The 72,089-nt window shown below is 40.5% G+C and overlaps 3 protein-coding genes across 7 annotated transcripts; 2 read left to right on the top strand and 1 right to left on the bottom strand.

Moving 5' to 3' along the window:
• The first annotated feature begins 5,130 nt into the window (after nt 1-5,130).
• On the top strand, nt 5,131-23,930 carry aldh1l1 (aldehyde dehydrogenase 1 family, member L1). 4 transcript variants are annotated; one of them, XM_072683126.1, is made up of 23 exons: nt 5,131-5,144; nt 7,750-7,895; nt 9,128-9,362; nt 9,465-9,630; nt 9,815-9,916; nt 11,503-11,592; nt 11,892-12,029; nt 13,231-13,356; nt 14,447-14,538; nt 14,773-14,920; nt 15,452-15,571; nt 15,861-15,988; nt 16,137-16,287; nt 16,451-16,521; nt 17,347-17,452; nt 17,618-17,705; nt 19,024-19,117; nt 19,218-19,317; nt 19,776-19,874; nt 20,302-20,467; nt 20,824-20,929; nt 21,071-21,270; nt 23,436-23,930. In XM_072683126.1, exons 2-23 carry the CDS (start codon nt 7,769-7,771, stop codon nt 23,489-23,491), a joined length of 2,709 nt encoding a protein of 902 aa, XP_072539227.1. In that variant the 5' UTR covers nt 5,131-5,144; nt 7,750-7,768; the 3' UTR covers nt 23,492-23,930. The 4 variants fall into 4 exon arrangements, with proteins under 4 accessions (XP_072539227.1, XP_072539225.1, XP_072539226.1 ...); XM_072683124.1 differs by lacking the exon at nt 5,131-5,144 and adding an exon at nt 6,564-6,667; XM_072683125.1 differs by lacking the exon at nt 5,131-5,144 and adding an exon at nt 6,870-6,916.
• Nucleotides 23,931-27,323: 3,393 nt separating this feature from the next.
• LOC140560278 (solute carrier family 41 member 1-like) lies at nt 27,324-39,111 on the top strand. The gene is made up of 10 exons (XM_072684614.1): nt 27,324-28,967; nt 29,134-29,241; nt 32,606-32,677; nt 32,783-32,927; nt 33,243-33,389; nt 33,805-33,949; nt 34,250-34,329; nt 36,460-36,594; nt 36,718-36,866; nt 37,447-39,111. The coding sequence occupies exons 1-10, from the start codon at nt 28,773-28,775 to the stop codon at nt 37,594-37,596; spliced, it is 1,326 nt and encodes a 441-aa protein (XP_072540715.1). The 5' UTR covers nt 27,324-28,772; the 3' UTR covers nt 37,597-39,111.
• A 2,766-nt stretch (nt 39,112-41,877) lies between these two features.
• Nucleotides 41,878-67,087, bottom strand: LOC140560279 (carbohydrate sulfotransferase 11-like). 2 transcript variants are annotated; one of them, XM_072684616.1, is made up of 3 exons: nt 66,612-67,087; nt 50,986-51,068; nt 41,878-46,230 (listed from the first exon to the last, which is right to left on the bottom strand). In XM_072684616.1, exons 1-3 carry the CDS (start codon nt 66,697-66,699, stop codon nt 45,382-45,384), a joined length of 1,020 nt encoding a protein of 339 aa, XP_072540717.1. In that variant the 5' UTR covers nt 66,700-67,087; the 3' UTR covers nt 41,878-45,381. The 2 variants fall into 2 exon arrangements, with proteins under 2 accessions (XP_072540717.1, XP_072540718.1); XM_072684617.1 differs by having other exon boundaries at nt 66,811-67,087.
• Nucleotides 67,088-72,089: the final 5,002 nt, after the last annotated feature.

Here is a 72,089-nt window from a genome sequence, read left to right as displayed (position 1 = left end):
TAGCCACTTAAAATACAGGTTGTGTTCTCTGGACTGGCCAGGATATACAATGCAGCTTATGTGTGATATCTTTAGACACACATGTGTGTGTGTGTGTGCAGTGAAGACTTTTAGGCACCCACTGCCATGTCTGTGTGTGATACTGAAAGGATCCCATATAAAAACACTTTGGCTTTCATATGGATGCATACAAGCCAACAACTATAATTAACCTGTGTGTGTGTGTGTGTGTATGTGTGTGTGTGTGTGTGTGTGTGTGTGTGTGTGTGTGTGTGTGTTTTGGTACTACTATCTCTGTGGGACAACACTTTTTCTGTCCTTACTTTTAACCAGGCTGTTTTCAAAATAACTTTTTGTAGGAAAAGATACGGGGTTAGGTTAGGATTAGGGGTTAGGTTTAGGGTTAAAAAGCAATAGAGGTCCTCCCTACATATAGTAAAACAAATGTTTGCGTGTGTGTGTTTGTCTTTTAGTGTTTTACTCCTCATAAACACTCTACAAAGTCAAAACAGTGTTGTATAAGAGGTACATGTCCAATGTCATCATTAATATGGTATTTCAGGCTTCTTATTAGCGCTTTATGACTTCTTAACAGTAATTCAGTACATGTGCTACATTGAAACACATACACTTGCACATGTGGGGTTCACATTAAAACATCTGTGTGTATGTGTGTGTGCGTGTGTGTGTGTGTGTGTGTGTGTTTGTGTGTGTGTGTGTGTGTGTGTGTGTGTGTGTGTGTGTGTGTGTGTGTGTGTATGCATTATTCTGAACCATTATGGATACACTGAGTATGAATATGAATCATTTTGAAATATTTTGGTTTGCTGTCATGTGGACACCCTATGATTTTTTCTACACTTAAAGAATACTAAGGGATGGAGGTAATATAACTCAACTAATGTATTTAAAAATATATTTTTTAAAAAAACTAAAGAAATGTATTAAGAAAATTATAAGAAAAAATAATTTTTAAAATGTAATTAATATAAATGCAATTTTCCTGTGAGGAAAAAGTTAGGACACCCTAATAGCTGGTATTTCTCCTTTGGCTGAAATGACAGTTAGATATTTCCTGTCTACCAGTTTTTGACATCAACATTTTTTCCACTTCCATGCAACAAGACTTGGTTATCATAAGGTTATGTCCCAACGTTTTCACATGACTATACAAATAAATCACTATTAATTTATTCACTGTTAATATCAATAGAATGAATACCTTTATGAATATGAATTACTATGAACACTTTGCAGTATGAATATGAATCATTGGTAATTATTTCAGTATGAGTATGGAAGTTCTTCATTGCTGAGTTTTGGCTTCAGCAGCAGAAGTGTGGAGATGATTGCTGGCCTTATCAGATGTGAGCTCTGAGTCTGAGGGAAGTTAAAAGCAGATGTGGAGAGATTGAGCTGAATGAGCATTAAGAGCCAGTGTGCTGAACTCAAGTCAGCTGGCTTTATAGCACTCCATTGACCGCACACTGTGAATTCCCAGAGAGAACTGGAGAGTTGTGGCTGTATGTATTCTAGTAGCACCACACTGTGGTCACCCACTGTCCCTGCACGTTTTCATCTTTCCTGCTTTGACACACCTACTTTAACCTCTTGACACCCTGCTTCCTCATATGGGGACATTACATTTCTGCTTCTCTGCACTATGATACTTTTTTTTTTAAAACTTAGACCACATGAGGACATTGTTTTTTGCAAAAAACGACTCCCTGTACAAAGACTAAGTTAAGTTTTATACTTGTTGGGCCCTACTAATCCCAAATAGGAGAAATTAAAAATGCACACCAAGCAAAAGTCCGGATCTCGGGAGGCTATTTGAGTAAGAGCTTGATAATGAGTTGATTAGTTGGTATTTTTGGTTTATTAGAGTTGAACAGTTAGGTGGGCTTATTTACAAGTCTATTTACAACCCTGTTATTTTGCCTCAGAATGAAACAATCTGACCCTGTTTACGCCTGGTCACTTTATTAGACTAGTATCAGGATTGTATGCTAATAACATGCGTTTACACTAGGTAGCCAACTGCATCTGTGGTTAGTCAGACTGAAATCAGATTGCTGTGTGAGATGGAATATGCAAATTCGCTCGTTGTGCGGCAATTATTACAGGTGTTGTGATTGTACTGGGAGGAGTTTTGGTTGTTGAATGCATCTTGAAGAGATGGCTGTATTTACACTTCTATAATATGTGGCTCAAATGTGTTTTAGATCACCTCCTTAAGTGGTTTGAGTGATCGGATTTGTACCTGGTTTAAACGCGACTTGGGTGCGTTTACACTTTTTGGTGTGTTTACTCCTGCTCATGCCCTACATTAAAAGCTGTGTATAAACCAACACCTTCTTGCTACAAAAACACTGTATTATACCACCATGTTTATGGATTTGGAAATACTACAGAAATTACTGTGTGATGATGGTCAACTGAGATTAGAGCTGTCAATCGTTAACTGTTATCAAAGTCAGGACTATGGCCTGGCTCTAATATTACTGGCATTATGCATTAGCACATCCAGTAGAATTCTTAATTTATTATTCACATAATTAGTAATACTATCTGAATGATATATATTAAATTAGATTATTCATATTGTACTTAATTATTCATATATTCACCTTTTTGAGCAAATGTAAAGACTCTTGTGTCTTTTCAAACCTTTGTAAAACACCCATCACTGGTGTGTTGTGCTAAAATTTAAAAACCTCAGAGTGAGATGACAAGTAAGGATGCTGTGTGCCTTCAAAGACCGTTATCCTATTATTACTGGCGTGAGCTTTTGCAATATGCGGTGGTTTATGATTAATCTTTCTCTCGTCATTGAGAGGAGCAGGGTAGAGTGCAGAGTCCTTTAGGCATGTTTAGACTGGTCTGTCAAGGTCAATGCAAATGCACTCAAACATTTTTCACTGAAATATGGAAAGAAAATACATTGCTGTATGAACAACATAAAGACTCTCAACATACACTACATGGAAAAGTATCCTAATTTTGTTGGAGTGACTGTATCTACTGTCCAGGGAAGGCTTTCGACTAGATTCTGGAGCATTGCTGTGAAAATTTGATTGCATTCAGCGACAAGAGCGCTATTGAGGTCAGGATGTTGGATGATCACCACACCACCTCATGTCCAGTGGAGCACCCTCATTCCAGAGAACACAGTTCCACTGCTCCACAGCTCAATGCTGGGGGACTTTATACCCCTGTAACCCATGCCTGACATTAGGCATGGTGCCAATAGCTTCATGTTTATTTGCTCTAGAGGGTCCTATTCTATTGGCAGTGCATTTGGACATGTAGTGTATTTTCAGATTCAGTATTTTAAGTCAAAACATCTGTTTCTAAGATTTAGATTCACATAGTAAACAATACACCTGAATTGTCTTTTAATTCATTGATTCGGTGTCCACTTACTACACTTACTATGATGCAGAAAATGTGTGATTACATTTTGAACATCAGTGAACAGTATTCATTTCATTGTGTTTGATTTACATGTAATAATTGTAATAAATGTTCCACTGGGACATTTTTTTTTTGGTTTGGTTTTTAGTGAAATATACTTTTATTATATTAGCCTGATAGTTGCATTCTAAAACTACAGAACAACGTTGGGCAACAAACTTGGCTCATCAGTTACATTTGTTTAAGGTCATTTACTTCAAAGTGAATCCAGGGTTTGAGGTAAGGGGTAAAAATTGTGTAAATATGGTTTTCCTAATCTGATTTGTTCATATAAACTAAATGTCTACATACAGGATTGAGTTCTGTCTGAGCCTTTTCCTCTTAGGTCCATGAGAGTAATCAGTAAAGAAAAGGCTGGAAGATAGAAAAGGCTGATGATGGCTCATCAAAGTTCATGACAATGGGATGAACTTCTTAAAAACTGCTTCAAACCAAGAACAGCAAGGGTGGCAATGGCATTACATAGACTGAAAAGGTCTATGTAAAGTCTATTCAATTGTACATATCTTTTTGCCAATATTTGCTGTATTGCCAAACTCATGCAATAGTTAACTCATGCAACAGCGTGTGCAAATGATTTCTAAGGCCCCTTCATGCTTAATAGGCATAAAATGAATCAGTTGCATGTCTGCACGGTTCTACTCTATTTTCCTACCCTACCCCACCCCCATCTATGTGTATGTGCTTATGTGTATTTGTATGTGTGTATATACTTTGTATATGTTTGCATTGGTGCTTTCGCCACTATTTTCTTCCTTTATTGTCATATGACTGGAAACCAAGTAGACTCGTGACCTTTGGCCAGTCAGCCCTGTCTATATCTATCTATATATCTCTATATCTGTTCTAAACATTTACTGTATTATACGATACTAAAGCCATTTTATGGTGGAATCAAGGTCAGTCACATCAAACTTTGTTACCCCATGGTCATGGCACACAGAGTCTGATTGAGTAACTCCACTTCATCTTTTTTCAGGAAAAATCTGCAAAACGAGGGTTTGTTCTGGGCCTACTCTCCTTTTATCGCCAGAGCAAACCCCACCATGTCTATAGTCATTTGACTTGGCATTGCACCACCACTGCTGAGGTAACCGAAGGTCAGTTACTGAATGACTCAGCACCTTAATGCTCAGATTTAACTTGCATGGTAACTTTAAGCAGGCTGTTGTTTTGACCACAAATCAGATCTACAAAAGAACATGTTTCACTGCACATTGATGTATAGACCCAGTTCAACTGAAATACCGATTGTTTCATTTAAAATATTGAACTCATATGGATTATTACGAGTTTAGAAGAAGTGAGAGAAAATATGAGCAAATGTTACTTAGCTGCTGCTGTGAAGTAAATGGAAATATAATATAATACTTATATGCTCCTGTATAAAAGCAGAATGTCAATAAATGCATTTAAAAATTACTTATAATTGTGAGGACTATTCCTTAAGCGCTCTCCTTGTTCCTATTTAACATCATGTACATTTCCATTTCTACCTTTACCATCCATCTCCTCTCTTCTTCTCAGTCTTATTTTGTATTTTTATCTCAGTTCACTGGGGGGTTGAATGGTGGTGGTCCGGCCTTCTAGCAGAAGACACCCAACCCTTCGGTCTCCAGCTCCTTCAGTCATAGAATGACTTTTCATACTGCAGCCAGGTGTTGAAGGTATCAGAACAAGTGTTACTGAGATGTTGCAGTGTCCGTGTGTGTGTGTGTGTCTGTGTGTGGGTGTGTGTGTTGCATTTAAATAAATATAAATAGAATAGAATATAAATATTTATTTTATCATCACAAGATTTCAATGTCTAATTTTCTTTTGATTATGAGTTTATGAGATTATGAGACAATGCTGACAATGCAATGAGAAGGTACCAGCATAGTTTCTCCACAAATAATTTATTTGAGTTGATCAATACTCAAGTGACAATAAGCCTTCTTTTACTGTAAGAGAAATCAGCACATCTGAGCATTAAACACCACTCTTGAGTTGCAGGTGAGGGGCACTGCTGAAGTACGCTGAGGCTAAAAGCACCCCACTTTCACTCAAACCAACCAGGAATAAACCAACACAGGAAAAACAGCTGTGTCTTAGCTGTGATGGTAGGGCAGGCTTGCAGTATCACAGATACTCACTTAACCAACAACTGGTCTACCTCAGGAATGGGTGGATAGATACTGGTGCTTTTCTTTATGTGATTACAAGAGTTTTCCAAGCAGTTTTTGTCTCTCTTTTTTGGTTTGTTTTAATATTATAAAAGTGAAAATAATTTTTTTGATTATTAAAAACCAAATTGCAGCCAATTCAGGTTTGAGGAAAAGGGGAAGTGTAAAACACAGTCAGTGAACTAGTCAGTGCTCTGTATGAGGCTTTTTCTCTTAGTTTCATGTGGGTAATCAGTAAAGAAAAGACTGGAAGAGACAGAAAGATGGAGCTGTTTCTATTCTATTGTATCTGCTCATAGAAAATAAGAAGTATTTCATGGATGTTATTACAATAATGCTGATCATGGCTCATCAACAACTAGCTGTGCTGAAGTTTCCCAGTGTTCAGTAAAGCCAGTCTTACAGAGTGAGCTGTGAACAACATTGGGCAACAAACGTGGTTCATCAGTTACATTTGTTTAAGGTCATTCATTTTAAAGGTGTTTGCTTGTAAGGGCACAGTGTTGGCATCCTCTTGAGAATAGCATAAATATGACAGGTTTTAATAGTAGAAAATTGAAAATGTATTTTTTGAGTATTAAACCAAATTGCAGCAAATCCAGGGTTTGAGGTAAGATTGTGAAAATCCTAATGTGATTTGTTCATATAAACTAAATGTCTACATACAGGATTGAGTTCTGTCTGAGCCTTTTTCTCTTAGATTCATGACAGTAATCAGTAAAGAAAAGGCTGATCATGGCTCATCAAAGTTCATGACAATGGGATGAACTTCTTAAAAACTGCTTCAAACCAAGAACAGGAAGTAAAGCCAGTCTTACAAAGTGAGCTGCGCTTTGAACGTATGTGTGTTGCTAGGAGACATGCAGACGTGGCCCCGCCCCCTCCTTCAGCTCGCTCTCGCTTGTGTAATTCCTCTCAAGGCCAATGGCGGTGTGGCCAGTTTCAGTCTCAGCCCGGATAAATCGCGCCCTTCTGCAACTTGACTCCTCTTTCACACAGCAGGAGGGTCTGGGGGACGTGCAAGGGTATGTGGAGCTCTGCTTCTGCACACAGCCGCGCTGGTGCACTCGTATATGGAAAATTCACCTGTCACTTTTTTCTGCAACTTGGATTCTAAGTTAAATGATCTTGGGGGGCTTTTGCTTTGCATTGCATTGCATGGACGAAAATAAGCGAAGGACGTCGCGTTTGCATACAGGGACTGACAGTTCCCCGACTGAGACAAAGAGGCAATCTTAACTAGCAGAGAAGTGAATGAGTAGCCTACAGTAAGCGTGAGTGAGCAGCAGATTTGCAGATTTGCAGAAATGCAAAGAGAGTAGGGTGGAAAGTGTTCAGTGTTTGGTCGCTTTCATGCTGCAGCTTGAAGTGTCAGTTAAGTTAATACAGTGCTAATGTTTCCGCACCCACTCCAGTGCGCCTGAGCAGACCCCCTCTTCTGATTGGACAGAAGTCATTTAAAGACGAGCCCCCGGCCTGTTCGTGAACTCGGTGCACTCTTGTGGATCTTGTGGGAAAATATTTTTTTTACAGCTACGTAACGTGTGTAAATAATGAATGCCAGTCAACATGTCTCATAGCATATTTTAGACTTGTGTTGCAGTCCTGGAGAAGATGCAGCTATTCTGGGCAACACATGAGTAACAGGGGGCACTTGCCTATTCTAGATGTGCATAGAGGAGTTTAAACCCATGCTGAAGTGAAAGTATTGTTTCTGTAACATATGACTGGAAAAAACTTGGCAGAACTGCAGTGGAACCTCTTAGCACATTCGTTAGCAAAGGAACTGAAGTTTGTTAGGAGCTGTTCTTCTGTTTTAGGACCATTTAGGTCTAAAATAAGAAGCTAAACCTCACAAGTTTAGGTTGTGACCAATCGGAAAGTCGTACTGTCAAGTGCTGTCACCAGCATAACATTGTAGCCTTGTAGAATGTGTTTCTGAGCTGTTTTATAGATCCCTCTGTCCACAGTCCGCTTGTTTGAGAAGGTGCATTACTGCTATACGTCTGTATACCTGTACACTACAGTTGAGTTTCTAATGGTCATGATCAAAAATCTCTCACACAGCAGCATCCCATTCAATGTGAGTCCACATGTCTCTCCTCAGTGATCTGTGACTGTCCAGGATGAGGATCGCAGTGATCGGACAGAGCCTTTTTGGACAGGAGGTGTATCAAGAGCTCAAGAAAGAAGGCAACATCATTGTTGGTGTGTTCACCATACCCGACAAAGATGGCAAAGCTGATCCACTAGGTAATTCTTTCATTTCTTCATTGCTCTTCTCAACACTGAGGCATCATCATGCCTTGTGCAAGAGATTAGCCATGGCAGCTGGACTTGGATACAGTGCCTCAGGATAGCAGGTAGAAGCCAGTTCTTTACTTTACTGTGTTGTTTGCAGAGTCTTGGCCTATCGATTGCCTACAGATCAGCGGAAGGTGAACAAGTCTTGCTGAGGTCTTGTTATTGACCATGTAGTCTCAGTTAGATAAGAAGGCGTCAGAGAGGAGATGTTTGAAGCACAGTGTTTAATTTATTCGTAGTACTTTTTTCCTCATTGCTGAGGCCTTTTTGCATCATTCTGCTATTTCTGAACCACTTCTGTGTGCCTTATTGGTGCTCATGTTGCATTTTATTTGATCAAATGGAACAAAATAGATATTAATAAATATCTTTTGGTATAAATGTAAAAGGTGCTTCTAGCAAAGGTTATATTGATAATATGAATCATTTCTCATTTTTTTGTGTCATAAGCTACTATTTGTGCAAAAAACACAACACAGTGCACATGTGAATTGCCTTTAATCAGTACTCTGAAGAAACAGTAACTGAATCCCATTATAAATTCACACATATTAAAATGTTTTAGCATATTAAAAAGAACGTGCTAAAATCTCAACTATTTCGGGTGAAGTGTTGGGCTTGATTAATGATATATTAATCTATAGACTATAGGTGAATTGTTACTCTTATTGTTCAGTAACTACTTGATGTTATTTAGTAACTACTATGAAAATAGTTGTGTAGTACAGTAGTAAAAAGCTCTGTAGTAGTTGTTGTTATATATGAGTATATAGTAGGTATGTAATAGTAGGAAGTTGTTATATAGTTGTTATATAGTAGTAGACAGTTGTTATATAGTTGTAAATAGTTATATAGTGGTAGATTGTATATTTTAGTAGACAATAGTTATTTATGTTTAGACAATAGTAATATAGTATCAGATAGTAGGTAAATGTTGTACATATCAGTACTCTTCTCCGCACAGCAGTCAGTAAGCTTCAGTAAGATGTATAAATGTCTGAAAATGCAATATATGTATGATATATTGGAACTAATATAATATAAGTTATATAGTTATGAGAGTGAGAAACTGAAATGCATGCCCATATACGAGTTAAAACATTCATTGGAGCTGACTAGGGTTAGTTGAACTTTTCACCCCTAAATGCTAATGTTAGTTTGACTGAATGTTGATTTACCAGGTGCTGAAGCAGAGAAAGATGGTGTGCCAGTGTTTAAGTTCCCACGCTGGCGACTGAAGGGAAAGGCTATCGATGAGGTGGTGGACAAGTATAAGGCAGTGGGCGCCGAGCTCAATGTTCTGCCCTTCTGCTCCCAGTTCATCCCTATGGAGGTAATAGACCACCCACGGCACGGCTCCATCATCTATCACCCTTCGTTACTGCCCCGCCACAGAGGGGCCTCTGCTATCAACTGGTCAGTGTGTGTGTGCATGTGATTTCATTTCATATGTCATGTCTTTGAATGTTTTTGAGATCTAATATGAGATCTAAAATGACAGTGTTGTGTTGTTTATAGGACTCTAATCCATGGCGACAAAAAAGGTGGATTCACAGTGTTTTGGGCAGATGATGGACTGGACACTGGACCAATCCTGTTGCAGAAAGAGTGTGATGTGGAGCCCGATGACACAGTGAACACCATCTATAAGCGCTTCCTGTTTCCAGAAGGAGTTAAAGGAATGGTAAGAACTGTCCCTCTGAGGTCTAAGCCTATTGATCTGGTTAGAACTCTGAGGGTGTCTGCTTAGCTAGCTTACACTGCAGTTTGCATTGCACATACATACATTATAGTGTATGTGAAAGTAGCTTGTGCAGTACATAATGCAGTAATACTTGTAACTTCTCATGTGTGTTTCTGTTTTCAAGGTGGAGGCAGTCAGGCTAATTTCAGAAGGGAAAGCTCCCAAAATTAAGCAACCAGAGGAGGGAGCCACCTACGAATGCATTCAGAAAAAAGACAACTCAAAGGTCGGTGAACTGCATTACTTTTATTGATTGTTTTGGTTTGTGACATTAGGAGCCCTGTCTTTATCAGGCAATCACAGTATTCTGTGTTGTCGCTGCTACATGACTCAAGAACTTGAAAATGTTTTCTGCCAGTCAGATTACTTGCAGTGCCTATAAAAAGATTTAACCCTTAGATGTTTTCAACTCCTCGCCATTCAGATTAAAAAACGATTATTAAAGAGTATAGGTCAGGGGATGGGCACCTGGTGTTCACTTAAATCCATCATTAAGACATGGACAGAATATGATATGAGTATATCTGCCTAGAACAGGCCATCCTCACAAACTGAGTGGTGAGGACGGTGTGTTTGTGGTTGATTTTGGAGACTAAAAGAAGCTTCTTCCAGTTGACCTTGGAGTCTCCCAAATGCCTCTGGACAAACTGTAGACAAGATTGAATTAGGGCTGTACTATATATTGTTTCAGCATCATTATCATGCACATGTGCAATAGTCATCTTGCAGAAGGTGCAATGTCTTGTGCAATGCCAAAATATTTTGTGTAGAAGTTAGGATGCCCTCATGAAAACATATGGACATTTAATTCTATTTTTTTCATCTTATTTCTTGTGAGGAAATAGTTAGGACACCCCCACATTTATTACTACTTCAAATGCCTTAAATTAGACTCACCACATTACCTAAAAATTGTAAGAACATCATGATTTGATTGGTTTGCTCTTGATTGGAAAAGTGTTTACCATAGTGAGATTCAAATAGCTCTCTTAAGGCTTCCAGAAAGACGGTTGCAGATGCACATGAATCTGGAAATGGTATTTAAAAATATCTCAGAATACAAAATGCATCAGGAAGTCTCCAACAATCCTAAGATGTCATCACGGGACCTACAGGCAGCTCTTACCACACATGAAGTCAAAGTCCACACATGAAGTCTTTGTAAACCAGACACAGCATTTGAGCACTAGAACCCATATCAACTGTGAAGCATGGAGGTGGAAATGTCACGGTTTGGGACTGCTTTTCTGCACTAGGGCTGGAGAGCTCTCCAACATAGAATTCACTAGGAATTATTTACTGTATCAGAAGTGCTCGAGGAAAATGTGAAAATCTGTATTTTACTCCATTCTCGGTTTGCATTTTCAATATCATGACCTGTTGGATAACATCTGGTCAAATCTGGAGAAAATTCTATTTTTTTTATCACGGTATATATTGCATACTTGCATAATAATTGCATATTAATTATTGCAATCTATTTTTTTCCAACATTGTGCACCCATAGACTTAATTCTCTTTCCCACTCTCCTATAAAGCTTTGACCCGTGTTGAGAGCATTTGCTAGTACTAGGGGGAGTCACAAACAGGTGGGTCACCTGGAAGTACACAATTGGGCAAAAAAGGAACAAACAATGTTTTTTCCTTCTGATTCCTGATTTACAGTTTGGGAGATACAACATTTTGTTCCAGCAGTGATGACGTGCAGCGTCATGATGCAGTGTCAGTTCAAACTTAGTGTAGTGGTCATGTGTTAAACGTTTTTGAACAAAGATGTACTGTATGTGTGTGTGCATTCTTGTGTATGTGTAGATTGACTGGAATCAGCCTGCTGAGGCCATCCATAACTGGATCAGAGGAAATGATAAGGTTCCTGGAGCCTGGGCAGAGGTTGACGGAAAGGTTTGTTATGTCACATTCATTTTTTTATGAACCCACAATTGAGTAGTAAAGCATATGTCGTATTGCTGGTTACGTGTTTGCTAAAAAAAATACAGCATGGTAAATTGCATTATTCACAGTTCAGTGGTAATATTTACCCCCTTTGTCACACATAAACACCACATACTTACTCATGCGTGACCCACAATGTGAAATACTTCTCATCTGTGAAGAGTCTAAAAGCTTTTAATAAACGTATAAAAAACATATATATATATATATAAACTATTTAACAAGGTTGTCTCTTTTCTCCCTGGTAGAATGTGACATTCTATGGTTCAACATTGGTGGATAACAACTCTACAGCTAAAGGGCAGCCTTTGGAGATTCTTGGGGCAAGCCAGCCAGGCCTGGTTACCAAAAATGGCCTGGTTCTTTTTGGCAATGATGGCAAGACGGTAAGGGTATACAGACTCATGCTAGAGAAATGAAATCTCTCATTTCTGAAATTACTGTTTAGTTATTATTCATAATAATAGAGTAGACGTATTATACTGTAACCACTATGCATTAATGTTCTAACTGTTATGACTTATTATTTGGTAACAACTATATAACTATTGTTTTTTGTTGTTGTTGCTGTTAAATTGTAATTGTAATTTGTAGAAAACAAAGTAGGCGCACAGGCTGTTTGCAGTAGCCAGCAGTTTGCCTGTGGGCTCTACTGTTGTTGCAAATTGTACATTTTTGGGATAATTTCTATGAAAGGAAGGGAATGGAACCACAGAGTCTGTGTTTTCTACAAGCATTGGTTAAAAGGCGTTAAATAAAGTGTGGGTCGACATATAGACCTTAAGGGCCAGTTTTGCAGACAGGGATTGAGCCTAGTCTTGTACTTACTAAAGCTTACTAAATGGTGATACTAAATGGTGATTCTCCATTGAAATTAAAATTAGTAGTAATTTCTTCTTTACCTTTATTAGAAGAAACGTATGCAAAGGGTTATATAGGGTTATGCAAATATCTTTTTTTTGGAACTTACTTTAAACTTTTTAAATACATTATACACATTATATAACAATTATTTATTTATTTATATAGAATCATTGTAAAATACAATACAAACCACCTACCTACCTCTCTTTTTTACCTTTAACCCACAAATTATGTTTTCACACATCAGCCAATATCATCCTTAACATACAGTTCTGTTGGAAAGTGAAGTGTTGTGTCCTCAATTCCCCCAAAGTAGAAATCACTGTATTGTCTCAGCTCATCAGTCCATAATAAAACCCCATTCATGCCTTTTGGTCCAGCTTGGCTGAGTGGAGGGGTCGGTACGTGAACTGGCTCTGCCTGGCTTCTCTTCTCTTCGGACTGAAAACGCCTTTTGTCTTTTAATTACATAATCACACTCTGATAGACAGATAGAGAGACAGAGAGAGCAGGAATAGAGAAAGGGAACAGAGGGAAAAGTGTGGTAGGGGTTCCATAACAGAAAAGGAGTCTAAAAGTGTAGGGGAACTCTCACAGATGCAGCCAATGTGGGGAAAAAGCATGCAGCACACAGCTAGAACTAATGTAGTGTGGATTTAAACATATCACAGATTTTTAACCCAGTGTTTAATGTATGTGTGTTTTCTGTCTGTGTGTGTGTAGTTGCTGGTGAAGAACCTGCAGTTTGAGGATGGAAAGATGATTGCAGCTGCTCAGTATTTTAAGGCCGGCTCTAGCACTGCAGTGGAGCTGACAGAGGAGGAGAAGAGTTTTGCCGAGCAGATGAGGGTCAGACACTCTACCTACCTTCCCCTTCTTCAGTCAGTTCAGTCATGCAGTACAAACATTGCCGTGATTGATTAGTGAATTATATTGTGCTGTAGATGTTAACACAAAAATAAAGCAGTTGTAAGGGGTTCGCCTGTCCAGCTGCCTGCCAGCAGAGGGTGACAGCAGCAAAGCATTATTTAACACCAGGGAATCATTAGCACCAACCAGGTGCACATGCATGTAAGCCAAGACCCTGCATGTAAGCCAGGGTTGATAGCTCACACTTTGTCACACCTTTGCAAAAAGGGGTAACCGGTACATAATGTAGCGTTTTGTCTCAAAGGAAAGAAAAAACATGATAGGAAAAGAAAAGAAAGAGAAAGATGCTCCAATCTACAGAAAAGACAGTTGAACTGCCTCCTTTCACCCTGTTTATCAATAGTCAGGACCTCACCAGACCACCACAGAGCCGGTATTATTTGGGTGGTGGGTTGTTCTCAGCACTGCAGTGACATGGTAATATGGCAGTGGTGTGTTGTTGAGTGTGTTGCGCTGGTACAAGTGGATCAGACACAGCAGTGCTGCTGGAGTTTTTAAACACCTCAATGCCATTGCTGGACTGAGAATAGTCCACCCACAAGAAATATCCAGCCAACAGCGTCCTGTGGGCAAAATCCTGTGACCACTGATGAAGGACTAGAGGATGACCAGTACAAAATTATGCAGCTACAGCTGAGCTTCAGTCTCTGAAATCCATAATAATTTACTTATTTTCCCAGTGCACTTACCACATTTCATCATGACCATGATATATGTCATCATCCTTCGGCAAATCAGTAACCTGTGCTCTTTCTTCATTCCTGCTATGCTATCAGAATACCAGAAAATGTGATGTCCCTGACCTGGATATGCTTGGCACATACAGTGTATAACTCTTGGCATCCTGTAGCATTCCAGATGCCAGGTGTCCACTCCTTCAGTTAGGTGCTGGAGGAGATAAGAAGAGCAATTTGTGTGCTTTTGCTATTAGAGTGGTTAAATATAGGTCACTTTGTCTGTGAGATATAACTCTGTGTGTGTGTGTGTGTGTGTGTATGTATCCATTCAGGTGGTGTGGAAGAGTATTTTGACTAATGTGGAGAAGATAGATGACTCCACTGACTTTTTTAAGTCAGGAGCTGCCTCCATGGATGTTGTCAGGTAAACAGACACACAAGTATATTTTGAATTAAAGCAGCATTGTGTGGCAATCTCTGTAATAGAGAGACTACACCTCTGTCATTGCCATGCTGGGCCTGGAACACTGGCTACTGCATGTGTATATTAGTATTTACAGACAATATGAAAACAGTAGCCTTGTTGTACTTTTTTGTCTTTATGCAAATCTATTTCTCCATTTTCTCCATTCCTCCTACTCTCTCTCTCTCTTTGCAGGCTGGTAGAGGAGGTAAAACTGAGGGCAAGTCAGCTGCAGTTGCAGAACGAGGATGTTTACATGGCAACAACCTTTCAGGAGTTCATCCAGATGTGTGTGAGGAAGCTGAGAGGAGAGGACGCTGAGGCAGAGCTTGTTGTTGACTATGTGAGTGCTGTAACTGTAGGGACAGACTTATGCAGGGTCTTGTACTATTTCACATACTAAGTAAATACACTTACAAGAACTGCTCAGATGTATGTACACTATATGTCCAAATGTTTGTGGACACCTCCTCTAATGAATGCATTCAGCTACTTGAAGTTGCACCCATTGCTGACACAGAGGTGTAAATGCACACACACACAGATTGTTTAGTCCCTATAGAGAAGTACTGCCAGTAGGATAGGACTCCCTGAAGATCAACATGAACCTATTGGATCAGTGCCTAATGCTGGGCATAGGCTAGAGGGGTATCCCTCTACCACTAAAGGAGGTGTAGTGAAGAATGTGTGGAAAACCGTTTATTTCGAGAACTTTAAGAAAATATGAAAATATGGTAGAGGTTTGAAGCAGTCATCAAGGCTCGATGAGGACCTAAAGAGTACTTTTTTGTTTGACATTTTTAGTGTATATCAATTTAGGCAGTACATTTGTCCAGAATCTCATAAGATTCTTCTTTAAAATCATCTGTTTCAGGTGGAGATGAACGTGAACAACATGACCATCCAAATGCCCCACCAGCTCTTTATAAATGGGGAGTTTGTGGATGCTGAGGGAGGAAAGACCTACAAGACTATTAACCCCACCACCGGACAGGTACACTCAGAGAGAATGTGAGGGTTGATCTACAGCCTTGCATTAAACTTTCAAAACTGAGGATTTAGAGGAACGACTTTGTAGTGTGACCATGGAGACTGTGGGCTTTCTACTTTCACTGTAGATGAAGTCTGCTGACTTTAGTATTCAAACCACGGTTCAGGGGGCTGGAATTAATAGCATTTAGGAGGAAATTAATCTTATCACACTCATTTTCTCATTTTCTTTTACTTTCTCATGATTCATATTTAAAATCATGTTTTTTTCTTGCTCCACCTCTCTTTTTTAGCCAATCTGTGACGTATCTCTGGCTCAGATCTCAGATGTGGAGAAGGCTGTTGCAGCAGCTAAGGAGGCTTTTGAGGAAGGAGAATGGGGCAAGATGAACCCCAGAGATAGAGGCAGACTCATCTACAAGTGAGGGAAAACACTGTTAAAATGAAAACTCCACTCTTAATATGGAAATTAACAAATAATTCTGTATAGGAGTAGCTATAGCAATGGATGTAGATACGAATGAGTGATATCAGTAATGCATTATGTGTATGTGTGTGTGTTACCCCAGACTGGCAGATCTAATGGAGCAGCACCAGGAAGAGCTGGCCACTATTGAGTCTATAGACTCAGGAGCTGTCTACACACTTGCCCTCAAAACCCACGTCGGCATGTCCATTCAGACATTCAGATACTTTGCTGGCTGGTGTGACAAGATCCAGGTCAGAGTTTATGCCAGGGTCTTACTAATAAGTAAATAATAACTGCAAACAGTCAATTTAAATTACAGTCTCAAGACTGTGTTGCATTGACGTGGTGTTCAAATGATGCAAAGCAATATCTGTGTATAAAGGTGTGTGGATTGTCTTCTGTTGTCCTCTGCAGGGTTGCACCATCCCAATTAACCAAGCTCGCCCCAATCGCAACCTCACCTTCACTAAGAAAGAGCCAATCGGGTAAACCTTCTACTCACTATGTTTGACCATAGAGATTTTAGCAAGGCTAAACATGTGCTTTACCTCCTTAAAGGCCTAACATTAAGCTGTTACTTCCAATGCTTTATATTCAGCAAATACTATAGAGGGTGCAGTTCAATACACTATATGGGCAAAAGTATTGGGGCACCTGCTCATTTATTGTTTCTTCTGAAATCAAGGGCATTGAAAAGAGCGTATCCCTTTTGCTAGAGTAACTGGCTCCACTGTCCAGAAAAGGCTTTCTACTAGATTTTGGAGCATTGCTTTGTGTAATATAATTGCATTCAGTGCCAAGAGCATTTCTGAAGTCAGGATGTTAAATGATCACCACCCCACCTCATCCCCAACTGCCCAAGTTATCACAAACGTATTGTATGGAGCACCATCCATCATGCCGGAAAACACAATTCCAACTGCTTCACAGCTCAATGCTGGGTGGTGTTGTACCCCTCTAGCCTACGCTTGGCATCATACATGGCAATCTATTGACAATACTTCTACATAGGGACTAGACAAGTGGTGTGTGCGCATTTGTGCATCTGTGTCAGCAATGGGTGAAGTTTAAAATAGTTCAATGTTTTAGAAGGGGTGTCCACAGACATTTGGACATAAAGTGTGATATGTAAGGGATGTTGTTATAGGAGGTCCTATAATCATCTAAAGGATTCTTGGGAACTGGGTTTTTTCAGAAGTTAACTAAATGAAACATTGTTTGTGTAATTGAAAACAGTAGGTCTTTAGCAGTTCTGCAGCTGTTTTGAATTGTATTTGAATGAACATTATATTTTGTTTGTCTATGTTAAGTGTGTGTGCCATTGTGATTCCATGGAACTATCCTCTAATGATGCTGGCATGGAAAACTGCAGCCTGCCTGGCAGCTGGCAACACTGTCGTGCTGAAACCAGCGCAGGTCAGGAGCTCAAGAACATTGAATTCATCTAATCTCTTAATGTCAAGTTTACTGACATCTTTAAAACACTAGTAACACCCACACACCTACTGGCACACTGGCAAAACTGGCTAGAGCTGAATGTGTGTGTGTGTGTGTGTGTGTGTGTTGAATATTGAACTCTAGGTGACCCCACTGACTGCTGTAAAGTTTGCTGAATTGGCTGCGAGGGCAGGATTCCCCAAAGGCGTGATCAATATCCTGCCTGGCTCAGGTATGCTTTCTGTGTTAGAGTCAGTGTATGAACTTCCCTTAGGTAATCTGAAGTATGAGTTAACTCTTAATTACAGTTTTTATCTTATCTACAAATATTTCATGTAAATACGTCTTGTAGCATTTTGATTTGTCCAACAGTAACTATTATGTCAATAAATTTCAGTTTTGCTGTTCCGGTCCTGGCCAGTGCGCTGCCAAGAAGTTGAAATTCAGTTCTGTTGCATCTGTACCTCTGCCTCAGCTGATAATAAAATAGTGAGGAAGACCTTTCGAATGTTAAATGCTCTCACTTGCCATCGCTGTGACGTACGAAGCAGTAAAGACTTTGATTGGCTGCTTTCTACCCTGCCTGTTTCTCACTGTCTCTGCCTCCACAACTGCTTTATCGACACCGTAACATGCATTTGTCAATTGTGCTGGGCAACAAAAAAAAAAATGAGGGTGGATGTACTCTTTGACTCGCCTACAAGGTCATTTGAAAAGTGCATGCAGATGTATTGTCACACTAGCAGTCATCACTCTGCATTCTGAAAACAACAAAAATAGGCTAATTATTTAGGTCCTATTGTGGCCTGTATCCTCTTATTGCGAATAGATTTCTTGGTAGGATTTACAACTTAATTGTATATTTTTATCATTTGTGTGTATTCTTTTATTATTATTATAATTATTATTATTATTATTACTATTTGTTATGACATTAATCATGTAAATTTGCTAGATTAGATTACCTTCTAAAAAAGAATGTTTGGGATTTGTCCTGAATCTGCTGCCCTCTGGAGTTTAACTACAGCCGTAATCAACCAGACCTATGCTAGATTAAGTTCTGAACTGATCAGTAGGTCTCCAAAAGGATGGTTTGGCATCTCTATACAATTGACAGTCAGTTGTAATATTTTTTTAAAGTTGCTTATTGGATATGATATCATTTAATATGAAACTGTGCACTTGAGAACACACGCATAATCATTCAAAACATAATCATACACAGTTTGATTTCCAATAAATGTATGCAGTGATTATAATATAATGTTTGTCCTGTTAAGCTTTACGTTTCAAATATTTAGTAGAAACCTGTAAAAAAATAGATGTTGTAGATGTATCGAGAATAATAAACTGAGCTGTGGATGATTCTAAAATTACATCATTCTGTATAACTTACAGAATAATGTTATACAGAAAAAAACAGTACATTATTAACAACTAGTTTATAAAACCACTCATTACAATTTTGGGGTCTAGTATATTATTTTTGATTGTATGACCAATGATTCCAATTTCCAATTTAAATAGTAGTGTGTGCTTGCATGTTCCAGGCTCTCTGGTTGGCCAGCGGCTGTCAGACCACCCTGACGTGCGTAAACTAGGCTTTACTGGCTCTACCGAGATCGGCAAACAGATCATGAAGAGGTGAAAGAACTCTGGCCCCTTCCTAGAAACAGAGTGACTGACAGCCCTGAGCCTAAGATGTATTGACAATTTTTTATTGCTGTGTGTGTTTGTCCTGCAGCTGTGCCATCAGTAATGTGAAGAAGGTCTCTCTGGAGCTGGGTGGAAAGTCTCCTCTCATTATTTTCAGCGACTGTGACCTGGACAAAGCAGTGAGAATGGTCAGAGCATGTCTCAGTAACTCCAATACTAACACACCATCCTTGTCAGGAAAAAAAACACCAATTGCAAAAGAAAGCATATTTTATTGCCACTTTACAGCAGAATTCAACCTCCACATTTAACCTATTTACATCAGTCACGCTAGTGAATTGGGCAGTGAGAACACACACGGGGGATTAGGTACCTAGCATAAGGCAGGCATAAATGCTGGTGCTGGGGATTAAACCAGCGGCCTTCCAGATCCAAGCCTGCTTCTCTAACCTTAAGGTCGTGGCTGCCCCATTTCACCAATGACATTTTTCTTACTACAGCTGGTGATGATAACGAGGCTATGTGTGGTTCTAATGTGGTTCTAATACATTATATTTAATGACTGATAATATCTGTGTTCAGAATAACTTGAAACACACACACATATGCCAGACTATACCATGTCACTGTGTCTTATTGCATGCAGGGGATGAGTTCAGTGTTCTTCAACAAGGGGGAGAACTGCATTGCTGCAGGCAGGCTGTTTGTAGAAGAATCCCTGCATGACACCTTTGTCCAGAGAGTGGTAAGATTTCCTTTCATTTTTAATTTATAATTAACTGCATAATTCACACATTTAGTTTTGTGATGTTCGAAACGTGAAACAGGTCCATAGTGCATAGTTCCTTTAACCCAGCCATATTGTCTGTACAAGCTTTTGTAGAGCATTTTTGCTTTAAAACAAGTGGTCCACAGGCCTGGTCTTTGAGTACTCCTATTTGTTTTGTGTTTTCCTGCCCTAACATAACAGAATCACCTAATCCCATCATTAGAAGGCTTCTCCGAAAATAATATGAAGTGGGTGTGTTACAGTATAGAATACTCAGCATGTGCAGAGCAACGCAATATACTGTACTTAGTGGCAACTTCCTCAGTGACACTAGGGGCCACTGTTGTATTGCACTAGAATCCAGCTAGAGGTCAGAATGCAGCAGAGTGCTCTTTCTCTGCAGATTGAAGAGGTGAAGAAAATGAAGATCGGTGACCCGCTGGACCGCTCCACAGACCATGGCCCCCAGAACCACAAAGCTCATTTGGACAAACTGGTGGAGTACTGTGAAAAAGGGGTCAAAGAGGGTGCCAAACTTGTGTGTGGAGGGAAACAAGTCAACCGCCCAGGTGGGAAGTGTGAATGATTGCGTGTGTTTGTGTGTTTTCATACAATTATATGATTTGAATATATAGATTTTTGTAGGAAAGTCAGAGAAAACAGGATTAAGGTACATTATGAGCACCAACAAAACAGGAGAACTAGGATGAAGTGAGGCTTCTTTCACTTGGAGGCTGTTTACTATTTTAATGGAGGGATAAACTTCATTTCTGTGTGAATTTGTTTTATATAGTCACATAGTCCAATAATTCAATGCTTTTTGTTCAGATGTCTTTAAATAAAGACATCTAAATAAAGAGCACAGTGTATACAGAATGTGTTTTGCTGAAATCAAGTATATAAGCATATTTCCCCCTTCCTCTAGGTTTCTTCTTTGAGCCCACTGTGTTCACTGATGTGCAGGACCACATGTACATTGCTATCGAGGAGTCATTTGGTCCTGTCATGATCATCTCCAAATTTAAGACTGGGTGAGTGTGGGTCAACAGCAGCCTTGACACTGACAACCTCTACCAGTATCTCTCATGCTCTCTCACCTGCCAGAATTTATCTATGTCCTTCTCTCTCTGTCTCTCGCTCTCTCTCTCTCTCTCTCGCTCTCTCTCTTTCAGTGATGTAGATGGAGTGCTGCAGAGGGCTAATGCTACAGAGTACGGTCTAGCATCAGGAGTGTTCACTCGGGACATCAGCAAAGCTCTGTATGTGAGTGAGAGGCTTCAGGCTGGCACAGTGTTTGTCAACACCTACAACAAAACTGATGTGGCAGCCCCCTTCGGCGGCTTCAAGCAGTCTGGCTTCGGCAAGGATCTGGGTAAGACTGAAAAGTATTTGTAGGAAGGATCCAGGAGTCTTTGTGTAGCAAACTTCTATTTGTCACGCCTAACAATACCCTTTAACTATGGTATAATAATGCTCTACCTTGCATATTATATTGCTTTTATTACCCAAAATGCAGTACGATAATTGCACTAGTGTTCAATAAATACTTAATATAAGAATACATAATTTTAATAAACTACATTCTTTTACAATAATTTACAAGCAACATAACAATTTCTTATGTATCTGTGACAAAAAATTGTGTGCAGAATGGCAAAATAACTGAAAATATGTAGGAACAGAATGGCAATACAGTGGGGAAAAAAGTATTTAGTCAGTCACCAATTGTGCAAGTTCTCCCACTTAAAATGATGGGAGAGGCCTGTAATTGACATCATAGGTAGACCTCAACTATGAGAGACAAAATGAGAAAAAGAAATTCAGAAAATCACATTGTCTGATTTTTAAAGAATTTATGTGCAAATAATGGTGGAAAATAAGTATTTGGTCACCTACAAACAAGCAAGATTTCTGGCTGTCACAGACCTGTAACTTCTTCTTTAAGAGGCTTCTCTGTCCTCCACTCATTACCTGTATTAATGGCACCTATTTGAACTCGTTAACAGTATAAAAGACACCTGCCCACAACCTCAAACAGTCACACTCCAAACTCCACTATGGTGAAGACCAAAGAGCTATCAAAGGACACCAGAAACAAAATTGTAGACCTGCACCAGGCTGGGAAGACTGAATCTGCAATAGGCAAGCAGCATGGTGTGAAGAAATCTACTGTGGGAGCTATAATCAGAAAATGGGAGACCTATAAGACCGCTGCTAATCTCCCTCGATCAGGGGCTCCACGCAAGATCTCAGCCCGTGGGGTCAAAATGATCACAAGAACGGTGAGCAAAAATCCCAGAACCACACGGGGGGACCTAGTGAATGACCTGCAGAAAGCTGGGACCAACGTTACAAAGGCTACCGTCAGTAACACACTACGCCACCAGGGACTCAGATCTTGCAGTGCCAGACGTGTTCCCCTGCCAGTACATATCCGGGCGCGTCTGAAGTTTGCTAGAGAGCATTTGGATGTTCTGGAAGAATATTGGGAGAATGTCTTATGGTCAGATGAAATCAAAGTAGAACTGTTTGGTATACACACAACTCGTTGTGTTTGGAGGAGAGTGAATGCTGAGTTGCATCCAAAGAACACCATACCAACTGTGAAGCATGGGGGTGGCAACATCATGCTTTGGGGCTGTTTCTCTGCAAAGGGACTAGGACGACTGGTCCGTGTACATGAAAGAATGAATGGGGCAATGTATTGTGAGATTTTGAGTGCAAACCTCCTTCCATCAGCAAGGTCACTGAAGATGAAACGTGGCTGGGTCTTTCAGCATGACAATGATCCCAAGCACACTGCCAGGGCAACAAAGGAGTGGCTTCGTAAGAAGCATTTCAAGGTCCTGGAGTGGCCTAGCCAGTTTCCAGATCTCAACCCCTAGAAAACCTTTGGCGGGAGTTGAAAGTCTGTGTTGCCCACCAACAGCTCCAAAACACCAACATACCAGCAACGGTGTGTGCCAACCTTGTGAAGACTTACAGAAAACGTTTGACCTCTGTCATTACCAACAAAGGATATATAACAAAGTATTGAGATGAACTTTTGTTATTGACCAAATACTTATTATCCACCATTATTTGCAAATAAATTCTTTAAAAATCAGACAATGTGATTTTTTTTTCTCATTTTGTCTCTCTTAGTTGAGGTCTATCTATGATGTCAATTACAGGCCTCTCTCATCTTTTTAAATGGGAGAACTTGCACAATTGGTGACTGACCCAATTGATTGGGGGTGACTGATTTCCCCACTGTATGTACACTAAATATGTGCTATATAGAAAAGAAGAATTAAACAGTACTGGGTGTAGAGATGAGCATTGCTGAGTGTGAAGTACAAAATGCAAAATGTACAGCTTAATGCTGTGCAACTCAGGTAACATAATAATTACAAGTGATCAATGTACAGTGATTTAGGAAGAAACGATGAATGAGCAGGTGTCCCAATACTTTTGTCCATATAGTGTTTATCTAAAACATCCATGCATCCTTCTAAAATTGTGTAATAATGAAATTTTTGTCTTCCTCTGTAACAGGCCAAGAAGCTCTCAATGAGTATTTGAAGACTAAAACTGTGACAATCGAGTACTGACATGCCTAGATGCTTCAGTAAACTGTGACTGGGCAAATACATCTCAGTGGAATTTCACTGTTTTAATCTGCCTACTGAGACCTACGATGAAATGTGAAATGCTAAGATGCTTTAATGCTGTAGCGAAATCTACATAAAACTGTAACAATATGTATTTCACTGCACCTCAGTTTAAATGGAGACTTTTATACTCTCCTGATATTTGTATTTTTGAGACATTTTAATACAAATTAAGACTTGGCTTCATTTTGTAAATTATGTTTCTATATGATAGTCTGAAGAAAGATGAAGATGAATAAAACTCTAACAAAAATGTTTCATGTTTCTGTATTACAAATATTGAAATACACATTTACTGAGTTTATGACTACTTCCATTAGTAATGCATTAACATGTTTGTCGTGTGCTAAAAAAACAAATAAAGTCACTCTGTTCTTTACTTTGGGCTACAGTGGTGTCTGTGTCCATTTTTATGACTGCAGTGGATATAAATCTATGAAATGGAAACAGTATTATCATAATAATGTGGTAATTCCACATTCTGTACTCATTTGCCACACTGTGTATGTTATCCTGAAGTCAGTGACCTCTTACACTGGTCTGACTGGCAAATGTTAGGTCGCAAGCAAGGCCCTCCCATAATCTGCTGTTCTAGCTCATGAGGGGCACAGTGTTTTGATTTCTCCCAGACAAGAGGACAGGTTGATGTATTCTAGAGTCCTAATTAAACCATCAGTGGATTATTGGATTCTGATATTTCTGGGAAAGAAACAACTCAATTTGTCAGTTTTTTATCATATCATAGAATATGATCAAGGGCTTATCTGTAGTTTGCATTATTTGATTTCTTATCAGAAACACTTCCATTGATGTGAATACTGCACTCAGATTGAAGGATTTGAGGTCTGGTGGATTGCTGGAGATGAAAAGAGATGTTTCTGTGTGAAGATGGCTGTTATGACTGCAGAGTCTTTCTCAGTCATTATTCAGCAGGTACTTGTTCCTTTTCTCCTCGCTGGACTGGGAATGGTCATTGCCGGAATGGTGCTGGATGAGGTACAGGTTAGTGCTGAGTGTGTTTCCAGTTGTTTGGTTATTTATCTCAGTGTTTTGTAGGTTTCTTTTTTTGCTTTCAGAAGAGAATGCACAAATTATACTCATTTGTATGTATGCAGCATTCTGATGTTTTCTTTAGTGGCACAACAGCAGATGTCATGATCACCCTGACATGCAATGTGATCATGTGACCCAGGTTCAGGGTTTTAGCTACAGATCAAACAGCAGTTTGGCAAAATGACAGCTGCAAAGTCTAAAACAGGCCCACTGACTGATCTGTAATTAAATATCTACAGTGGCAAGAAAGATGTAAATCCTTTGACATTTTATGGTTTTCTGCATTAATTTGTCAAAAAATGTGATCTGATCCTCATCCAAGTCAAGCATATTGACAAATATAACGTGCCTAAAATAATAAACACCAAAAACCAAAACAATCCTGATCATTTATGTCTTCATTGAGAACACCTCATAGTTCCAGTGGATAAAGTATGTGAACCCTTAAGTAAATAATAATTAATAATAATAATAATAATAATAATAATAATAATTAATAGCTCAAATAAGCTAATTAGAGTAATCCAGATGTTAGCAAACTTGGAGTCTTCTTAAGAAAATAAGTTTGGAGGTGTGGACTAGAGCCACCTTGACTAATTAAAAAAACACTCAAACCTTTTAAGTTTGCTCTGCACAAGAAGCAGTCAAGGATTTTTAAAGATATTTCTTCAGTTTTATTTGTTCAGTTGTTTTACCTGCATCTCTCAATATGCTAAAAAAAGGCAAAACATTTTATGGAGTGTCCAAATTTCCCCCAAAAAATATATAGCTCTTGTCTAAAGCACCACTGATAAGGGAATCAAATCGTTATCCTTAAGTGTCCCATTACAGTCAGTGGCATGCTAATGAAATTACTTTATAAAAGAATAAAAATACCAAAGCCGTTCTGTGACACCTCAGAACGTGCACAGCATTCTTATCTTGACCTTTTTAACTTCAAACTCAGTAAAGCGGTAGACTGGCTCTCTGAATACTAACGCGCCAACCTCAAGATGTCATTGCATGTCATAGCAGCATAAAATGTTACAATGCTTGTGTAACGTTTAATGAATAGGATCTAAATTTGATTTTGTACGTTTAGAATTGCATTACCAGACTCTTAGTTATAGGAATTCAAATGTATTGAATTAATTATGTGAAGTGTTTGAAAGGTTTTTGGCACTGCAAGCTACAAAACTACACATTCAACAAGGTCTGACAGTTGGCAGCAGACATGGATTGCCTGTTTCTGATAATATGACAAATATGACAAAAGTATCAACATTTAGTGAGGAGGGCATCTTGGTGGAAAAGGCAGATAGAGTAGTTGGCTGGGGAATAACTTGGGGATTCGGTGGGCATCATAGGATCCACTGGCACTTGCATATGCATTCCTAATATAAATCCATCTGTCTAATATTGTGTTGATTTCCCTCGTGCCACCAAAACAGCTCTGACCTGTCACAGCATGGACTCCACAAAACCTTTGAAGGTGTCCTGTGGTATCCGGCACCAAGATGTTACTAACAGATACTTCAAGTGCTGTGACTTGACGGTGGGCTTCCACTGATCAAATCAGTTAGCCTTGTCCAGCCATAACCCTGTCACCGGTTCAACTGCTGAACTCTTTCTTGGGCCACTTTTGGTAGGTTTTAATCACTGCATACCCTTTACAAAGTGGCTCAGATCCTTATGCTGCCCCTTTGTCCTGCTTTTAAGACACATCACCTTCAAGACCTGACTGTTCACTTGCTGCATAATGTATTCCACCCCTTGACGAGGGGTCTAAAGCCCCCCGGCAATGAGCTGTGGAGCAGTGGAACTGTTCTCTGGAATGATGGTGTTCAACCCTGACCTTATTAACACTCCTGGACAGAAGCTGGATTATTTTTTGACTTGAGCTTTCAAGTTGAGTGGGCACAAATCCCAGGCACAGACAGCTGTGGAAAGTCTGGGTACATGTTGTCTGCAGCTCGCCTCAGCATCTAGGTCGTAACAGGTGTTCTTGGCGCAGTGGTGCTTTTACGTAAGAGGTCATCCCAATGACAGAGAAAGCATTCGGACACACTGCGCGTCACATGAAGTCTTACTGCAGCGAGTTTAAAACTTTAACCCCTTAAACGTTAAGTGGCCAGCAGCAGATCCAGGTGTTTAGTCCTGTCTTGTAAATATGCTTACTATATGAATATTCATATCTAATAGTGAGCCTACTGTATAATAGGCCTTAAAGTTACTGACTGACAAAGAAGACAAGCTGAATTTCTGTTCTATTTGTTTACTTAATTTGCAGCGTTGTACCATGTTTGGAACATGTACCACATTTGGAAATGATGTACACATTTGAACTGAAGATAAGCGAGTCAGATCAGTGGGTATAGAACATGAGGTACCTCTTCACACTTAACAAATTCTCATACCTGCAGAGGGGGAGAAGACAGCATGTTACAGACTCCTACGTCATTAATCAGGTTCATATTTGTGCTGAGTCACTGTCCACTGTCTCCACTGCCCTACAGCTGTCCTCTGGAGTTAACTGTGAGAGAGGACAGTCCATACTTTTTACTTGTTAACAAAAGACAGCTCATTAGATGTGGAGGAGGCACTGCTGATTAAAGGGCATATCGGAATAAGAAAGGTCACAAAAGGATACTGATGATTCCATCTCATTCCTGAGAATGTCCACGTGTGGGTGCGCATGTCGCTGGACACCTGTCTGCAGGGGAAAAAACGGTTAAGGAGGTAGGGAGGAAGGACGTCACGCTGATAACAAAGGGGGTGCTGTAACAGATAGAGGAGAAAGAAGGAGACAGAAAAGTCAACCACCTCATTCCTCCCACACACATTGTGAGTCACCAAGAGGAGAGAGAGCAGAGCAAAAGAGAGGCAGAAATAACAGAGTGAGAGAGAACTAGAGAGGAAAACGAGACAGACGTCCACCTCTGGAGGACCACCCGGCGCTCTCTTTCATCTGCGTCACTTCAGGACTCTCTAAATATCTCTTGGATAAAACAGCTCTGGCCACTCCACCGGGAACATCGGCTCTGACGGAGAGACTGAATGAGTGCACCGATTATTTGAGGAGAATTTTCATTTTGAACGTTTAAACTTTGCAGGATCGGCGGCTGCCTGCACCTGCCTCAGTGCTCTGTGTGTGTCTCTCTGTTACGAGATTATGAGGGGGGACCTGCTGCAGAGTGTGACCGCTGATCAGCGGAGGACACACTCGACAGAAAAGAAGCTGGCTGCCTTCTGGGTGTCTCTCTCGCAACGCACCAGAACCTTTTTCAAACCCAGACAGCGTTGTGGCTTTCACAGGAGTCCATCTGTGGCAAGACTGCTAACGGGTGAAGTGTAAGAGGGTGTATGGGAATGTGTATGTGTGTGGTGGAGAGAGAGACAGATTGAAATTGAGATGAGGGGGGCAAGTGGTACACTGAAAAAAACAATGCAGTGAATGTACTTGAGTCAAATGGGAGCCTGAAATATACAGCATCATAATAATTGTCAAAAGTGTGTAAACAAAGACATAATTGTGTTGATGGAATGTTGTGTGTATCTGTGCAGATATTATGTAGATCTGAATTAGGTACATTCAATGCATCACTTTTTTCAGAATATAGTTTGTAACCAAAATGTAGTTTTTGCAAATATTAAGGGAAATAAAGGGGAATACAACCATGTGAGTGTACGCATATGTACGCTGAGGGAGTGACCTCTGTAGATCACGACCAAATCTGCACCTGAAAATAACAAATAACAAATTGCATCGATTAAAAAGCAGCTGATGGAAAATGGCAAAGGAGCAGAACAACAGCAGGAAAATGGGAAAAGCAGTGAATCAACAGGTGCTCCACCGTTTGAATCCCCCAAGAAACTGTTCTCCTTTGAGATGCGGCCGACTGCTGTCGGCTTTCTGAAGCAAGGACATCTAAAATATTCTCAACGACTGCAGCAGCTCCAGAAGCTTCAGCTGCTCTGAGTATCAATGATAAAAACCGCCTCCCCAGGACATATCTATTGCATTCCATTCTTCCAGTGTGATGTCATAGTACTCTGTGCTTTCTCTCATTATGACATCATAGCCTTCCAATGGTTTCCTTTACTAGAAAGCTACCACAGAACCCCGTTTCAGGGACTGACATGAAGGACAAAAGCTGATGTACTCATCATTTGACTGACTCCATGGACCATGGTTTTTACTAATCTTGAGCTGGAGCTGAGATATGTTGGACAGAAATTGCAAGGCTTCACCTGTAAGCTGACGCGTTCGACCAGCTGCTACCTTCCAGAGAGTTCTGCGCGAATCACTGCTCAGGTGCTGTTACCATACCTTCTGGCAGGATTCGGTATGGTGGCTGCAGGAATGCTCATGGACACAGTAAAAGTATATATTTTATGCCTATGATTGAGTGAGCAAGACTGAGAACATTTCTGTTTCATAGCTATATTCCACTATGTCATAACTATGTCGTCCTTCTTTTTACTAAAAAGTATTGTTGATTGAACCTGTATTCAGTAGGTGTCTGTGCGTTTGTACAAATGTATTTCAGCACTGGGACATGTTTAAGGAAACTTCGGAGGTCTTTATCTTGGTTCCTGCTCTAGTGGGCTTGAAGGGAAATCTAGAGATGACACTAGCATCCAGACTCTCCACAGCTGTGAGCACACACACACACACACATACATACAAATATCACCACTGTCACTATGGTCATTTTCACTTTTTGACATAATTTGAATCTAGCAGTTCTTTACATTGTGTCAAAAATAGAAATGTTCCAAAATAACTTCGAATATAGTAGTAGTAGTAGTAACTTATATATAGTAGTATATAGTAGCAGTAGAATATAATAGTTTTTAAGTGTTTGTGTGGCAGAAACAATTATATAACGATAATTAAACACATGACATCAGGGAATTTATCTCTGGTGTTACAAGACACTTGTCCCCAGTTGATGACAATGTATAATCACAGTAAGTCATTTTGTTATGGCACGGTTTTGGAAAGTGGTTTGGAAAGGGTTGTTTGTTTGTTTGTTTTGTTGTATAATATCACTTAATCCAAGTTTAAATCAGGCAAAACAAGCACAACAGTAAAGCATTACAATTCAGAAAATGTATAATGAGATTCAATATCATGGTGTCCTAAATCGAATTCTGATTTGCAAAAAAAAGAAGTAAAAAGTGAAGTGCCTGAAAGGTGCATTATGTTAACAGTAGTGCTGTCAACGTTAACGCACACGATTTTAAAAAAATATTTTAATATTTAATATTTATTTAATATTTATTTAAATATTAAAATCTTCCCACGTTTGGCCCCAGCTTCCTCCCGTAGGTCACTCTCTTTACAGAGCCGAGTAACGCATTAGCGCTACTGCCTCTACTAAAGCTTCGTCGTGTCGGAGGCTACAGTTCTCAAAGCTACACTAAGATATTATAAAAGAAAAATGGACATCACTACCATCAGCCAGTCTGTTAGGCATACCATACATTTACTTGTTCTTAAGTGCTAGCCAGCATTTTAACGTGTGATTAATCAGAATTATAAAGAATAGTGTTGTGATTAACGCCATTAAACTTAATAGACTGACCCCACTACTTAGCTAATACGCTTATTAAAGCAGAACTGCAGTAAGACGCTCCAATAACACATAGTCCTGTGGCTATATAAATAAGTATATGGTACTTCCGGTCAAACAGTCTGAAGAGTTGTACCTGTGTTGTCTGTGATGACCACGGCGTGACCATCTGGGTCACTGAGCATGTTATCCAGGAGCTAGCTACAGCTAAGGACACGTTAACGTGCTAACTGAGAGCTAAAACTAACAAATGAGAACAGATAAGCTAACTGAGATAAATAAGCTTTATATTTATATATGTACAAACTAAAGCCAGCAGTGAGTTAATGCGCTATTTGTGAGCTAAACCTAGCGGTGAACGAACGGGCTAACTGTGAGCTAATGCCGTAAACATGAACCATAGAGCTAACAACAGCAAGCTAGCTAGCTTCAGTGTGTCGCACAGAGCTGTGATTCTGTACTCAGGGTCATGCTCATATTAGGAACGATAAATGGTTCAAAACTAGATGTTTGTATGACAGAATTTCAAAATATCACTGATATCTGGTTTTGTAGTTAACACGTGTTTCAAGCTTGGTAGCACTGGGTTCTTATCTGTAACATTTAATCTCCTGATTACTGGATCAGTAATATGAGATCGTAATAGTGGCCAACCTAAATGTGAATATTTCTACATGTATGCAACAAGAATGCAACTATTATATAACAAATATAGCTATTAAAATGTTTTAATATACTTTACTATACTACTTTACTACTTTTACTCGTGTTACACTAAACAACTTTTCAAGGAATTGTATTGTTGCAGACTAATGTCCAGTGTCAGAATAAAACAAGGCAAGTCTTAGTATAAGGTGGTCAGGATAGCTGAATTAATTTTCTCGTGATTCTTGATATTCCAATAAAATCAACTATGTTTAATATTAGAAGTTTTTAGTCTTGTCTCGTATAAACTGTGACATGGACATAATCATGAATAATCAATAGGTGAGCTCTCTCCAGCACCAAACAGGAAGCACCTTGTTGTATTCTTTCATTTAACCAGGTTTATGTTGTTGTTGTCGTCCTTTTCATCCCAAACAATTTACTGTCTTAGAATGAACTACACTGCACAAATCTGGCCGGTTTGTTTGGGGTAGTTTGTTGAGGTTGCCGTTCTTATGGTGTCAGTTATTTAAGGTTACGTCCCTAAATTTACACTTTGACTTGTTAACAACCAAACAATCCCGAGGATCCAGTGGCATTCAAAGGGAAATGTAAACATCACAAAAACCTGTATCTGGCTTTATCACCAGGCACAGGAATTAGACCCAGTGTAGGGCCTAACCATACGCCCTTGTCCTGATCTTATACTGCCTTTAAATCGTGTTGGGAATAACATATTTATGAGGTGAACCCACAAGAATGACACTATTATTAACCAGAAACTAGATTTTTAATGCCCCATCTTTCCGAATTGAGGAAGTGTCGATAAAGACCTCTAAAGAAAGGGTTACTCTCATCCACATCTGGAAAAAAAGAGGACAAATACACGCTACTGTTAATTTTTCCTGAATCAAACATTGCTGATCTAGCATTAGCTCATAGTTTTGCTGTAGTAAAGCCAGATGTGCCCGATCTCTCCTTACATGCCAAAAACGGAAGTAACCAAAAACATTTCCCCAGGGCGTCCATATTGTTTCTAACCCAAACCACTTGAACTTGAACAGAAATCACGTCGTATTTACAGGCTCAAAAGTTGATTTCCACAGTGTTATTATCATACAATCAGTGACTCTTGATGGCGTTCGCTTAAGCAACACAACACGAGAGGGGTGTTATGCTCTGGGGCTGTGATGAAGCAGAATCCCGAATTTCATCACACCTGTGCTGGTTTTTCACCATAACACAACTTCAAGTGTTTTATTGCTTTTATACAACAGTTCGCGAAATAAAAATAAATACATAAATAAACATATTGAGTCGTGAACGTGGTATTTAATATGTTTTAAGGGTAGCAGTTCCTTCCGCCAAATTATAGTTCCTTAACAAGCAGCACAAGCTCAGAAAGGAACCTCGTTCACTACATAGCCTGTGGCTCCTTCTCCTGCTCCTTACACAGACCAACTAATTCAACTCCCTGTCCCACTCAGTTCTTTTTTGTCTGTTATAGTGTATTCTTATTTTTACCCTTATAGTTTCATTTTAGGTCATTTTTGTGTTCTGCTGTTTTAACTGCGTTCAGTGGAGTGATACAGTGCTTGTGAAAAAAGTTAGAACACTTCTTAACCAATCGTCTCGGGTTGCCGGAACTAACTGTTGTATAAACGGAAGTAAAACACATCAAACTATGTAAAAAAATGTCCAGAGTTTCTTAGAATGTAATTACCTAAACATACATTCAACTTTATTTGTCCTTCTCCCATAAATCTACAGTTTTATTTGTTTTTGTCTCCTCCTTCAGGCCAACATAGGCTTGTTAGACATCCCTGGTCAACTGCCACTAATAGTGTCCAGCAATCTGGCCCTTATCCAGGTGCGTCTCTCTCTCCTGCTGCACACTCACACATGCAAACATGTCCAGTGTCTACTGATGGCAGCTGCATGACCAACATAACATATCTATGATTCTCTGAGACAGGTGCAGGCCACAGCGGTGGGGTTTCTGGCATCTCTGGTTGCAGTCATGTTGGGTGCATTGAGTAAGGGCAAAGTGGACCTTCAGCAGGTTGCTGTATTGTTGGCTAGTGGAGTGACCACAGCCTTCACTGCTGCTCTCATTTTGGGTCAGCTTATGCTTTATACTTTTTTCATTCAGTGCCAATGTAGAACAGGAATACAATATATAAACATGATATTAATATATCTTATATTAAGTTAATATATAATATTAATAATTGTACTGACACAGCTGTACTCTTATGTGTGTATGTTTATGCATTTACAGCTATTTTATAATTGTGTATATATTTATATATCTTTCTGTGTGGTCATCACTCTTAAGGATAATGTATCGTGACCTGAAAACCTAGCCATATGTCAAACACTACAGCAGAACAGCAGCTAAACTCTGGGTCTGTTTGTCTATGCTGTGTTTGCAGGGCTGGTCATGGTGGGGGTTATCATTGGATCTCGGAAGGTGGGAATCAACCCTGATAATGTAGCCACACCTATTGCCGCCAGCCTTGGGGACCTCATCACCCTCTCACTGCTTGCAGGATTCGGCAGTTTGTTCCACCAGTTCAAAGGCTAGTTTTCCTAGATCCTGTTAAAACGTCTTAGCTTTTAACATCCCTCTCTGTCTAAGAGATGTAGATGTTAGGATATCATATACATAGACTATAACGACACTTCTTGGAGGTTTTTAACAACTTTGACTGATAAAAAGATCACTGTTATTGAAGCAGTGTTTCTAGTGTCCAGCCACTAGAAGGCAGCAGAGGATGAGAGCAACATGTTGCAGGGCGCTTTTGCAGAACTGTTTCTGTCTCAACATACTGTGGCCTTCATAGGTGTTCTGACACTTAGGTGTATGGAACAATTATCTAAGCATGGTTTGGATGTAATCACACAGCTCTCCAGCAGTGACAGAAAACTACAGTTAGAAAATTGGAAAACTGTCCCTTACCTCTCTTTAACTGACACTTTCCTGTTCTTTTGTAGAGTTGTGGTATGTGTCTACAGTGACGTGTGCCATATTCCTCTTACTGATCCCTCTGTGTTTGGTTTTCACTCGCCGCAATCCACCAGTCAGAGAGGTGCTGAGGTCTGGCTGGCAACCTGTGATCGCTGCCATGCTAATCAGCAGGTAATGACTTGTAGGCAATGCTTGCTCTGTCCGCTAATGATAACAGCTTGTCTATAAACCTCCAGCATGTCATTTTAAAGATATGGGTACAAAACAGTTCAAACCATTATTCAAATGCAGGGAGACATGGGAACGTTTCATTTTCATGGTCCCCCCTCAGTGCTCCCCTCATTCCTAATTTAAATAAAGGTTTGAATTGAACAGAAGTTGCATTGCCACATCAATAAAATGACACACTTCTTATGCAAAACCATCACAAGGATGTGTATGTAAGGAGTGTATTATCTGGTGTGTCCACAGTGCAGGAGGTTTGATTCTGGATCAGACTGTAAGCGACCCTCAGTTTGAAGGCATGGCTGTGTTCACACCCATCATTAATGGTAGGTCCATCAACTTTGGACTGCAAATGTATTTCCCAAATGTGTGGCTGTGTAATCTGTCATGTATCAAATACAATGCTCAGTGCTAAAATGTTCAGGACAAACCCACTCAATAGAGACAAAAAGACACAAAAGGATAAGAAGTTGAGAAGAGTTGAAATACTAGATGATATATAATAATTAATAGCGCTGAACCAGTGGAGAACTAATTCTTACTATTAATCACAATTTCTATTATTTAATAATACTAATTATAGAATTTTTGCCCTTTTATTAAAATCAGTGAACATAATCAGTGTTTAGTTCCCTGAGGATTAGTGTATAGTTGTAGTTTGTGTCAGTAAGCTAGTATTTAAAGCTAATCAAGCCCTGTCCCAGTTCTCACTCTCAGCACTAAGCCCCTCTTGAAAGTGCACTTTTATAAGTTGTCATGGGGTGGGTAAAAGGGGTGGGAGCATTTAAGGCATCTGAGAGTTTAGAGCAGAACTGGGACATGAGTCGAAGTGTGCTCCTTCACCTGTATATAGCACTGCTGCTTAAACGACAAATACCACAGTTTCCACATCACTGGATTTAACAGTTACTGCTATTTTTGCTGTGCTACTGCTGAAATGGATAAGTGCATAAGGGAATGTTTAAGGATAATGAAACATAAATATCACTATGACAAGTTAAACAGTTCAGAATTTTCAGATACATGACCCGCAAAGCCATTTCAATCTTGATATTAATCGATAATAGACTGAACTCTCATGCCTAGAAAAAGAGTTTCTTTTCCTGTAGTGTTGAATTAGTTTATACAAGGAACATCACTGAATCACTGTGGAGCATGGGTAATTGCCCACGTTGCACCTACGAGGTGGGGGGCATTGAGTCTATAAAGAGGGCACTAGTGAGCACCTGTGCTGGTGAAATGTAAAGAAATGGTACACCCTACAGCAGTGGTGCACAACTCCAGACCTACAGTAAAGTTTCACAGTTGCCCTCAATGAACTTATACCCTTTAACAGTGTACCAAGCTTTGCTGGAGACAAACAAGACTTTCCAGAACTGGAATTGTACACCCCTGCTCTTTAGCGATGCACATTTAGCAGGCATGCACAAACAAGGAGTGTGAGGATGCAGTGGTGACTAATGGTACAGGGCCTTACATTCTGAACAGAAGATTAGACGGAGCTTCATTTCTATGTGGTTAGTAAATCTGGAACTGAAGGAGAACCTCAGACAGATTTGGCATTATAGGTTTTTCTTCTCTTGATATTCTTAATTATTTTTGCGTCTGCTTTGAGAAGAAAGCAAGGACAATTTTTTCTGTGAATGATTAGTTTAGCATTTCTGCCTTTCTTTGCATTGACTTATGATTCGGTTTTGTTGCTTAGTGCTCTAGTAACTGGTAGTTCTTTCTTAGTTTATCCTCTTTTTTCATTCCACAATGCCCACTTCCTTTCCCTTCGGTTCCTCACCCTGCAATCTCCCTGCACACACCCTTCCTCTTATTTATATGCTGCCTCTGCCCACTGCTTTTTCATGCAGCTCTCATTCTCCTTTCTGCTTCAGGCTTTCTGCTCTCTTTCACTCTCTTTCACTCTCTCTTATTCCCTCTCCCCTTCTCTTCTCCCTTCGTTTCTTTCCTCACACCCAGAGTTCATTGGGGTCAGACTTAAACAGTGCTAATCTTGTTGGCACTTGTCTCAGATCCGCTATAGGCTGAGGGATAGAGAATGACTTGGCTTGTAGAGCTGAACAGTCATGTGAATGTGTTTGGTCTGCTCAGACATACCCTTATTAGGCAACTTCCGTCCTAAACACTGTTACTCCACATTATACTCCACATTATGTTCAACTCAGGGCAGGATCATTTCCAACTAGCCTGAGATGTTCTAGCTCGTTTTCAGTTATGAAGACCCTGTTTAAAAGCTTCCAAACCTCTGGAATTTGCAAATAAACTGAAGAACGGATATTAAATGGCTTTTACAACCAGATTTTCTTTTTTTTCGGAGGAATAAATATAATAAAATGCATGCAGTGCCTGACGCTAATCAATTCTGTCACTGTGTGCGTCCAGTGTTTGCTGTTTTACAGTTCTAATTTTACAGTTAGTAAATGACAATTTCTCTCTCTCTGTTTCAGGTATAGGTGGGAACCTAGTGGGGATCCAGGCTAGCCGCATCTCTACTTACCTGCATTGCATAAGTGCACCAAAAATCTTACCCCCCAGCATGAAAGCGCGCTGCCCTCACCCTGGCATGATCTTCTGCTCCTCAGGTTAGAGCCCAGCCAAAGGACCAAGATTTGGAAGGAGACTACTTATAGATCCCGGCAGTCCCATTTTCACGATGGTATCCAGTGTGTGTTACTGTATTTTACTGTTTATATATTTGTGTTTAGGAGTGAACGCCACGTCTGCTAGAGTTCTGCTGCTGCTAGTGATTCCAGGCCACATCCTCTTCCTCTATACAGTCTACCTGCTGCAGGGGGGGCATGCCGCCATGACCCCTGCTTTCATTTGCTGCTACCTGCTGGCCGCCATGCTGCAGGTGAGGAGTCAAACACACCCACACACACCTACACACACATATACAGGAGCTATAAGGTGTGGGATGTTGAATGATTCCAGGGGCTAAGAGTGAGTCGGAGGCCTGGAACTTTCAAAAGATTCTATATACTTTTTTGGTTACATTATGTTCTACAACAGTTAGTACTGACCTATTCTGCTGCCCACCAACGATTCTATTATCCAATAATAGCCCCACTAGTTTTTACAGTAGTCCTAGTTTCTGAATAATACACCTTAGTGTGTAATAAGCCTTGAGTGTTCAGGGGTTAATAACAGTAGCAGCTCTACTCTAAGCTCTAATGGAACACTACGTTTTGGTATAAAAAATGTGGGTGATTTTTGAAATGGAGAAACAAAGTAAAGCAGTTTGGCGTCCTGTGTTATGTGTGCCAGTAATAAAGCTGTTAGTGTTACTAAGGCCTGGCTTACACCCAGCCCCAAATAGGAGCCATATGTGACTGAAACTAGAGCCTTTTGCGCTTCTTCACAGCACACAGCTCTCCTTATGTCTCTCACTCCCTCTCGCTCTCTTTCACTCTGTCCCTTCCCGCATGCTGCAGGTGCTAATACTGCTCTACGTGGCAGATGTGTTGGTGCGGCTGATGTGGCGCTGTGGTCTGGACCCCGATACTTTCTCAATCCCCTACTTGACTGCACTGGGAGATCTGCTAGGCACCAGCCTCCTCGCATTGACATTTATAGTAATCTGATGCTGAGAGAGAGTCAGAGTGAGAGCGAGAAAAAAACACATTTACTAAATGTGATTATAACCATTGATGCAAATTCTGATGTGTGCTGCATTGTGAGTGAAAGAGAGAAATGGACTGAAACCTTTAGCATTTCACTTATGTCTCTTTATGGCTCATTTAAAATGATCTCTAGTGGAGTTAAATATAAATATGATTATTTTATTAATACTTCATTATTGTAGTCAAATGTACACTTTAAGTTGCACCCATTGCTGACACAAATGTGCAAATGCACACACATTCAGCTTGTGTAACCCCTATATAGAAGTATCGCCAGTAGAATAGGAGTTTCTGGAGTAGATAAACATGAAACTATTAGCACAATGCTTAGAACCAGGCATGGGCTACAGGGGTATAAAGACCCCCAGCTTTGAGCTGTGGAGCAGTGGAGAACTGTGTTCTCTGGAATGATGGATGGTGCTCCACTGAATATTTTTGGCATGAGTTGGGGAGTTGGGGGTGAGGTGAGGTGGTGATCATCCAACATCCTGACCTCACTTACACTCTTGTCGCATAATGCAATCAAATCCTTACAGCAATGCTCCAAAATTGAGCAGAAAGCCCTTCCCTGGATGGTAGAGACAGTTACTCCAACAAAAGCAGGATAAATGTTTTTTAATACCCTTGATTTCAGAAGAAACAATGTATGAGCAGGTGTCCCATTACTTTTGTCTATATAGTGTATTTTTTTGGCTTCATGGTGGCCTGCTTTTCTGGGTAAACACATTGTCCTTTGTTCTTTAAGTCAAAGGACGACCGCAGCAAACTCCAGATGTAAATGTTGTATGTGGAGTAAATGATAGACCTTATCTTTTTTGTTCTCTTGTATGTAAACTGTCTTCAGCTCTGTTATTATGTTAAGTCTAGCTACAAAATGGTTGTAGTAACTGTCCAGTTACTATTGGTTCTCTCATTTGACATTAATTGTACAGAGGTACAAAGCCAAACACCACAAATGGTCCGTTACTCACAAACTTCACTGTATGAATGTGACTGTGTCAGAATAAGGCATCTGACCGCAACAATGAAGGCAATAGATATTTAAATATGAAACTGACAGTCTTCACTTTAGATCCTCTGTAAAACTTTAGATTTAACTAAGTTAGCCAGCAAAGCATTCATTCAGGCTAAACTGTGAGCAACATAAATGTTTAACCAGTTGTAACGGTCATGACACAGCCCTGTTCTTGCTAGCATGTAGCATGTTAATGAAGAGTACAATATCTTTCTTTATGCAGGCGGGGGTAAGCGTGCCTTTTAGCAAACTTGTATCAATTAGTGATGTCAGACAAGCTACCTACTACTGTGCACTGTGATGTATTGATTGTACAGACTAAGTTGCCTGCACTTGCTGTCATAGTCTATGCAAAGGAGACGACTGAGTTGGTGTAGATTTTATACATGTGTATTTGCTCGATATGCTGCGGAGTCTTACACCATCTTAGAAGACATGGTTTTCACTGTCCACTCACTCAATAAAATTAGGTGTTTAAAGGTGTTTAAAGATGCTTATTTTTTAAAGAACCTTATTTTTGCACTTTTGAACACTGATTATATTGTATCTTCTCATCATGCTTGATGTCTATCTTGGGTTTTAGAGGCCTCTGATGTTCTGTTCTCATTCTGTAGCCATACTTATATTTTTAGGTCTAAATTGCATTTCTTTAAAAAAAAATAGAGAAAGAAAAAGAGTTTTTTTTTTTAAATAGCTGCTCTTGTGATTCATACATTTTGCCATATGTACATTTTCCTCCAAATATAGAGGTCATGAATAAGTAAAAACAAATTCTGGTAAGTAACCCTTTACCTAACACTGCTACTGTGTATTACTTTCTAGTCATGAACACACAAGGGTTACACAAACCTTTATCCAAATACATCCATTCTTTCCCATGGGGAAAAGCTTTGCAGTCAATAACTACAGAGTGAAGGTGAATGGGTAGCCATGCAGTGGCTTGCCATTATAAGCGACATGCCGTAATTTATCACATAGAGTGGCAAACCCGTTGTGGACAACTTTATTGCCTATGAGCAAAACTATAGCTGCACGCCACAGGAAGCCGTTAGCAGGCCAATGTTCTTGCCTTTGGTGAACCAACCCTGTGACCAGTACTGTATAGTTATTAGGGTTAAGACAGACAACTTCACCAGAATACTCTGCATAAGCTTTGTCAAGTGTAGTTGTTAAGTTGTTTTGGTAGTAGAAGAACTCTGATACTGTAATTTAATAGTATTAAAGGTAAAGGTGCACGTATTTGTCACTGTACAGTGTACAGCGAAATGTGTCCTCCGCATTTAACCCATCTGGTAGTGAACACACACTCACACACACACACACATGTGTTAGGGGCAGTGAGTACACACACACACCCAGAGCGGTGGGCAGCCAACTCCAGCGCCCGGGGAGCAGAGAGGGTAAAGGGCCTTGCTCAAGGGCCCAACAGTGGCAGCTTGCCGAGCCCGGGAATCGAACCCACAACCCTGTTATCGACAGCCCGGAGCTCTAACCACTGAGCCACCACTGCCTATTAATAAGTAGTATTAATAGTATAAATAGTATTAATAGTTGACTTTCTTTAGTTCACCCAAAATTTCACAAATGCTATCTAAATATATTTTGCTATATATGTGAACATTTTGTAAAAAGCTTTTATTAAAAGTTTAATTATTTGATTTAATATTTAAAATGACGTCAATGCAGAGTATGTCCCTCTGCGGTTGCCGTACATGTATTAGACAGAGGGAGAATTTTATAGAGAGTTTCGTCGCTTTAATTAATTATTTATAAGCAACATTTAACTTCATGTTTAGCCAGAACTACAATATATTGCTCTTATAAGTTATATAAACATAAACGCCACCCAAGATTATTCAGACGTGGTTTATCCTGGCTAGCTAAACCGTGAGGAACATGTTGCCAGAGTGGGATTGTCTAGATACTTCAGTCATACAAGTGCATTTTGGTTTTATATCTTTATTTGTTCAGGTTGTGAAGTGTGCTGTTCCCTATTAAAGTTGTAGGTATTTTAAATTCTGTGTCTGGTATGTTGATCTCTAAACTGTTCGCTCTCAAAACGTGTGATTACTGTGCATTTTAGCACCTAGCTATATCTGCCGCTCACTTTGGCTCTCCCTCCACACGTGTACCTGCTTAGCCACGTAAACCAAATGAGGACCACTGACCAATGAGGGCCCTGGCTGGAGTAAATGGGGAGGAGCCTATTCTTTCAAATCTGGAGCCAAGGGGGCTGAAGGTTGCACGGAATTCTGCGTTGGGGGTGTTTTACCTGCAGGGCCCAAAGTCTGTGTATGCGATTACCGCCTGTGTTGGTGTGTGCTTTAGTTTGGGTAGTTTACCAGAACAGTGGTACCCTGCCTGTGTTTGCTTGCTAAGCTTTGCTAGAACACTCCATCTGTCTCTTTTTATAGATGAGGTTTGATTGTTTGTGCCACCTGAGATTTCAATAAGTTCAATAAGTTCAATAAGTGGAGAGGTGCACCTATACATGTCTCATCATGTAGTGCTTGGTTTAGTTCTTTAGATGTTGGAGTTCTTATTATTTTTGATTTAGTGGTCTGGTCAGAGAAGGACTTTTGTTCTTCTTTAGGGTCCAGAATTCAATTTAATAAATCAAACTATATGGTAATTCATATATCCTGAAAACAAGAGCAGAGGAGTGAAATTTGAGAATGTGAAGTCTGTAGTCTTTCAACTGAACGCTTCTATATTTCAGGATAAACAAGCTGAAAAGCAAGTCCTAGGGTCTGAGTCTGTCACTCAACAGGAGGTCATTGCACAGGGATGTAGTGTTGTGATGTAGAATTTTCTCTCTTAATTGAGAGTCCTCTGACATTCCTAATATAGCCTTGACGCAGTCTATACAGTCTGTAGTTCTACAGTTTTTCACTTCAGCCTGGCTGATGCTAGCTTCCACTTAAGCCATTTAAATGTTGGTCACTTACCTCCTTATAGGTGAAACTGGTCATTCTACCTTGCATGAGTGTCTCCAGGAATGTTGTCCCTCCTAAAAATTTAGACTTTCCATTGGTCACGTTTCGTACAAATTTGTCTGCTGGCCCAACAATTATTTCAACGTTGAGACAATTTTGCTGTGCTATTCAATCATTTCCCTTCACTTTGAACAGGTCACTGAATGAAATTGTTTTTAAATGGTGTGAAAGTGGGAGGGGGGAGTAAATGAAGATTAATAGGAGAGATTTTTACCCCACAGTGACTTTTAAAGGTATTGGGTTTACTTCATAGGGAAGGTAGGAATTCTGACTGGGTTCTTCCCCAAACAATCCACACAAGTCTGCTTTGCCTGGTTTATTTGAGTTGATCTGTAATTACAGAGCTGCTGAATGTTGAGTCTACACTGAGCAGTACAGTGGTTCACTAACCTTAAACCTCCATAATAAATGACTAATCTCTTTAAGGAGTCCCATGCCCTGGAGTGTAGTGACGGGAGTGTCAGCTTTTCTAACAGTGTTCTGTCAAAGTAATTATTCTGCTCCATGTTTTCTGGTCCCATACAACCTCAAGGCACTGACAGAAATCAAAGAAAATATAAAGAGCACTTGCAAGAACTCTTGAACTCCCCTCTAAATACTGTTAAGCTCCTGACAGCCAGGGTGAGCACTGAAGAACATTCAGTTTCCACTTGAACGCACTTGTTCCAGCTCAGGCTTTGTACATTCACCTAGCTGTGAACTGTAGATCTCCACTGTGAATCCAAGAGAAGCATGACTGTGGCCTACAACTGCACCCTACTAAGAAGTCATCCTGAAGCAAATCTCTGGTAGCTTTTACTGATTATGTCTCTCCTTTAGTGTGTGCTGGTAATGCAAATTGAAAGAAAATAAGAAAGTGAGCGTGGCAGATAATCTCCAGCCTAATCTTCACCAAGCTGTTCATCACATGGCACGGTCACAAACCATTACTAAAACTTGCAACAGTTTCATAACCAACAATATTGGCATATTAGAAAACCTCAGTTGACCACGATATTGGGATACAGGTAGTAGAGAGAATGTGCTCCAAGCTAGCCAAGTATTTTCTTTAGATGATGGGTGGGGTGGTGGGAGGAGAGAATGAAATGTTCATTTTTAATTGCACTTAATAGCAAGAACATAAACAAGGGTAAAAAGCCAAAGTTCCCCCAAGTTGTTTAGTTGTGTCCAATTACTATAGCTTTTTTTTTGGTTAGAGGTTAGCATGTGATCCCTCCAAGTGTCATGAAACCAACCACCACATTTTTTCAACCTTACTGGACAACTGCTCAGCTTGGAGGAGGCATCTACACGTTGCCAGATTTTGCAAAATCAAAATATGTACTGATATAAATTTTACTCCATGCCTGGTTCTCATCAGAAAAGGCCACACTCCTAGCCCCCGTTTACACCTGGTCATTTTATGTGACTAGTACTTATGTATCCTTTTTACATTTTGGTTACATGCATTTACACTTGGTGGTCAAATGTGTCTCCAGTTAGTCAGAAATCTGAGATGAAATATGCAAAATGACTTGTTGCGCAGCAATTACTGGTGTTCAGGTTGTACTGGGAGGGTCTCAAGTCTTTTGCAGACCACCTCCTGAAGTGGTTTAAGTAATCGGATCTGGATCTGTTTTAGATATTGGGTGTGTTTACACTTGTATTTGTAGGTGGTTTGGCCTTTTCTAGATATAATTCTGATACTCAAGACGGATGCAGTTACCTAGATGTAGACTAGATCCTGCTCACAGTGTTTGATGCATGCACACGTTTTAGTCATATCCTTTCATTAGGGCAGCATGTTAAACTTGCATGTATAAAGCATTTCTTTTGTATATTTGATGTAATACTTTGGATATAATTCTATGCTTTGGACAGTTTATGAAGAAATGCTTGACTGAAAAATATTTTAAATACCAATCATGCAACCTTGGAGCTGTCCTTTCTGCCAGAGAGCGAGATCAATTATGCTCCCTTGAACTCCTTGCCACAGGCAGCTGTGAGATCTTTGGATGATAAGGCCAACAGTTAGACAGAACAAAGAGTTTCTAGAGAAGCAAATCAGCTCAATGATAATCAAAACACTTTCTTAACAGACTAAGAACAATAGCAAACAACTCCATATGCAGCATTTGCCATTAACAGTCATGTGAATAAAATTGTTTTTTAACACTTATAAACAGATGGACATCTGATCTTTATTTGAACCATAATGAGAGATGGAGGTAATATACCTAAACACATAGAACACCCCCACATGTATCACTACTCCAGATGTCTAAAAATAGAATCAGGTGCAGCACATCAGCTGCAGAAGATTAGAACATGGTTAGAGAGGATTCTAGTTTGGTTTGCTCTTGATACACTATATGTACAAAAGTTTGTGGACAGCCACACACACAGCTTGTCTAGTCCATGTAGAGAAGCACTGGCAATACAATGTGACTCTCTGGAGCAGATGAACATTCCCTGGAATGATGATGCTTCATTCAGTACTTCTGGGATGAGATGGGAGTTGACTATGAGGTGGAGTGGTAATCATCCAATATACTGACCCGAAAAGTGCTTTTCTTGCCGAGTTCAATCATTTTGGAAGAACCGATGAATGAGCAGGAGTCCCAAATATTTTGTCCATCTAGTGTAGTTGAAGTGATTGGTATCTCCATGGTGAGATCAAAGGGCTCTCTAAAAGGCCTCCAGAAAGAAGGTTCTAGATGGATAGGAGTCTGGGAAGGGATTTTAAAAAAATATCTGAGTAATTAAAAATCAGCCGGTGCAACTGCAAGCATGTCCAGGTCAGGCTGTCCGAGCAGCCGCAATTTTAGAAGAAGTTGTTTCAGATGTATGGGTTAGTTATATTACTTCCATCTCTTAATATTGTCAAAGCTCAAATGATCAAATGTCCATATTTTTGCATTTAAAAAAAGACAAAGGTTTCACAACAAAGGTTCCCAGCTGAGGACCACCACCACTCAAGGTTACCTTGATTTTTTCATTCAGTTGTGCAGTTTGGCATCTAACTGAGGGTTTTGCAGAGACAATTGGGGCCTGTTTACACCTAGCATTAACAAGCATTCTCTGGATCTACTTTCTGTTTACACGTAAATTAATCTCCAGTAACAATGCATCTCCAGTGTGAACGGAGGAGATTCGATTTTACCCATACCAATGCGTACATCATGAAATGGCTCTATTATAAAATGCAAATGACACTTTAAAAACGCATGGGAACAAATTCTGTAATACCGCTCTCATCTACCCGTAAATAAGGATAAGCGTCTCTGTGTGCACACATTAAAAGGGCGACAGAGATTACTGTCGAAACTTGCATGACTGATTCCATTTATACTTGTGTTAAATGTGGACGAGATCCAGCTCCGACCATCTCTGAATGTGGTTTAGGTGATCTGATCATAATCTGGAAAACACAATGCGTCCGGGGGGGTGGGGTGTTTACACTGTGAAATCTGAATGTGATCTGATCACCAACAACGCATGTTAATGCCAGGTGTAAACTGCCTAATGTTCTCTCAGCTCTCAAATGGAAGAAACCAGGCCTAGAAGGGTTCATCAGAAGCCAAACTTTCACCACAAGTGTGGCAATAAAAGCTCTTTATAACTTAAAGCTCAGTGGATGAGTCCGTTTCTCTGGAAGCACAACTGCTGTTCATGGATGAGCTCAGGACACCAAAACATCAACCCTAACTACGTCTCTGTCCGAGTCCGAGTGAGACACGTGAGAGGCTCCAGGCCTCATGTGAGCTGCAGGTACGCAGGTGTGGAGTAGTTGAACAGCAGGAAGTCCATGTTGTACAGGTCATACAGCTTCTTCTGGTACTCCGGGCTGATGCTCTTAAAGAAGTCGGCGGCCATATCTCCTGTGGTGCGCGCGCTCCCAGCCGAGCTGGGGAAGCTCACGTGATCGTCGACGCCCGCCAGCCGCAGCACGTAGGCCGCGTCCTCGTGCAGCGTCTCGTACTTGCCCACTACGTCGTAGCCGATGAGGCACGGGTGGCAGAGCGTGTGCGCGCGCTCCCAGTGCTCGTTAAAGGGCTCCTCGCGTCGCGTGCCCGGGTCCACGAGGTAGCGCACGAACTCGGCGAAGGAGACGTCGTCACCGCGCTCGAGCGCTTCCGGCCGCGGCTCAAGCCGGTGCTTGCGGATGATGCGCGTGCCGTAGCGACGGTGGAAGGCCGTGTTGTAGCTGCGCGTGAACTTGTTGCGGTAAGCTGACACGAGCCGCTCGAAGGGCTCGCGCACGAACAGGAACTTCAGGTAGGCGCGCAGGCGCCGGTTGATCTCCGGCGCAGAGTACTCGGAGAGCGAGCGCAGGCGGCCCGGCGTGTGCGCCTCGTTGGCGGGGATCTGCAGGGGGTCGTGAAGGGGACCCGACTCGCCCGTGAGCACCAGTAGCACGCGCTTCCAATTGGTGCATGCCACTTTGGGCACGTAGCAGTAGAGCAGGCCGTGGAGGTCGTCAACGATCACGTGCTTCAGGTCATCCGGGATCAGTACGCGACGCTTGCGCGTGTGCGAGCGGCACGCGTCTTGCAGGTGCTCGCGCCTGGCCTGGTGCATGAGGTGCAAGGGGGACGGGTCCATCTGAAAAAAGAAATTACACTGAAAGGTTACAGAGAACTGAAGAGGTCTCTCTCTCTCTCTCTCTCTATCTATCTTATACATATATATATATATATATATATATATATATACACACACACACACACACACACTGACTAGGGCTGGACGATAAACAGTTTCATCAGTGTTGTCACATGCAATAGTTCTATTGCAGGGCATGCAAAAAATGTTGCTGCCTGTTACAAAAGGAACATTCTCATTTCCATGAAATATCTATATTTGCACCGTATTGTTTATTTTTCACCAATATTTGATATATAGAGCATTAATAAATCACATGTTGGGTCAACTGACTTCTGATCCAATCACCTTCATTTTAACACAGCATTCACCTGAGTGCACACAGCTCCATAGAAATGGAGCATGGCCAGCCGAATCGAGCTCCCCTACACTGGGCCGTGGACCTATCCAACACACTATATTTCCCTTCTAATTATTGCATTCAGTTTCTGGAAGTTGCACCCATTGCCGACACAGATGTGTATACATGCACATACAGAGCTTGTCTGTGTGTGAGATGTAGAGAAGTATTGCCTATACAACTAATGCCAGGTGTGGGTTAGAGGGGTATAAAGCCTCCCAACATTGAGCTGTGGAGCAGTGGAACTATGTTCTCTGGAATGATGGTGCACTCTCCAGCTTACTAATGCTCTCATCACTAAATGCAGTCAAATCATCATGGCAATGCTCCAAAATCTAGTAGAAAGCTTTTTCCCTGGACAGTAGAGACCGTTACTCCAACAAAAGCAGAATAAACCTTTTTCATGGTCCAGAACTAATCATCCAACAGCAATGGAGGAAACATTAGATGAGCAAGTGTTTACAAACTGCTGGACATATAATGACTGAATGGTGGTCCTACTACCTAACCTCAAAAGTCAGTAAATAAACAGATTAGATAGTATAATAATAGCCTATTATTATAAATAGTAAATAAAAATAATAATTAATAATAATAATAGTAAATGACTGAAATGTATTTTAATCAGTGCCCACTGTTTCTTGTATATTAAAAAAAGAAACAGTTTTCTTCCCAAATCCACAAAACCCAGGGCTAAAATCACTACCAGTGAGCAAACAGTGGTGAAAGCTGTGTACTCACATGTAAAATCTTAGGAGCTCTCCTAATGAACCTCCACTACATGAACAAAAGTATTGGGACACCTGCTAATTCGTGGTTTCTTCCGAAACCAAGGTTATTTAAAAAAGGAGCTTCTCCTGCTTTAGTTGGCGTACTCTCTGTCTCTACTGTCAAGGTACGAGGGCTTTCTACTAGACACTGGAGCATTGCTGTGAGGATTTGATTGCATTCAGCGACGAGCGTTAGTGAGGTCAGAATGTCGGATGATCACCATCGCACCACACCCCCAACTCCCCAACGCATCCCAAAAGTAATGGATGGAGCACCAACCATCATTCCTGAGAACACAGTTCCCCTGCTCCGTAGCTTAATGCTGGGGGGTGTTAAACACATCTAGAACCCACCTGGCATTTGGGCATGGAGTATGTATAGGTTTATCTGCTCCAGAGAGTCCTATTCTATTGGCAGTACTTCTCTATAGGGACTAGACAAACTGTGTGTGCATTTGCACATCCGTGTCAGCAATGGGTACAATTGAAAGTATTTCGATTGCATTCATTAGAAGATATTGTGTAGTAACAGAAAATATCACCTGCATATATTCAACAGCAAGACTTAAGAGCTTAGTCATCCCAACCCTAAACAAGTATACAGAGGAATGAAACACACAAATGGCTGTGTTTACTGGAGCACACAGTAAAACTGTGCCTAGAGAACAGTAAATACACACAATACAATAAAATATGCAGAACAAGAAAATGACACTGTGAATTGTATGAGAATATGAACCGTGCAAAGTCTGATAATGTGAGAGCTGTTTTATTTGGATTCATAAAATGAACAGCAAGTTTAAAACACATTTTCTGGCTCTTTAACAGCTCGGCCACACAGCCAAAACCTTGCTCTCCCACACCACAGTGGAGCACTTGGTGTTTGTGCGTTCTAATAAAGTCCAGCTCGGAGTAGTTTTCCATTTACCCACTGAGTCAGACGTGTATGAGTGCCAGTTATACTCTGTGAGCGGTTATTTAACTGTCCTAAACAGAGACATGAAAATCATCCTGAGGCCTTTGCTCTCTGACTGGCCATCTGTGCCACAGTAAACTGAAAACATTTGGTAAGCTAAACTGTGTCGTGTGGCTGCAGCCTAGATTGCCGGTGGACTTCTTATATTAATAATGCGCTCATCGTACCCTGTTATAACTCCACTGCAGGCCTCTGTGTGGTGGCGCAGTCCTTAAATTATACGCATTAACAGCACCAAAGCAGTGAAAACCACTGCAGTCTATCATTAGCCTTGAGACATGTTTTGTCTTATGGAGTTTGTGGTTTTCCCCTGTGTTGAAGGGCTTAAGTCAAAACAGGTTGGGCGTACAGCTCACTCTGCTACTCTCCCACTGGTTTCTTGTAAGGCTCTTGTAACATACAGTGCTGTGCTGAGGTTTTAAGCACCATATAAGAATTTACTTGTAAACATGTGCAGTAAAATGACCAATCATTTCTCATTTTGAAGAAATTATTTGATAATGTTTGAAAAACAAAGCTTGGTTCCAGGTTTCTCCTGGATGTGGATGTGTTCAATCCCATCACCAGCTCATCTGATTAACATCATTAAGCACTGATTTACCCAAACAGGTGTTGGATGATAACTATGAATAACTCTAGACCCTCATGAGGAGAGCTTTGGATATGTTCTAATGAACACGGTGATGTAAAACCACTGCTTTTGGTATGAATGTTTAGTGTATTAATTCTTATAGCAGTGTTTTATTGAGTAAATAAAAACTTACTGCTGGTATAAAGAGACACTTTTATTCCTAAAACCTTTGCTCGGTACAGCACATGCCTTTTTACAGATTTTGTGTAAATATTCATTCTTCAGGGCAAAGAACTTTCTTTCTTCCTCAGCAGTGTGAACTGCAATATTTACTGCAATACTGCAAAGGTTTGTTCCGTATGTGAAACAATGGAAAATGGCAGCAATGGAAAAGACTGAAAGGGACACAGGGAAGAGGGGAACCAAGCCACAAAGCAAAGAGTACTATAATTTAGCAAATATGAAACTCCTAAAATTCCAAGTGATTGCATCTTGAAATGGAAAATAAGACTTCTTTCGTCTTCTGTTTAGTTAAAACTGCAGTATGCAAGAATTGGTATTTTTTGCTACTGGATAAATTATGCTAATTCAATTTCACACCACTGGTGTAAATACAAATTACGCTTTGAGCGCCCCCTTATGGTTCAGTTCTAACTGGAGTTATAAAATAACTTAACTTTGAGAGGAAGAAAATGCTTGCTGCCACTCCTACCCAATTACGACATTCTCTCAATTACAGTGTACCATCAAAATGATTTTGAAGCTGTTATTTTAAGGTAAAATTGCTAAATTATTGGCGATCAATTGGTGCATCTTTCATTTAAATGTACTTCAAAATCAGTCAGTTCCTCTCAAAGTCAAAGATACAGTTATATGCAATAGTGCAGGTGCCTCTAGTTTAAGGCATGTTATTAGGAGTGAAATTAAGTAAACAGAAGCGTGCTTATTAATAAAAATGTACACTTCTCTGTATTATTACTGTTTACAGACTTACAGACTAACATTAGAAGATCAATCATCCAGGCAGCACTCCACAAATCACACTTTCATTGTAGCGTAGCCAGATTCTCTTGTCTGACTGAAATTGAACTTTGAGGCTTGAATACCAAGAGTCTCATCTAGAGGAAACCAGGCCCAGCTCATCACCTGGCTAATGCCAGCCCTACAGTGTAAGCATGATGGCAGCAGCATCATGATGTGGGGATGTTTTTTCAGCAGCAGGACCGGGATGACTAGTCCTGATGGAGGCATAGATGGATGCAGTTGATTGATCGATTCTTGAAGAAAACCTGCTCCAGAGCACTCTGGACCTCAGATTGGGGCGAAGGGTTTACCTTCCAACATGACAACGACCCGAAGCACACAGCCAAAAGAACAAATGAGTGTCTTTAGAGAAAGTTTGTGAATGTCCTTGAGTGGCCCAGCCAAAGCCCAGACCTGAATCCAATTGACCATCTGTGAAAGGAGCTGAAAATGGCTGTGTACCGGGGCTCCCCACCCAACCTGATGGAGCTTGCAAGAATATGCCAAGAGGAATGGGCAAAAATGTCCAGAAACAAGTCTGCCAAGCTCGTAGCTTCTTTACCAGGATGTCATAAAGCTGTAATTGTAGACAAAGGTGCATCAACAAGTATTAGGCTACGGGTGTGTACTGGTATGTAACCCCCAAGTAATCTGTTTTTGTCAGTAAAATAAAATTGCATATTTTTTAAATCCCAGTTTACACTTTTGTAATTATTATCATTTTGAGGCAAACATCTACTCACAATTCAGCAACTCTCTGACCTTTTTGGGAAACAAAGCCATATTGAAGTTTGAATCATATTTGTTCACTTCTCTTTTTACAGCAAGTTGTAGAACAGCAGTGCTCCTCTGACAGCATGGAAATGTCTTTGCCGTGTTGGTTATGTATATTTCTTTTCCACTCTGTGTGTTTTCTCTTTATATCGCTATGGGAATACATTTTTTACACCACCAGCTCACATGGCAGTTGATGAAGTGTTATATGTAGTGCTAGTGCTGATTGATGGCTACTCACAGGGTCAGTAGCGTAGAGGGTTTGGAGTGGGCTCCTGACAGACTTCCTGGAACCTCTTGCCTGCTCACTGCCTTGTGAGGATGCTGAATAAAAGCACAAAAAGCCCATGTTACAAATGAACAACACTGAAGCGTTGCGTAAACAAGGACACACAGGACCAGATGGGTCAGGAAAGCTTTTGTAAACAGGTGATGACAAACACACAAATAAGTCTCATTTCATTTCAACAGCCAGAATGGACATACAGGTAATGGCTCACAAATGAGTTCAGCGTCATCTTCTTTAGGTCCTACGTTTTTTGCTTAGTGTAAATAAAAACATATCTCTGAATAGCTCTGAATATCTGAATGTGTGTGCACTGTATGTGTGGGAATTAGCACTAGGTACTGAAATGTCCTTGTTTTATAGTACTTGTTTTATTCATACTGGCCGATGTAAACCAATAATAGTCAGTATCAGAAATCTCTGTCATTCCAAACCAAGTTCCAATACTAAAGCAAATCAGTCTTATGAGCAGCTGTGTGCTTGTTCCAATATCGGGACTGGTGATTATGCTGCCTAATTACACTCCTGAATGTCAATGTCCTGAATGTCATCAGCATTTCTTGATTAGTCTGCAATATGCTGTAGTTATTAAATACACCTACCCCCCAATATCTGGTTGAATGTATTGAATCATAGGTTTATAATTCAGTTTTTAATCCTAATGCAGAATTACTTGGTAACCATTTGGTTTGTCCCACTGGGTTCTATTTTAGGGCCAAAGAAAATGATGTTAAATATGGCAGGAATGTAGTTATTAGAGTGAAAGTGTGAAGTGTGAGCTTACATACAGACTTTAATGGGTTGAACAAAACCCACTTTCAGTTTGTGTGAAGGGATGAAGCCGTAGAAGACTGGCAATTTCAATGTCCACCAGTAGCCTGATGGTTACAGATACAGCTGTGTGCAAATGTGGGTTGAGGCAAGACTTTAGTTTATGGCAGAATTTTAATTGCTTTCAGGCAAAGACTTTGGTAAAGAATTTAACTTCTTTAAAAGGAGGCTGGAGGTTCATGATCTCATGTACTAAGCAGCTTCCACTTCTTTTGTCGTTTTGCTTCGACTACATTTCTCCTATAAGGCCTTGGTTTGGATAACTGTAATGCCAGAGATATCATCAGCAGCCATTGGGTTTATTTGTCAGTTCGAAACCCTTAGAACAATTTAGATAACATCTACTATTCCCAGAGTTCTCATCTGTAACCACACTCCATCGTTAACAGTGTTCTCTTTTTCCAAATAAAGGTTGATGGAGAGCAGATGGCCTAAAGATTCAGGATCAGGTTCCAGCCTGTATCTTTAAAATCTTGTAGAGCAGAGGTCTCCAGCCCACCTCCTGGAGAGCTACCATCCTGCAGGTTTCGACTCCAGCCAAATTTTAATGCACTTTCAGCCAACCAAAGACTTCTGAAGGCAGCAATTACTAGGGACAGGTAGGGTGGATTAGGGTTGGATTCAAAGTCTGTGTCTGAGTGAAGTTAGCTCTACAGGAGCAGGGTTAGAGACCACAGGTGTAGAGGATCAGCAGAACTTTCTAGAAAGGAGGAATTAAATGGATTCACTCATGTTAAATGAGTCTCCCTTTCAAAGAGCTGGATTTTTTGCTTTGAACTGTAATTCTTACATACATACAATATGGCAGTGATGATTGTTGTCCTATTTCTCAAATGTAAATTTCTTTGAACCTCTTTAAAGTCATGGAACTGTCAGCAGATCCAGATTTCATTCCATACTCCAATAAGTTATGAGTTTACAATCCTTCTGACGTAATAAACATCCTGGAGTTTAAGAGGCTATGTACTGCCTGTCCTTTTGGCCTCTTGTGTGCTGGCTTCTTATTGGAACTTTCTGTTCCACCTTAAATGGTGAAGCAGTTAAACTTAGGCACCAGCATGTACCTGCTGCACCACTTGAGACAGAACAGAAAATTCAAATAAAAAGCTGAGTGATGACGATGACCGAGGATGCTCCCAGTTTTATTTTGAATGCAGCTCAGCAGGGCCAAGAAAGTACACGATCTGGACAAAGCTATTGGGACTGTCATTGTTTCCTCTGATATCAAGGATACTGAAAAAAGTTATAATGCTTTTGTTGGAATAACTGTCTCTACTGTCCAGGAAAGACTTTCTACTAGATTATAGATATGATTGCATTCAGTCACAAGCGCGTTAGTGAGGGCCAGGATGTTGGATGATCACTACCCCATCTCAACCCCAACTCTTTCAAAAGTACTGAATGGAGCACCAACCATCATTCCAGTGAACACACTTCATACCCCTCTAGAACACGACTTGCATTAGGAATGGTGCCAATTAGCTTAAACATAAAATTAACTTGATGTGGCGAATATCGGCAATTTAAGCAACAATTTGGAAAATTGGCATTTCTTGCTCCTGGGCCACCACTAAATGACATGTTTTTTTGGACCAGCTGAGAGATACAGAATGGTTTTTTAACCTGAAAGAAGTCTGAAAGAAGGCACTGAGGTGGTACAGTAATGCTACAGAATTTGATATAAATATGATCTCGGTTATGCAGCGTTATGCAGTTCTCACGAGTGTTATCCTGCCCACTTCTTAAAAGCCATATACTGCAGTTAGTAGCATGCCGAGCCAGGAGCAGTAAGGGCAGCGATGCTATTTTCCCCATTACAGATCAGTGAAGCCTCACAGTGATTTTGAAGCTTTTAGTTTAGGATAAAAATGCTACACAATTTTGCGTTAAACCTCTTTGAAAATGTCAGACAGTAAACCTACTATTTAGCATCTTCAAATGACTGTGATTAAATCAAAGTTGCTGTTACATTAAAACGTCAAAGTTCTTTAAGTCCATTAAGGCAGAATGGGAAAGTGAGGATAGATACGAGGTGAAAACAGGGTCCATATTCATACAGACACCCAGCTGAAGCCCAGGTAATGACCTGGGATCAGGTTCCTCGCAGTTTATATTATCTTAGCTAATGTGAACTCTAACCCTAATCCTAAAACAACACCCCTATTCTGAGAGGGTCAATGGGTTAAGAGCTTTAACTGACCCCTCCCTGTATATCCATATACCATTCAGTCAAACCTCTCCCTCTCTCTTTCATAAACCCAACGAGACACTGCCTACATTCCTTCCATACCAGCCAATCTTTGTCGGCCTCCTGGTATCGCTTGCTTACAAGGAGTGGGTTGTAGCACTGGGAGGGCTGGGTTGAGGTTTGATGGAGTGGGGCCTGAGGAAATGTATTCGTGTCCTTGCTCTGAACTGGCCTTGTATCTACTTCCACTGTTAGGCCAGAACTCATCTGGACATAGCCAGACTTTAGCCAGAGGCCTAAGATGCTGGTTAATATGCTGCTATTAAACCAGCACTAAACATCATTTAAGCATTTATCCATAATAATCATTAACTACACTATAAAATAAATTATAAAAATAAATGATCAATTATTTCACATCAGTAGTCGACAAGAAATGATGATCAGAGTCTGAACCTATTCACAAAAACATCACACATGAAGTGACTGAACTTCAGGGAGGTCAGTCAGACTGTATTTTAAGATATGAAACACAAAAAATTGTCATTGTGTGGCTGTATTATTAATAAAAGCAGAAAGATCAGATCGAAATTGGCCAATCACTCAGCATTAAGGATCATAGGCAAAAAGAAATGCATTGGTACATTCCTAGTCTACATAACCTTAATAACAATGAACAAGTGTTCTATACTTGTCATTATTATCTCAAGCAATCTATGTAAATCCCTGAGAGTGGCAATATTTGTCACCTCTTAAAACTACCGCTAAATATACACCTGTTCTTAAGCCACAAAGCCTATCAGACCGGCTGCTGTGCCAGGCACCTATTTAAAGACAAACAGTTACACAATATAGAAGCACCCATAGGCAGGACCATATGGACCATGAAAAACAACAACAAAACACAGCAAAAACAGAATATGTAATTCATGCGAGCATTAAATATACATATACATACAAAAAAAATGCAATCCAAGTAGTTTTTAATTAAGATTTTTTTTATCCTCTTAACTTCCTATGGCATCCTAAATATTGCTTATTGCTGACTGAACTGAGCTCAAAAATATAACATTTAAATCCAATAAAAATGCATTATATTATAATATAAAAATAATATTATGACTAACACTGTAGTCTCTCAACCCTGAAAAGCTGTAGCTATTGATAACAAATGCATGAAGCGAACTGAAAGCAGAGAAATTCTTTTTTTAACATTAAATCCACAACTTTGTACTTGTAAATACATTTTTAAATTTAAAGATGTAATTGATTCGTTAGAGGTTTGGTTTAGAGTTTATAACATCCTTTACATTTTTGACAAGTGTGAATAAATGTAATTTTAATCTGTAATTTCATGATGCAACACTGAAACAACGTTTCAAAGCAGTACTCAAACAGTACTAAACATTGATCTCTCTGATATTAAATGGATACATGAATTTAATAGATTTATGTGACCTGCCTAGTTTTGTGTAATTTAGCGTGGGATGACCTGTTTATAAGCAAATACTGACTTTCATTTGATTTACAAAACAATTAGAGACTTTATTAAAAACCTGTGTGAGGGTGACAGAGTGCAGGTGGAGAGGTGAATATCAAAGTGAGGAAAGTGAAGGGAAGCTGATTCTCTTTGAGGGTGTGTGTGTGTGTGTCTGTGTGTGTGTGGCGTTCTCCACGCTCCAGTGAGACTTGGCTCTATGCAGTATGCTGCTGTCTGTGAACAGTGAACCCACTCACACTCTCCATACCAGTAGCAGTCAGAGAGCGAGAGAGAGAGAGAGAGGGGGGGGGGGGGGGGTGCACCAGGTTCCACAGATTTCCTATTTAACATCTTCACATCTCAGCTTTATCTACTCAGTAGTGACATGAAAACTGTGTTATTTGTAGAGCTGGGCAATATGGAATTATTTTATATCACAATAATTAAAGACATTTTGTACAATATACAATAATTATTGCAATATGTTGCCATGTAGACAAAATGCACCAACAGCGTAAAATTAAAAACAGCTGCTATCCAAATAGTCTCCCACACTGAGTACTGTGATTTTTTACATAAAATGTGCTTCTCTCTATTGAATTAATTAAGACTGATTGCACTCTTTGTAATGAAACGTGCAGTTAATCAGTGTTCTTTAAGCACTGATGATCTTCACGATAAACTCATAAAAGCATATTGTGTACCACGATAACACAATTTATCACGATACGATAAAATATTGTCATATTGTCCAGCTCTAGTTATTTGTTATTTTTAAGTTATAGCGGTGAGGAATTGAAACCTGGACAGTTAACTGCATCACCCGCTCTGCTTAAAATTCAAACTTCCAGAAACCAACAGAAAGTTAACACTTCACACCCTAGGCCCACACAGAACAGCATCTGCAAGAATAAATCCGAGCATTCAGTTCCTCTCCGACAACAGATCATCCTATTAATGCAGCCTTCACATGACTTCCTCAAATGTTCTGAAATAACATACTCCAATCTGAGAGATAGCTAGACTAGAAGGACAGAATGAGAAATGCTGGGTGAACAGTAAACAGTCTAGGATACATCATGCAGTAATGTTGAGAATTTCCCCACTGTGGGACTAATAAAGGATGATCTTATCTTATCTTATGTGGGCTTACTGTGGGTCAGAATGTAAAAAAATCCAACTTCATGAATTTAAATATGAAAGACTGAATGGGGCTGGCAGTTTAAGGTGAATCTGAGCCACAGAACCAGCAGAACAGTGGTCATCCTCTGTATGTGGTGTGTATGGAAGTGAGACAGGCCTAAACTTATACTCAAGAAAATAAAACGTTTTAATTGGATTAACGACTAGAAGTGTAAGTACAAGACAATAAGTACAACAGTACCAGGATTTTGATGATTACAGTGCAAAAAAGTCATTCTATTTGCTATCTATAAAAACCTATGACACTACATGTAGCTGTGTTTTATACATAAGGCTCCAATAATACAAAATAGTGGGTTTCTTTGGTACTACTTTGCCCTAAAATGAAGGCTAGGCGATATGGTCAAAATTTTATATCATAATATTTCATATTTAAGACATTTAAAGATACTCAGTAATTGCTTACAATACACTCATAATGCAGTCAAAATGCATTAGTAGGGACAGATTCTTCAAAACCATATTGTAGCATATTGTAGAAAAGCATATTGTATCCCATTTGTAGAGGTATTGAATGCTTCAGATGAGTAGTTCTTATCACCACTGAATAATTCAGACTTGGAAAATGTTCCTAGAGCATTCAACATCAAATCACCCTGAATGATGTTGTTTAATAGGGTTGTTTATTGGCAAGAGGCTGGCGATACTATATGCATCATGATACAGGAGTTACTATTCAATATATGATTGTGATTTTGCGATACTGTAAGCAATAGGATAAATTGCAAATACAGCGGTCAGGGTTTTAATACAACGAAGAATAAACCGCTGTCTGATATAAATCTCTGTATATACAATTTTTTAAATATTAAAATGTGATTGTGTTTTTGAGAATTGATACAGTATTGTGAAACATATTATTCAACTACTTTGATACTGACATTTAATTAATAATAAGGCGAAATTATGAAAAAGAAAATCAGTGGAATTCCCCCATTAAGTACTGAGTAATAGAACCGCAAAGATCGCATTAGCATATAGTAGCAACTATTAGCACAGATACACAGCAGATAACAGTGTTTTTCCTTTTGGGTTTCAGGATAAACCTTTACTACTATTCATCAATGCTGCAGGGCCACAGTGTTTATTTCACAAAATGTACATGGTACGTGCTATTAGGGTAAATACAGTATTTTCACAAGCGTGCGTTCATGCCACCCGGCAACCTTAAGCTGTAAGACATTGGATTTGCATGGTTTTGTGGGAATTGTAGTGGTCTAGGAGTATTGCTATGATAACTGTGGTCTTGTCTGCTCCCCCCAACCTCTCCACCTTCTTCTCTGTAGTCTCTCACCCTATCGCTGCGGCGTGTAGAGAGAGTGACTCAGATGCTCATTTTTGCGAACCGAACCGAACCAAGCTGTAAATTCTATATACACCCTACCTAATTCACAACCCCTAATGTTTCCCATTGAGGATTCAGAGTGTGAGCATGATTCAAACACTTCAGCAATGAAGGAACTACACCCAGATCTCCGCAGCACCCGGCCCAGGTAGAGTCCATGCTATCTATAGATTCCCTGACCAAGCAGTTCTACAGCGCTGCTGCAAAGGAACAAACACACAGCACAAACGCAGGCCTGTGAGGCTGAATAGCAGCACTGTGTGTGTGCACGTGTGTGAGCTAACTGCTGCATTATTTCCCAGGTGGGGAAATTTTCCTCGAGTGTTTAACCTTGGCTAAAATATTCCTCCTCTTCTGCATCTGGAAGTGGTGTTTTTCTTTATTGCTGATGTTTTTTAGTTAATTTGTTTAAGTTATTTTTTTCTCCCTTCAGGTCCCTTAGGCCTCCAGCTTAGTCACTGAACCATGTGTTCCAAGCTGAGACACTCTGGCTTCAGTTTCTCAAGAATTCAAACTGTGACCTTCGCCTTTCTATCCTCACTTCTTCTTGTCTTTCTCTGGAGTTTGGAAGGGATAATGCAGGTCCCTGTAGCCGCGCTGAAGGCCGCTCTGTACAGAGACCCTCAGGGAGGGAAGGGCTCGGTTCAACTAGCTGAGGACTGCTCCTTACACTGTATGCCCCTAGGCCATTAAGCATTCGGACTGAAAAGACATTTGGCTTCTTCAGGAAGTTGTTTTAGTCTTTGTGGTTACCTCCAGCAAAGTACTGCAGCAAAAGAGGGGCCAAAAAAGAGGGGCTTTTTATTTTCTACTCATTTTGAATGCTTGAGGCTTTTCGGGCTGGCGTCCCAGACCCAGATTACACCTAAGCCTTCACTGAAAAGGCGTTTCAATGGTGAATCACCACTGGCAATGCAATACAGAGCAAGACTGGTCCATGTCAGTAAAAAAACAACCCATAAAGTTTTACAGCTACACTACTCTATTCGACTCTACTTTGCATTTTTGCTTTGCCATTAGGCAAATTTGGTACCTGGTACCTGAAACTGGGCCCTGTTTTAGTACCTGCTCACTCGCTGTTCCAAGTGAGCCAAGTAGGGACTAAAATGTGAAGTCTACTAAAACTCTTGAAGGCTAGCTTAAAGTTGTATAGAAGCATTTTGCTGATGCAGGCTTCGTGTCTACAGAGTGGCTACATTATTGTATTATCATATTATGAAGCTGCCAAGTGATCATCTCTATTTGTCCTAATGGACTCAAATTCTCAGGCTCACTTTAACTTTACTACACAGTAAAAAAAAAAAGACTGATTCCCGGCTGAAAAAAACGTTGGCCAGTTCAAGCTGGTTAAGATTGTTGACCAGCTTATTTTATGAAAAAAGGCAGCATAAATCTATTACCACGGTAGGTTGGTGTTCAAGGGAATGAAAATATATAATGTACACAAAGGTACTAGACCTTCTTGTAATTATATACTTTGGCTTGCTGCCACACACTTTTGTCCAGCAAATGGTCAAAATTGCAAGGCTGTCAAAAAGAGAGGCTGCCAACTGGTCACTGTGTACCTCTTTTTTAAGGAGAACTACAATAATGAAGATTTTAAGGTTACACAGAGTTAATGTTACAGTTGCAAGGAAAAGTAAGTTAACCCCTCAGAATATCTGGATTTCTGCATTAATTACTAATAAAATATGCTCTGATTGTTACCTACATCACAATTATGGACACACAATCTAACTCAATTACTAACACACAAACTGTTGTGTTGTGCTGCTCACTGTCTTTTTGAAAACACACACAGTAAACATCCACAGTGCAGGTGAAAAAAGGTAAGTGAACCTCTGTGTTAATGACTTCTCCAAGAGCTAAATGGCAAAGGGTATTTCAATTAATGGGATGAGATTGGAAGCACTGATTTCACAGGTGCTTTGCCCATTAAATAAAGGAACACAAGGCCTGATTACTGACAAATCAGTTCTTTCCAACAACTGATTGAAGGTGTGAACCATGCCTTGACACACACAACATTCAGAAGACCTCAGAAGATGTAATACAGAAATGTTTGTATGAGGGAAGTGCTGCCAAAAAGGGATTTGCAGGTTATTACATTCTCGCTTACTTTTTCTGCACTGTGACTGTTTACTCAATGTGATCCAATAAAAACACGTATAACTGTTCATGTGTTATTAGTTTAGGTAGACTGCACTACAATTGCGACCACATTTTATTACTCATCAGTGAAGAAATCATAGCATTCCAAATAGGTTCACTCTCTTTTTCTTTCACCCGTAAATCTGCTTTAACTCTAACAACTAAAACAAAACCTATTAAAACTGTTTACAATATTTTCATTTCTTCCATCTTAACGTAATGCTAGAGGTCTATGAGTTTTGGTGGCTCAGAATTGAAGGTCTGTTGCAGTCCAGGTTTTGGCTACAGCGGTTCAGATTGTAAATCACTAACAGGTGCTCCAGAGAAATCCACATGTTCCAGTGAGGTCAGCATGACCCATCTTAAGATTCAGAAACAGACCCACTAAAGTCAGGCTTCTTTTTGTCTGCTGAGTGCAGTTGTGCAATTTGCTTCGAGCTCCTGGATGGGATGTGTTCCATTACAACAAGTATAAATCTATTTTCTTAAATGCTTGAAATGTGTAGCCAACTGAGAGCATCTGGAAACAGCAGAGGCAAATAACACCAGAGCCAGGAGCCAAATGTGTGTGTCGTCATTGGTGAACTTTACAATAATTCGATCCTTAAGAAAAGTCGCCATGATTTACACACACTGAATATGATTTGCCAACATTCTGTAAAGCAGCTCAAACTCCAGTTTGAGAAGCTCTACAATGCCAGGGAATTCAAAATCATGGATTATAGGCACACCTTCAGACATAGCATTTTTTATAGAGGGTTTAGAGCTACACAATATATTGCTTGTTAATAAAGTGTTGATATTGCAGAAATCACATGATCAAACAAATTAGAATTATTTTGACCAAAATGCCAGACCAGTCCTCAATGGTGTCATTACAGATACTCCAATGTGTTTCAATACACACAGTACAGCAAATCCCAATACAGCAGTATAAATCACAAAGGGCAGCCCTAAAAAGACCCATTTGTAAAATGTTTATGGACACGCCTTCTCATCAATGCATTCAGCTACCTTAAGTGGCACCCATTGCTGTCACAGATGTGCAAATGCACACTCACAGTTTGTCTAGTTCCTGTAGAGCTCCACATATAATATGACTCTGGGATAAACATGAACCTATAGGCACCATGCCTAATGCCAGGTATGGGCTAGAGGGGTAGCTCCCAGCATTAAGCTGTGGAGCAGTGAAACTGTGTTCTCTGAAATGATGAATACAGCTGCTCCATCCAATATTTTTTAGGATGAGTTGGGATGGTGATCATTCAACACCCTGACCTCACTAACGCTCCTGTCGCTAAATGCATTCAAATCCTCACAGCAATGCTCCTAAATCTTCGTAACAAAAGCAGGATTAACTATTTTCAATTCATTTTATTTCAGAACAAACAATGAATGAGCAGGTGTCCCAATACTTTTGTCCAAATAGTTTACCTTTAACTGGTACAAGACATAAGCCACATCTGATATACTCTGTAGAGTCTCTGTAGAAGACAATCCATGGAGAGGTTCCTCAGAGGACCTCCTGGCACCTTTTGCCACACTAACTTTGAAAGGGTAGAGAGTAGAAGAGCGGGTCATGGTGGGACAGGGTTCAGCCTGGAAGCTTCAGGATGTAATTACTCAGAGCTCCCTCAAATCCGGGCCTTTGTGTGCCTACAGCTGTTCAGGTTGTTTTGTCACATGAACACCATGTTAAAATAATTTTAGACATTTATCAACATTCAAACTAACATTATTTTACTGAAAGAATTTAATACAAATTTTTGAATGATCTCAACTTAACCTCAACCCCCCCAAAGAACCTCAGCGTACACACCCCAGAAAAAAAACCAATGCCACGTAGGCAACCTCTTTTACATTGTCCTTTACAATGAATTGCTATTTACTTCCCTTTCCAAAAGTGTCGCACTGGCTATCTCCGAGACCACAGAGTGCTAGGGTGTGTTCTGGCCTGGCTGTGTGGCATATCACCACAACAATGTTCTTTATATTGCTTATTCTCTTGGGACAAAGCAAGAAACCCCAAGCCTACTGAAGTGTAGACAGTGCACCCAGTGATGTAGCACTACCCTGATCCCTGGCTGTGTTAATGACACAGCACATGGATGGATTAGTCTCATTGTGGAGGGTTAGAGCGAGGACAGAGGAAACTCACTGACTGTTGCGTTCCTGCTGTGCCAAAGTCAGTCTCCTGTCAGAAAGGAAAGGCTGCACACACTTAACGTTAGTTTTATGAAAGCAAGTGATACTTGTAGTTTTACTTTCACGAGTAGCTCACAACCTTTTGTGCTACTGGTGTAATGGAAGGTATGCTGTCACCCACCTTATTTTGCCACTCCCATTTATAAGAGTTTGCTTCTTCCACCTTTATGTAGAATTTACAGTCATTTCACGGGCTACTGCTGTGAACACTGATCATCGTAGCTAGCTATGCTAACCCAACCTGCCAACAGGCTGTTTAACATTATTTAAAGCTATTTAGAGCAGAGCTAACTAGTTTTCCAACACAACACAAAAAGATCAATGTTTTGTGGGGCACCATATAACTTATATCCACCCCCTTCCAAAGAAGATGACCTACGGTTCAAGGTGCTACATTTAAAACACCCAATCAGCCTCACAAGCACATGATGCGTTTGCTCTACCGGAGCTTCATTCTCTGGGTAAGGATGTTCCAGTAATGGCTTCCCCTTTACAAAACAGTAAGAGCAGATGTATGGACATTTGGGTGGATATTTAAAATTTAGCACCTTTAATCACATACCACATATTAACTGGTGCCCCACAACACTCCGATCCTCTGTCACACCAGTAGTTCTAGCCCAAATGAACAAAAATGGTTAATGGAAAATAAGATGAATACAGAACCCTGGCCATTGTAACAGGAATGATGAAATATGCTATAAAGCATGCTTGATTATTTGTGCGTGTAATTACAAAAGATATCATTCAAGCAAGGAGAGAAAGACGTCCTTTTCTTTTCACAAGACTTGAGTGGTCTGTTTTCTCAGCTCCCAGGTGGTGTAAGCGTTGACCCCAGAGAGCACAATTGGCCTTGCTTTCTCTGGGCATCTGTTAGCTGATGTAACAGAACTGGCGGTTATTGTTCTCCTCAGCTGTCCAATGACATTACATTAGCGGTAGTTCATACAGATGTGGTGGTTCACTTCATGTGACTTGGAGAAAGCACATGCTAGCTTAAAGCTGTGGAAGTGTGGGCTACATGAACACATTACACATACCAGCACATTGCCACTATTGTCTATTAGGCAGCATATATAAATAATATCATTTTTAATTTCATCGTATCTTAATTTCATCTTATCTGATCTCATCCTCATCAGTTGTCCATTTAAACAACATGTAATCAAAGAAAGAGCTCAATCTAAAGTAAGATATATATACTGTATATACACTATCTATATATACACTATGTCCAAATGTTTTTGGACCCCCCCCCCCTCCACTTCAAATGAATGTATGCACACACACAGCTTATCTAGTCCCTGTAGAGAAGCACTGCCAGTAGAATAGGACTCTCTGGAGCAGATAAAGATGAACATGAGGGGTATAAAACCCCTCAGCTTTGATCTGTGGAGCAGTGGAAATGTGTTCTCTGGAATGATGGTTAGTGCTTGATGGTGTTGGTTGATTTCAGAAGAAACCAAGAATGAGCAGGTGTCCCAATACTTTTGTCTACGTAATGTATGTACTGTATAAACAGGTAATAATACATTTGCAGATTGCTTGCTTGGAAATTGAACATTAGAGAACTTCCAACCTCAGATTCCAATCTTGGCTGACTGACAATGCAGCTAGCAATAGGTTCTAATCAGTGGTTGGAGGACAAAATAAAAATGGAGGGGCTTGGGAAAGGTCTAGGCATGTTCAGATATTATTTATATTTTAAAAACAGTATTTAAATAATATAATCAAATTCATTATTTGAATCTCAGGCTCAAAAGGCATGCATGTTTTGAAGGAGGTGGGCAGGGGGCTTGCAAGCACCAAACCTGTGGCAATTTGATTAATTGTGCAGATTTATAAGCGATAGATCAACTTAAAGCAGCATTAAGAGAATTGGTATTGCTCCTGGGCTCCCCTTACGGGTGGGGAGTGTAATTCTCTTACAGCACACTGTTGTAAACCCAAATCTCGCTATGAGCCCCTCCGAATGGACAGCTCTAAACATGAAATTGTCGATTAGCTAAGAGATACAGAAAGAGCATCTGCAGCGAGAGGTATCACATGGAGTGATGGAGTAATGTGGACTTGGCTTTGCAGTGTTCCGCAGTTCTCACAAGAGGTCTTTTGCACCATTCTCCCCATAACAAGTGGAGCATCGCAATGATTATGAAGCTGCTATTTTAAATTTAAATTGCTACATAATGATGCTCTGAGGCTTGTCCTAGCATCTACGCCTACTTAGTCCAAAATTTACTCAGAGCAGTAAGAACAGAGTCATCATTTAGACACATGCTCATTACTTATACATTTTGGCTGCCTCTGTGCCCAAAAATGCTGCATACCTGCACTCCTGGCAAAACCATTTTTTCCCCCCCTTATATTTGAAAGCTCTCATTGTACGAGATGGATCTGACTGCAGGAGGGAGAGGGGTGAGGGGAAAAGAGAGAGCAAAGTCAGCACTCAGACACACCAGTCAGTGCTCAGAAACAGAAGAATTACACGCCAAGGAGTAAAGGCTGTAATGGGTAAATTGTTAGTTTGCTCAAATGCCTCAGTGTAACAGAGTTTAGTATATACATGTGTGTATATATACACATATATATGTGTGTGTGTGTGTGTGTGTGTGTGTATATATATATATATATATATATATATATATATATACACACACACAAGACCAGGGCAAGAGCAGCTCCAGGCTAATTATAATGAGCTCCACCCTCAGCAGCCTCTATATGGGAAATGCTCCTCTGTGGCGCTGGCAGATCCAATTCAGTCCACTCTGCTGAACATGAAGAGAACAGGATCCGACACACATCTTACTTTGTCAGTGATGCATCACTCAAGGAAAAACATAGGCCATTAATGGCCCCAGCAGTAAGCTTCACCTTTGATATCCCACTCCTTTATTAACTTACCTTGCTATTTAAATGTTGGCATAAAGATCAGCAAAGTGTGGAAAAGACAAGCAGAGCAAACACAAACCCAATGTGAAGCCTACGAGTCTTTACTTACTTTTTCCTTAAGGAAAAAAGTAGACTATCTGCCAGCAGAATAGTGTGGTCCTGATTATAGGTTTCTGAGCAGACTGATATGTATCCATTGAATGCATTACAAAAAGACCCAAATTCACAAAATGAACACTGACCAGCCATTACATTAAAGCCACTGACGTGAAGTGAATAACACTGATTATTACAATTTCAGCCCTCAAGAGGTGGGATATATTAGGCAGCAAGTGAACAGTAAGCTCTTGAAGTTGATGTGTTGGAAGCAGAAAAAACAGGTAAGGAGCGTAAGAATCTGATAGACTTCGACAAGGGCTAAACTAGCTTTAACACACCCACTTTAACTCAATAATGGGCTGTTAATGAGCTGATTAGTTGGATCAGGGGTGGTGGGAGCAGGGAAAACACTCACTAAAAAGTGCAGGGCAGAGGGCCTCCAGGACCAGGGTTAAAAAAAAAACTGGGCTAAATGACAGGGCCCAAAACGGCAGCCAGGACTTGCAAGATGTTGTCAGTATGCAGTGGTCAGTATCTACCAAAAGTGCTCAGAGAAAGGGACAACTGCTGAACTGGCGGCAGGGTCGTGGGCAGCCAAGACTCACTGATGCGCATATCGAGAGCGTAGACTAGCCTGTCTGGTCTGGTCCCAAAAAAAGAGCTACTGTAGCACAAACTGCTAAAAAAAAACAAAAAGGTGCCGGCTTGTGGAATCCATGCCTTGATGGGTCAGAGAACATGGGTGGGTGTACCCAATACAAGGCAGGTGGTTTTAATGTTATGGCTGATAGATGTATAGTAATTCCGTTAACAGCAGAGGTAAAGAGACTGATTGGATGCCTCCTGCCCTGAATGACAGGTTGAAAGCCTTTTCCAAATATGACTCTGCATTCGGTCCATTCCAGTCCATTCAGCTCTATGAGAAACAGGGTTCAAGGGTATTGAGGAGATGTCACAGTGTCACAGTGTTGTACCACATCATCCACACTGAGTAAAAATCAAATAACAGAGAACAACTGCCCCCATCAAAATCATACCCAGGGTCTCCTTAGGGTTCAGGATCTCAAGGAACAGGAGGAGGCCACAGATGTACTTCAGCCCAGTTCAGCCTGAGTGACCTGTACCGGTGTTCATGAGGACACACACACAGGAGAGCCCAGGTGAACAAATGAGATGGAGGAACTTACCTGTCTTCAGGTTACTTTGGAAGTAGAATATGACCATAACAAAGGAGCCCAAACACATGGCAAGAATCAGCCGACTGACTCTTCTCATGTTGTCCTCTTTCGTGCTGGACCCTCGCTGAAGACATGGGACAGGGCTGCTCTTTGGCCTTGGCCACCTGCAGAGGTTATTTCACCGGGGCCATCTCCGGGAAGCACTTACTAGTCCGGAACACACTATTCTCAGTCGTCTCTTTTCGAAGCCCGGTCGCCTTTCTCCCGGTACTCTCCGGCATCGTGCCCAGAGCCGGCTGGAGGGCGAGAAGCAGCGGCAGCGGCAGCGGCACCGGCAGCAGCAGCCCTCTCACAGCGCGAGGAGAAGCTCACTAGAGCCCAACATGCCTGTTCGCTAATTTCCCATTACACGTAGCCTAAAACGTCTAATTCCTGAAGCTGGCTGTAGGCTGATAGCCTCAAACAGCCGTCTGTGTAGAGCCTTCTTCCACTGTTTGCTCAGAGATTTAACCCCTCGGTGACCAAAGAGGAGGAGAGAATGGACAGTGGGCTAATGCGCTAGGCTGCACTTTAGCGCCTCCTGCTGTTCTGCACGTTCACACAGACTGAAGGAAATCCACAGCCCTTATTTTCATTCCGCTTCATCTGTAACTATATATATATTTATTTATTTTTATTTTTAATGATTTTTTATTTATTTATGTACTCTGACAGCTTTGTGGTCACCTCAAAACCTACAACCTCAAAACTAAGGTAAGGTGCACTGTATTTGTCACTGTACAGCGAAATGTGTCCTCTGCATTTAACCCATCTGTGGTAGTGAACACACACTAGTGAATTAGGGGCAGTGAGTACACACACACACCCAGAGCGGTGGGCAGCCAACTCCAGTGCCCGGGGAGCACTGGGCCCAACAAAGGCCCAACAGTGGCAGCTTGCTGAGCCCGAGAATCGAACCCACAACCCTGTTATTAATGGCCCAGCGCTCTAACTGCTGAGCCCTAGAGCTGGTCCGGTGCCACTTTTCATTTTCTGATATTGAAATCCTGAGTATGGCCTGATGCCGAGCGTATGTGAAACACTGCACTTAAGATGAGCATCTAAAAATAGGCCCTCGAGCCCAAACTAGTCAACCACTCAACTACCCCACAGCTAATAATGTAGCACCGCACAGTGTGAGTGTGTGGCTGTTTCAGGCCAGGTTCGTTAGAGGACCGGATCAGGTTCAGTTTTCCACCCCTCTGATTTTCTCTCCAGACCAACATTGATACCCATCCGTACTGATGTATCATCTCCTAATAGACACGTCCAAAACAATACTTAGGCTTGGATGTTTAAAGGGCTATTTGCCTGGTTAAAGGGTTCTTCCCAAATGGTTATACACTTAAGTACAGGGTTCTTCAAAGGCTCTTTAGTACAGGTCAGGTTCGGTACAGACTAGAACCCTTTGGTCATTTGCCTGGTTAAAGGGTTCTTTAAAAAGTAGTTCTGTATACACCCTTAAGTAAAGGGTTCTTCAATGGTTCCTCAGAAAAGACCATGGTTCTACTCAAAGAACCCTTCGAATGCCTAAATGGCTATTCGCCTGGTTAAAGGGTTCTTCCAAAAATGGTTCTATATACAACCTTAAGTAAAGGGTACTTTTAAAAAGGACATGGTCTATAAAGATTACTCAAATAACCCTTTGGTTCTTCCAAAATGGTTCTGTATACATTCTTAAGTACAGGGTTCTTTAAAGGCTCCTTAGTACATGTCAGGTTCTATATAGACTACTCATAGAACCCTTTGGATGCTTAAATTGTTATGTGTGCAGTTAAAGGGTCTTTCAAAATGTGTTTCAATATATACACCCTTAATTAAAGGGTTCTTCAATGGTTCCTCAGAAAATACCATGGTTCTACTCAAGGAACCCTTTGGGTGCTTAAATAGTTATTTACCTGGTTACACAGCTTTTGAACTATTCAAACAGGTGGGGAAATCTTCTATAGATGGTTCTAGATAGAATGCTTCTATGTTTTTTTTTCTGTTCCGTTTGTGGAAGCAGGTGTACTGCTTGGCGGCTGGACATCTCTGACTTTTAAGGATTTTTTTTACAATTTTAGACCAATAATGTAATAGAACAGGAGTGAACAGAGGTGGGAGTGAAACAGGGATGAGAAGGACAAAGAAAAGAACAGGGCAGTTCTGATTGGACTGTGTGTTGTGGGGGCAGGCTGTACACACTCACATTTTGTGTGTGTGCTAAGAACATTTGGCTAATTCTGACTCTTGAGAAGATTAGGTCACTGAGCTGCCCGAGTCCAGCTGCCTCCTCCCTTCCTATCCGTCTCTTCAAACACTGACTTTCTCTTCTCGTTCTTTCTCTCTCTCTCACACACACACACACTCTTGTCTTCATGCTGTGTTTGCAGTTTCATATTTTTCTGTCCTGTTCTCAGGTCTAAACGGTGGCTGTAATCTTCATGTTGGGGCTTCTGGTGGTGTATGGTTTTACTACATGAATGGAATCCTCCTGTAGGTTTTCAGAGACTGTGGGTTTCTAGACTTTCCTGCCACCTAGTGGTAACAGAGTAACACTGCGAGGTAAAGAAAAGTCATTTAGAAAACCAGATTTCAACCCTTTATCTACTAATTAAACTAATAATGTACTTCTAATACTGCTGCAGCAGTGGCTCAGTGCTTAGAGCTGTGGCTTTTTGATTACAGGGTTGTGGGTTCGATTGGGGCGCTATGTGAGGAGAGGGCCCTCTATTAAACCAACTATTAAACCAAAAATCATCATTCATATGGTACCTTACATACCATATGTTTACATACCACCCCCCACCCCCCCCCCACGCACACACACACACACACACACACACAGGAAAAAACACAGGAGAGAGAAAGAAAAGGGCAAAAATATGTCACCCAATGTTGGAGGAAGAAAGGTGGGTGTAGACTGTGAGCAGTGAACATAAGCCTGTTAGCTAAGTCCATAGTAAAAAAGGATATGGTTAGTTTTTTAATGTCTTCATCAAAAAATCCATATTTACATTTCACTCCTTTCACTTACTTTTAGCCAGCAAGGTTTTAAGCAGCTATTCCTATTGAGTTGTCCCTGCGTCTGCCAGGCCTGTGCCAGGCTTCAGACTCAGCAGCCCTGCCTCACCATCTTCATATCCCAGCCCTGAAGGTAAGCATGACAGTGCTGACTGACTTGTCAGTTGGCATAATTTCAGGGGCTCAGTGGGAATTTCGTTTAATATTATTATTGTTTATATAAGTCTTATCATAAAATAATTGAAATGCTGTACATTACTTTTCCATATCCTGCAGCAAAATAGAATCATACACCATAATGCCTTTTATGCTATTTATAGTGCTGGTTTACCCTAGTTACATTTTCCCTAATGTTACATTTTCAGGGTTGGGAGCAGTGGGGTGGTGGGGCCCAGTGTAATATCTTTTCATGGGGTCCATAATCACTGGCAGCGCCCTTGGGTTCGATACCCAGGTTTGCTAAACTACCGCTGTTGAGCACTCGACCAATCCCAACACAGACTGAGTATAACCCATAATTACTGGTTTATTGAATGCTTCAGGGGCACTGTAGCATGGCCGAGCCTGTGCTCTGAGCCTTGTTTTCCAAGCTGGGATATATGAAGAGAAGAATTTCATTATATTGTAGAAGTATAATGACAACATAGGCGTCTTCTACTACTACTAATACACTCAACCATTGTACAGTAACTAATACTTAGTCTTAAAGGTCTTTCTCAGAAACAGTCACTGCTCTCTCAAACTAACTAAAACCAGGCTGAAGTGAGAGTGACATAAAAATATATGCCTATATATACACAACATATCTAAATGTACCCCCCCTTCTAATGAGTATTGGCACCATGCCTAATGTCAGACATGGGCTAGAGGGGTATAAAGCCCCCCAGCATTGAGCTGTGGAGCAGTGGAACTGTGTTCTCTGGAATGATGGTTGGGATGAGTTAGGTAGGTGGGGGTGAGGTGAGGTGAGGTGGTGATCATCCAACATCCTGACCTCACTAACGCTTTTGTCGCCGAATTCAATCACATTCTCACAGCAATGCTCCAAAATCTAGTAGAAAGCCTTTCCTGGACAGTAGAGACGGTTACTGGATTTGTAATACCATTGATTTCAAAAGAGCACCATCATTTTAGAGAACAGAGTTCCACTGCTTCACAACTTAATGCTGGGGGGCTTTATACCCCTGTAGCCCACACCAATGGGTTCATGTTTATCTTCGCCAGATAATAAGAGTCCCACTCTATTGGCAATAATTCTTAACAGGGACTAGACAAGTTGTGGCATTTACATTATTGATTGCACATCAACATCGCATTAGAATAGGTGTCCACAAACATTTGGACATAGTGTAAAAGCAACAGATTACAGGACACTCTTCACACTAATGTCCTGGTTGCTTGTTATTTTAAAAACACTACTAATCTGCATCAGCAGGTGGCAATAGAGGATCAGTGGTATTGGCCTGGAGTAGGATGAGTGAGCCACAGTGGAATTCTCCAAGTTAACCCTAGTCCAGTGAATAAGAACCTTCGACAGAACTCCAGGTAAACATTAGAAATGCGTCATCCTTACTAATCATTGTCTTTTCATTGGCATGCTGCTTAAATTGCACTGGTATCAGGCTATTGCTACAGTTCTAATACCTGAAAGGAAGTCAGCACTTTTAGTCTGGATTAATTTATTAGTCTCAGATGAATAGTCTATTGTGATGCTTATGGATTACACAACCAGCCAAACCACTGCCTTAAGGAAATATTAATGTGTTTTATAATGTTGGGTCACCTCAGTTGACTGTATGCAGAAAAGAGAGAGGGGGGGGGGGGGGGTGTTTTATATATCGGTGGAGCAAATAACTTATTTTTGGCATGGCTAGACTGGTATTGCAATGTCATTATGATACATCCTGACAGTTTCATGCATGTAGAGTCAGATCCTGGAACGGCTTTATTGCAGTGCCACAGTTCTTTTATGATTACTAGAAAACTGGGAAGTCAGAATGGACTGCTCACAATGACCACGCATTAATCAGTGTCGAATGAGGGCGGAGTGGGCAGGGACAAAGAACCCATGGCAAGGCAAATGGAAAGGTGACAATTATATCTCCTTTCCATTTAGAATGATCATTACGGTCATACACACCCATGGGCTGAGTGCTTAGAAGAAGGCAGGGCAGGCAGTTCAGGTATGGGGTGGAGGGAGAGAGAGAGGGAGAGAGAGAGGGAGAGAGATAAGATGCACAGAAGAGGAAATATTTGATGTTATTTTTCAGGCCTGTCTGGAGTGTTCCAGACTCTTGTTCTACAGATTTGGGTAGTTCAGATCTGAGTCATCACAATGCTGGTCCTTTAAATCACCAGGACTTACAGGGAAGGTTAACACATGAAACACAATCAGCCTTAAGCAGAAGTAGATAAGATTGCAAAACTGCAAATAGTCATGTATCT

The sequence above is a fragment of the Salminus brasiliensis genome, chromosome 7, assembly GCF_030463535.1.
Source record: "Salminus brasiliensis chromosome 7, fSalBra1.hap2, whole genome shotgun sequence".
NCBI lineage: Eukaryota > Metazoa > Chordata > Actinopteri > Characiformes > Bryconidae > Salminus > Salminus brasiliensis.
Note: the sequence above shows the minus strand (reverse complement) of the source record. Positions and strands in the feature narration are given on the sequence as shown.

Coding starts and splice junctions, on each gene's coding strand:
- aldh1l1 (XM_072683126.1), top strand. CDS start 7,769: ATGAGGATCGCAGTGATCGGACAGAGCCTTTTTGGACAGGAGGTGTAT. Junction 15,989..16,136: donor AGAGGCAGACTCATCTACAA/GTGAGGGAAAAC, acceptor GTGTTACCCCAG/ACTGGCAGATCTAATGGAGC. Junction 19,318..19,775: donor TGGACAAAGCAGTGAGAATG/GTCAGAGCATGT, acceptor TATTGCATGCAG/GGGATGAGTTCAGTGTTCTT.
- LOC140560278 (XM_072684614.1), top strand. CDS start 28,773: ATGGTTTTTACTAATCTTGAGCTGGAGCTGAGATATGTTGGACAGAAA. Junction 36,595..36,717: donor CATGATCTTCTGCTCCTCAG/GTTAGAGCCCAG, acceptor ATTTGTGTTTAG/GAGTGAACGCCACGTCTGCT. Junction 36,867..37,446: donor TGCTGGCCGCCATGCTGCAG/GTGAGGAGTCAA, acceptor CGCATGCTGCAG/GTGCTAATACTGCTCTACGT.
- LOC140560279 (XM_072684616.1), bottom strand. CDS start 66,699: ATGAGAAGAGTCAGTCGGCTGATTCTTGCCATGTGTTTGGGCTCCTTT. Junction 51,069..66,611: donor CCAAAGTAACCTGAAGACAG/GTAAGTTCCTCC, acceptor GCTTTTATTCAG/CATCCTCACAAGGCAGTGAG. Junction 46,231..50,985: donor CCCTCTACGCTACTGACCCT/GTGAGTAGCCAT, acceptor TTCTTTTTTCAG/ATGGACCCGTCCCCCTTGCA.